This window comes from Nicotiana tabacum, chromosome 1 (assembly GCF_000715075.1).
Source record: "Nicotiana tabacum cultivar K326 chromosome 1, ASM71507v2, whole genome shotgun sequence".
Lineage (NCBI taxonomy): Eukaryota > Viridiplantae > Streptophyta > Magnoliopsida > Solanales > Solanaceae > Nicotiana > Nicotiana tabacum.
Window position 1 is genome coordinate 55,518,366 of NC_134080.1, and position 72,089 is coordinate 55,590,454.

Below are 72,089 nucleotides of genomic sequence, written 5' to 3' on the forward strand. Positions count from 1 at the left end.
TAATTAGGATAATTTGGCTTGCCTAGCTTTCACCAGTAGGCTCCATCACGGCTCTCGAGAGGGTGAAATCCAAGTCGTGACAAGTTGGTATAAGAGCTCTAGGTTACATATGTCTCACAGTTCACATACAAGCTTAGTACAGTCTGAGGGATCGGTACGGAGACGTCTGTATTTATCCCCAGAGGCTACGGAGTTAGGAAAAACTTCACATTTATTCTTTCTTATCGTGCGATTTGGTTTCTCAATGCTAATTGAATTTTTATTCTGTTCTTTCATAGATGGAAAGAACACGCGCTTCCTCATCCTCTGACCAGCAGCCCGAGCCCCCAGTAGCAGCTCCCACTAGGGGCAGAGGGCGAGGGCGAGGCCGTGCTAGAGGCCGAGGTAGGGGCAGAGCTCAGCCCAGAGCAACAGTACCAGCAGCGGAGCCTCAAGTTGACTTTGATGATGAGGTTCCAGCCCCAGCAGTTCCGGTGGGCCCAGCTCAGGTCCCAAAGGGGTTTATTGCTACCCCAGTACTCCAGGATGCTCTGGTCCGTCTAGTGGGCCTTATGGAGAGTATCGCCCGGGCAGGCTTGCTTCCTGTAGCCCCAGCCATCTCTCAGGCTGGAGAAGGAACCCAGACTCCTGCTACTCGCACTCCAGAGCCGGTAGCTCCCCAGTTTCAGACTCTAGCAGTTCAGCCGGGCATGGTAGCTCAGACCGGCAATGGAGCAGCTATGTCTACCGATGCTTTGTGGAGATTTGACAGGTTCACCAAGCTCTTCACTACTGCTTTCAGCGGTACATCTTCTGAGGATCCCCAAGATTATCTAGACAAGTGTCATGAGGTTCTCAAGAACATGGGGATAGTTGAGACCAATGGGGTCGATTTTGCTACTTTTCGCTTGTCTGGATCCGCCAAGACTTGGTGGAGAGACTATTGTTTGGCTAGACCAGCCGGATCTCCAGCTTTGACTTGGGAGCAATTTACTCAGCTATTTCTGGGGAAGTTTCTCCCTATTACTCAAAGAGAGATCTATCAGAGGCAGTTTGAGTGTCTCCAGCAGGGTTCTATGACTGTTACTCAGTATGAGACCAGATTTATTGACTTGGCCCGTCATGCACTTATCATACTTCCTACCGAGAGAGAGAGAGAGAGAGAGAGAGCGGGTGAGGAGGTTTATTGGGGGACTTATTCAGCCGATTCGACTTCAGATGGCCAAGGAGACTGGGGGTGAGATTTCTTTCCAGGAGGCGGCCAATGTGGCCAGGAGAGTTGAGATGGTTCTATCGCAGGGAGGTGGTCAGGTGTCTGACAAGAGGCCTCGTCATTCAGGCCGATTCAGTGGTACCTCATCTGGAGGTAGGGATTCGTCTGATAGAGGCCATCCTCCTAGACCTTTTCAGTTAGCACTTCAGGTTTCTCACGGTACTTCAGGTGGTCGTGGTTCCCATATGCAGTATTCTGATCAGCAACCCTATAGTGCACCACCAGCTCCTATCAGTGCACCGCCGCTTCAGAGTTTCCAGGGTCGTCAGCCCCAACGGTCAAGGGCTTGTTTTACTTGTGGCAACACAAGGCACATTTCTAGGTATTGCCCTCGAGCACCGAGTGGCTCTCAGAATCAGGGTTCTCGTGCTATAGTTCAGGCACCGAGTGTTCCATAGCCCGCCCAGCCAGCTAGAGGTGGGGGTAGAGGTATTAGAGGTGGAGCTCAAGCTGCTAGAGGTGGAGGCCAGCCAGCAGCAGACCGTCCCAAAGATATAGTTCAGGGTGGTGGGGCCCAACCCCGATGTTATGCTCTATCAGCCAGGCCCGAGGCTGAGGCTTCCGATGCAATTATCACAGGTACTATTCTAGTTTTTGGCAGAGGTGCTTCAGTTTTGTTTGATCCAGGGTCTACGTACTCCTATGTGTCATCTTATTTTGCACCGTATCTGGTCATGCCTATGAGACTTATTTGAAAATTCTTGTATGAATGTCTCTGTGCATAATTTGCCAAATTGTATTGTAATTATTGAGTTTTAGCCTACAAGGTGTGTGCCCAAGTAGCGTTAAATTGTGAATCGTTAATTTGGGTAAGTAATTATGAGGTTTTCATGCTATGTTGTTAGTAAAGTAAAAGCTTGAAATAAGAATTTTGTTAACATGAGGTTAATTGGTGATGTTGTAATCTATTATGAACAACTATTAAGACCAGAGATGTGATTGTGATGCTTTGTCGGGTTGTGGAAAATGTTGTTAGGAGTTGTTTTGATATTACTCTAACAGGTGGATAGTCCCAATTACAGGGGAGACTCTGCCGAAATTTCTGAAAAAATTGGGAGTTAGAAAGATTTGGGATATTGAGATGTGCAAAGAAAGAGATAAGTTACATTATGTGTTTGAAGACGGACTCTACTTCTCATTTAAGGATGAATGACCCTAAGTGGGGGAGAATGTAACACCCCGTATTTGATGGGTGCGTAGGCACGCGTTGCTATAGCCAGTCGAGAACTAATATCGTGTGTTGACGTGAAAATTGGACCTTTCTAGAAATGATTGGAGTGTAAGAAATTTGGTCTTAAAGTTTACAAATATGGATAAAGGAAATGATCTCAATTGAATGGTGTTGTCACACTTATATTGAATGCGATAATATGGGATCAACCGCGAGTATATGTGTAAAAGTAAAATCATCAATTTGGAAACCTCAGAATAATTCTTAATACGTTCGAGGACGAACGTTTGTTTTAGAGGTGGAGAATGTGATGACCCAAAATGTCATCTTTAAATTAAATAATCATCTCGGTATTTTAAGACCTTGAAAAGCACTATCAATAATTCCTCAACTTGCGTGCACAGTCCGTATAATTTTCCGGAAGGTTTTTGTATGAAAATGGATTAAATTATGAATTAGAGTTTTAAAACTCAACTAAGTTGACTTCAGTTAACATTTTAAGCAAACGAACCCGGATCTAAGTTTTGACCATTTTGGTAGTTCCGTATCGTGATTTGGGACTTGGTCATATGCCCGAAATCGAATTCAGAGGTCCATAGATCAAATTATCGCCATTTAACGGAATCTAGAAATCTAAGGCTGAAGACTTCTTAAGTTTGAACGGAGATTTGACTATTGAGCAAACAACCCCGGAATGGAATTTTGATGATTCCAATAGTTTTGTATGATGATTTTGGTCTTAGGAGCATGTTCGGATTTGGATTTGGAAGTCCACAGGACAATTCGGCGCATTTTGGCGAAAGTTGGAAAATAGAAGATTTTTGGAAAAGTTTGACCGAGAGTTGACTTTTTGATATCGGGGTCGGAATTCGATTTTGAAAATTGGAACAGCTCCATTATGTCATTTATGACTTGTGTGTAAAATTTGAAGTCATTCCGGATTGATTTGATATGTTTCGGCACAAAAATATAGAAATTGGAAGATTTGAAAACTCATAATTCAATTCGATGCACGATTCATAATTTCGGTGTTGTTTGACGTGGCTTGAAGCCTTGATTAAGTTCGTATTGTATTTTGAGACTTGTTGGTATAATTGGTTAAGGTCCCGAGGGCCTCGGGTGGATTTTGGAAGGTTAACGAAATGGAAATCGGACAAAAAGGGTTGCTGGAATTTCTGCTGCAGAAGCTGTCCTGGATAGCAGCTGTGCAATCATGGAGCCTATTTCGGAAGCTTATATCTCAAAATACATAAGGAATCTGTAAATTTACAAAACATGAAAGTTGTAGCCCTTGCATCCTAATTTCCGGAAAGCTAAATCATTAATTATTTGGATAGTTGTATAGAAAGTTATGATCAATTGAAAAATGGTTGGTAAAGCTGTTTTGAAATCTTCCAGAAATGTTTGATGCGAGGAGGCTACTTTGGAAGCTTATATCTCGAAATCTATAAAGAATCTGAAAATGTGCAAAACACGAAAGTTGTAGCCCTTGCATTCTAAGTTTTAGAACATTAAACAGTCCGGCATTTGGACATTTGTACAGAATGTTATGATCAATTGAATAAGGGCTGGTAAAGCTATTTCTAGTAGACTTTTAGTGACGAAAATGGCTTTTAGTGACGGATGGGCAGAAACATTTAACCACAAAAATCAGTAACATTGCCATTTCGTTTTGGAATTTTTGGAGCTCGGTTCTTGGGTGATTTTGGGCGTTATTCACGTAAAAACATTGGGGGTAAGTATTCCTTATCCTATATTGATTATATTTCATGATTACATATGCATTTACATCATGAGTCCATGAATTTATGGAAGAAAAATCAGATTTGTAGCCAAATTTTCCAAAAGTGAAAATTAAGATTTGAAAGCCAATCCGATATCAGAATTTAGTAATTTTGGTATGGTTGGACTCGTGGCTGAATGGGTTGTCAGATTTTGTGAGTTTCATCGGATTCCGAGATGTGGGCCCCACGGACGAATTTTAGTGCAATTTCGAATTTTTAATGGAAAATGTAGAATTTCATATGGAATTAATTCCTATAATTTTTATTGACTGAATCGAATTGTTTATGGCTAGATTTAGGAATTTTGGGCACGAATTCACGAGACAAAGGCTTGTTGGAATTTTGAATTGGTTGCAAAGCGAGGTAAGTGTTTGGTCTAACCTTAGCTTGAGGGATTAGGAGTTGTGTCTTATTTGCTACATGTTAATTGTGGAGTACGACGTATAGGCATGGTGACGAGTATCTATACGTTGGTGTCAAGCATGCCCGTGAGTCTTGTATTATAATTGTTATGACTCCGTTGTGGTTTATTACGCTTCATATGTTATTATCACCATTGTTCCCTTGCCGGGATGTTTGTTTGATATTATTGTTCCCTTGTTGGGATGTTTGTTTTGACAGTATTGTTCCCTTATCGGGATGTTGTTGAAATATCATTGTTCCCTTGTCGGGAAGTTGTTATATTGCTCTCGTTCCCTTGCCGGGATTCCTTATGATTATTGTTGGCTTGTAACTGGGAGCGGGTGGTATGCCTACCACAAGATATAATGAAATGGGAGCGGGTGGTACACCTACCACAAGATATAATGAAATGGGAGCGGGTGGTACGCCTACCACAAGATATAATGAAATGGGAGCGAGTGGTATGCTTACCACAAGATATAATGAAATGGGAGCGGGTGATACACCTACCACGAGATACATGAAATGGGAGCGGGTGGCACACCTGCCACGAGATACAAGAAATGGGATCGGGTTGCACGCCTGCAACATGATGTGAAAAGAAAGTGAAATCTGCCTTTGTTTTCCTTATTTTTGTTAGTGGTTGGATTTTGATTCCTTTATAATTCTCTTAATATTCTGTTTTTACTTTTTTTATATACGTTCAATACTCCAAATTTCAACAATTGTTACATTTTTAACTCAATTGATTTCTCATCTAATTTTTTCTTAAATCGTTTGAGGTTGTACTTTACTTAAAAAAGGAATTTCTACTATGTTTTGATTTATTGATTTCTCGTATTAAAGGTAATGATTCATTCGATATTGTACTTTAATTGAAAAGGGTATGTTCTTTATCAAATGATTTCTAAAAATAACTTCATCTTTTCTTGTTGATTTCCTAATTGGGTTGGAAGTTGTACTCTACTTTATGTTAAGTGAATGAGGCATCATAAGGTGACCTTTACTCGAAAGAATTATATTCGAAAGATGCTTATTTGAAAGATATTTATTTAAAGGAAATATATTCGAAATATATTCATTGAAAAGCATAATATATTAGAGATTATTACTTGAAGGATTTATAGGCAAATGATTTATATTTGAAGGACTTGATAAATTGATTGCACTTGTATCTATTATTTGTTGAGAAACATTTATGGTGTTTTTATTGACTGCTATTTATATCACTGGTTGATCATTGTTGCCATCATTATTATCTGCTTCCTATTATTTTTGTACGCTATATTGCACATGTTTATTTGGTAGTCTAGTCCTAGCCTCGTCACTACTTCACCGAGGTTAGGCTAGGCACTTACCAGCACATGTGGTCGGTTGTGCTGATACTACACTCTGCACTGTGTGCAGATACTAATACCGGAGTGCTTGGACCGCAGTGAGGGTGTTGTCTTCAGCCCACACAGGCGACACGAGGTAGTCCTGCAGACGTCTGTGGTCCTTGGCGTCACCTCCTATCTCTTCCTTTATCCTGTTTCCTTTACTCACTTCAGAAACAGTGTTTATTTTATCTTTCAGACTTTGTATGTAGTATTCGTAGACCATCTGTGAAGCTGTGACACCAAATTCTGGGTAGAGTTGTATTTAGACTTCCGCAGTTTTGTATTAAGATAAATTGTCAGATTTTGTCTTCCGCTTAATTATTTTCGCTATTTGCATGATATCTACTCATCACTGATAATGGTTTAAAATTGGAAAAGGTTAAGTAATTAGGATAATTTGGCTTGCCTAACTTTCACCAGTAGGCGCCATCACGGCTCTCGAGGGTGTGAAATCCGGGTCGTGACATGTTAGGGAAATGAAATCCCTTGCCTCATATTGATAATGTGTGTGTGATGTCATCAAGGATGAGTATGTGTGAGGTCATCAAGGATGATGCAATTAAGTATCCTTTAGTTTGGCTTTAGCAAGCTGCAGTTGTGTTGTTGTACTGCTACCAAATGGTATAGTGCAGCAGCCTGCCAGATAGTACAGTACAACAGCTTTTACAACTGTAGAGTTGACTGCACGACGACCAGGGGAATTGATACAGATCTGTTCCCTCTGCTATTGCCTTATCTAATTTCATTGAGAATTGAACCAGACATCTGACTAGTTACTCTAAATGCAAGGGAACTAATTATATCAGGTTCCTTATCTGGTTCTCTCATAAAGTTTATTCAAATCATTAAAACAAAGATGCATAACTTATCATATACGTTAACTCTTTTTCTTCCATTTTCATCAACACCCATTGATTTCTAACCTTAATCTATGCTCTTTCATGGTAGAAAATTAGGAATTTGGGAAGAATTATGGGGTTTTTGTAAAATAAGATTTAGACCTCAAATGAAGGTCGAATTTCGAAACTAATTGCATAATCGAGCTCGGGGGTGAATGGGTAATTGGGTTTTGGTCCCAATCTCGGGTTTTGACCAAGCGGGTCTAGGTTTGACTTTTGTTAACTCTTTGAGAAAAGTGTAAAGATCTTAACTTTATGTATTGTAATTGATTTCTCTAGCATTATTTGATGTTATTGAGTCTTGATTAGTTTTGATTGGGTTGGAGGTGGATTTTAGACGAAATACCTTGGTTGAGCTTTGATTTGCTTACGGAACTAGGTAAGTGTTGAGTCTAACCTTAATTTGAGGGAATTAAGAATCCTTGAGCTACGTGCTATGTGAATTACATGTGTAGTGACGCATATGCGAGGTGACGAGTGTATATACGCCGTCAAAATAGCTGCTTTCATGCTTTCCATGCCGTCAAAATCCCACTTGTGGGATTATACTGGGTTGTTGTTGTTGTTGTTGTTGTATGTCTTAACTATTACATGTCTTAGTTGCTTCCATGCCGTAACTTGTTACTTGTTACTTGTTATCTATTTACTCTTGTATTGAAATGCTCGTTTCTTCCATTGTCATGACCCAAAACTCAGACCTGGTCGTGATGGCACCTCTCGTGAAGACAAGGCCAGCCGACACCACCCATTTTAACCCTTTAATCATTAAGAGTCATTTTAAGCCTTTAATTTAACAAATGTTTCATAATATAAGATTGAATGAACAGTGCGAAAATAACATACAAGCCCGACATCGGGGTGTCACTAGTCATGAGCATCTACCAAGGTCTGAATGCAACAAAATAGTCTAAAATGTACTAAGTATGGTAATGAACATGAGAGGAAGGAAGCAGTGCTGTGAACGTCGTGCTGCCACCTTGCTAACTCTGATGACTCTGCGTCTGAGCAATCAACACCTACTACCGGATTCCGACATACCTAAATCTGTACACGAGGTGCAGAGAGTAATGTGAGTACTCCAACCTAGTAAGTAATAAGAGTAAATAAGGACTGAGCAATAGGAAATAATGAATCCACATTTATGATAAACTCAATAAGCACAAAATGCTTTCAAATTAGAGTACGAGATAATCGTCTCATTTAAAATCCAGCTTTTGGTAAAAATCATTTGAAAATGCTTTCCAACAGTTTCAGTAGGGGTTCAATACCATTTATAATAAAAGAGATGAAAATTATAATCAGTCCCTCAGGCAAAACATAATTCGTAAACAGCCCCTCAGGCAAAACAGGAATCATAAACACCTCCTAACATAAAAATCTTAGTGGAAATAACAAAGCCAAATCAGTGATTAAATACCGAATATCTCATAGAAACTCCAGCTTAAATAAAAGTTGTTTAAAAACATTTGTGCAACATTTTCAATAGAGGCTCAGTATAAAGAGGAGTGGAAACAATAATTTCATAAAAACAAGCCCCTCGGGCAAAGCATCACTCATATATGTATACAGCCCCTCGGGCGAGCCTCTCAGTCACTCGAGACTCAACTCTCATCAATTTGCGCTCACACTCAACACTTACACTCAATAAGTACCACATAGTAACCGCTGCAGCGTGAAGCCCGATCCATATATCACTGCGGTGTGTAGCCCAATCCATATATATAGTTGAGTGCGCTCACTAGGGGTGTGCAGAATCCGAAGGGGCTCCTACAGCCCAAGCGCTATATCATTGCGGCGTGCAGCCCGATCTAACATATCGCTGCGGCGTACAACCCGATCCATATACATATATATTGCTGCGGGGTGCAGCTCAATCCACAAATATATAATCCTCACAACCAGGCCCTCGGCCTCTCTCAGTCATTAACCTTACAATCAGACCCTAGGTCTATCTCACTCATCAACCTCACAATCAGACCCTCGGTCTATCTCAATCATCAACCTCACAATCACTCGGACCATCAGTAAAATAGGGAACTCAGCCCAAACAGTTTTCACATTTTTAAGAAGTAAAGTGATAAAACCAGATTTAAACAATAAACAGGTAAAACATGACCTAGGATACGCTTTCAAAACAAATAGAGTGAGGAAAAATAGTAAAAATGCTCCTAAGAGTCTCAACAGGTTAGCAGAAGGCTCCAAACATGGCATACAACCCAAAATATAATATCAATCTCTAAAATATGAAATATCATAAGATTTCAAATCAAATACGTGATTTAACAGTCGTACGGGACTGATCAAGTCACAATCCCCAACGGTGCATGACTCCACTCTCATCATCTAGCGTGTGCGTCACCTTAAAGTAGCACAACGATGTGAAATCTGGGGTTTCCAACCCTCAGGTCAACATTTACAATTATTACTTACCTCGATCCGGTTCAAACTCTAGCCCGCGATGCCTTTGCCCTCACGAATCGACCTCCGGATGCTCCAAATCTAGCTACAATCAGTACATAACTATTAAAATATGCTAAGGGAACAAAGCCCACTGAAAATATCCAATTTACATAAAAAATCCCGAAATTGCTCAAACCCGGCCCCCGGGCCCACGTCTCGGAATCCGATAAAAATCACATCAATAAAATCCTCGTTCACTCACGAGTCTACCCATATCAAATTCGTCAAAATCCGATCTCAATTGCTCATTCAAATTCCCAAAAGAAATCTCAAACTTTTCTTCCATTTTCCCCCAATTTTCACTCTAATTTCTCAAATTAAATGATGAAATTCAAGACCAAATCATGGAATTAAACCAAATATGAGTGAAGAATACTTAACCCAATAGCTCCACTGAAAATCTCCTCAAATTCCACCTTCTCCCGAGTTCTCCAATGGTTTTTATGAAATTGGACTTAAACCCTCGGTTTAAAAATATAAACTGTCTGCCTAGACATTTCTTCATCGCGAACGCGACATATCCCTCGCGTTCGTGAAACACACTTCTTCACTGACCGGGATCTTTTCTACGCGAACGCGAAAAAGCTCTCGCGAACGTGATGCACAACACACTCAACACCTCGCGATCGCGACCCAAACTACACGAACGCGTAGAACAAATGCACTGAGGACCCATCTATCCTTCTTCCTCTATGCGAACGCAACATGGACCTTGCGAACGCTTTGACCAAAGACATCACACCTTCACGAACGTGGAGCGTCCATCGCGAATACGAAGACTAATTCCTCAGCCTTACCAGATAACCTTTCGCGAACGCGAGGACCCACTCGTGAACGCGAAGGTCAATTTTCCTGAAATCCTTCAGCAGTTTTCTGCAACTTTTCAAAACATGAAATGGCCCGATTGACCACCCGAAACTCACCCGAGGCCCTCGGGACCTCAACCAAACATTCCAACATATCCCATAACATCATTCAAACTTGTTCCAACCTTCGGAACGCTCAAAACAACATTAAAACACCAAATTTGCATCGAATTCAAGCCTAAGAATTCCAAAATCTTCCAAATTAAGCTTTTGATCAAAAACCCAGCTAAACCACGTACGAATGACCTAAAATTTTTCATACACATCACAAATGACACAATGAAGCTACTACTACTTTTGGAATTCCATTCCGACCCCTATATCAAAATCTCACCTGTCAACCGGAAAACGCCAAAATCTCAATTTCGCCAATTCAAGCCTAAACCTTCCACGAACTTCTAAAATGCATTCCGATCACGCTCCTAAGTCTCAAATCACCTAACGAGGCTAACCAAATCATAAAATTTCGATCCGAGATCATATACAAACAAGTCAAATCTTGGTCGACCTTTCAAATTTCAAGCTCAAACTAAGAACTGTTCTTTCAAATTCATTCCGATTACCCTGAAAACCAAAACCAACGATTTACATAAGTCATAATACATCACACGGAGCAAGTCATGCCCGAGAACTGGCTATCAAAGTGAAAAGGCTGAAAACGACCGGTCGGGTCGTTACATCCATGATTCCATGATTAATTGCTACTTTCCTTACTTGTCTTACTTGTATACTTTAATTGTCATATATTTTGATTGGCTTGTTGCTTTGTATTAATTGTAGCATTCCTTATTTTAGTACGGGGTTCCTTTATGGCTTTACTTTCATATTCTTTAATCGTAAAGATTCTTATGAATCGAGTTGTTGAATTGATTACATTTATTGATTTTGTTTGTGGATCAAGTTGCACGCCGCAACCCGTGAAAAGGGAGGATTGATATTGATTTGGTGGGATCGGGTTGCATACCGCAACAGATTTTATATATGATTTTTATATGGTGAAATAAAGGTGGATTATAATATTGTTTCTGATTATATGGTGGGATCGGGTTGCGCGCTGCAACGGATTGTGTGTTTGTATTCGTTATTGCATTGTGTTAGCTTTCAGTATTTTCATACGAGATTCTGAGGACGGATGTTTCTGGTTTTACTGATTTCGAGGATCATGTATATTTTCATTAGTTAACTGCCTTACTTTTTCTTTGTTCCTTTCCTGTTATTATTATTATACTGCGTACAGATTATTGTAAGTGACCCATTTTAGCCTCCTCACTACTTCATCGAGGTTAGGCTCAACACTTACAAAGTACATGAGATCGATTGTACTCATACTGCACTCTGTATTTCTTCTGCAGATTTTGGAGTCGGTCCTAGCGGCAGTCGGTAGATTGCTCAGATTGATTTTCTGACGGAGAGTTGAGGTACAGCTGCACTGCATTCGCAGCCTTGAAGTCCCCTTCTACCTTCTTCTACATGTTTACTGTATTTCAGAGAGTTATACTTTCATTCACACCATTATTTGTATTTCTAGTCGCTCGTGTACTTGTGACACCAGTTCTGGGATTGTATCTTGATATCGCTGTTGTTATAGTTTGTATCACTCTATTTAATTTTATTTGGTTTCTTGGCTATTATTTAATCTGAATTGTTAAAAATGGCTAAAACTATTCTAACGTTGGCTTGCCTAGCAAGTGAAATATTAGGTGCTATCACGGTCTCGAAGGTGGGAATTCCGGGTCGTGACAACTTCCTCAGACTTTACACCTCCACCAATGGTAAAAACGTATTCACTTGTGAATTTAGTTTCAATTGATTCGCTGATTTAATTTGCATCATTATACCCCCTCAATAACTGGGGATACTTATTATAGTGCAAAGTAAAATTTTCAGTGCATTTCAAATAATCAGAACTCATTTTATTGTCATCCAATTAATTTGATCGGGATTACTTGTATATCAATATATTTTATTTTTGCACAAGCTATATCTGATAGTATACAATTTATGATATACATCAAACTTCTAAGTACTCAAGCATAATCTTACTTGTTTTGACCTTTATTCTTTGCAAGAGTAAAATTTAAGTCAATTGACTTCTTACAACTTTAAAGCCCAGATATTTAAACTTTTCAATTACCATTTTAATGTAAAGAGATTGAGAAAATACTAGATCTTTGGGAGTCTTATGGATCTTGATTCCCAACATTAAGTCAGCAACTTTTGTGTCTTTCATATCAAACTTACTAGTAAGTATAAACTTAGTAATATTTATCTTAGCAATATCATTACTCATTATCAATATATTGTCCACATATAAGCAAACAATAACCACTTAATTTAGACTGCTTTTAATATGCAAAGATTGTCACATATTCATTAATCTTAAAATTATTTGACAATATTATTGGTTAAATTTTACATGTCATTATTTGGGTGCTTGCTTGTTTTAGTCCGTAAAATAACTTAACAAGTCGGCACATATTATTTTTATTCAGGAACCTCCAAATCTTTTGGGTTGGTCCAAAAAAATTGTTTCCTCTAGTTTTTCATTTAGGAAGGTTGTTTCATACCCATTTGATGGATCAAGATTGTACACAACGGCCAATGCTATAAACAGTCGAATTGATGTAATCTTTGTTATCAGCGAGTAATTATCAAAATAATTAAGGTGTTCTTGTTGTCTAAACCTTTTTATAACAATTCTTGCCTTATATTTATCAATAACACCATTATTTTTATTTTTGTTTTAAAAATCAATTTGAAGCCAAAGGTTTGTTCACTGGATGAAGATCAATTAATTTCCCAGTATGATTATTTAATATGGATTCTTTCTCACTATTGAGTGTCTCTTTTTAAAATTATACTTCCGAGGAAGACATAATTTCTTTAAAAGTTCGAGGTTTATTTTTCAACAAGAATGTAAAAAAATCTGGTCTAAAGAAAGTAGATGTCCTATTGGCTTTTACTGCACCTTGGATTCTCCTCACTAGGTGTACTTTTCCTTGCTTCTTCCTAGGGCCCCTTAGATTTTTCACTAGGCAATTTTTTTATACAGATTTATATTTTTAAAAAATTCAGTATTATCTAATTCTATCACCGTATTAATATGAATCTCAAAATTTTCTGATTTGTGAAACAGAAATCAATATACTTTACTATTGGTTGCATATCCTATAGAAATACAATCAATTATTTTTTGTCCAATTATTATCCTTTTGGGTTTAAAAACTTGCACCTTAACCAAGTACTCCACACTTTAAAATATTTCAAGTTCGACTTTCTTTCTTTTCATTTCTCATATAAATAAATTGTGTTTTGCTATGAGGGATTCGATTAAATATTCGGTTAGCTGTAAGGATAGTTTCCTCCATAAGTTCTAGGGTAAACCAAAACTTAACAACATGACATTCATCATCCTTTAATGTTTTATTCTTTCTTTCCATAATTTTATTGGATTGTGGCGAGTAAGGAACAATTGTTTGATTAATAATGTTATTTTAAATATGTTTCTTCAAAAGGAGATTCATATCCGACATCCCTGTGATTTTTGTATTTCTTGAATACATCAATTGCTTTATTTTACTATTAAATAAGTAAACATAGTAATATCAAGTGCTATCATCAATTAAATTCATGAAATACTTCTTTTTACCGTGAGATGGTATTGACTTTATATCATAAATATCAGTTGGTACAAGTCGTCTTCCAATCCATTAAGAATGTCGTTCTTGCACCGAAAGTCAAAATACTTTCAAGCCTCTGTCACAATAAAACTTCCATTGCCGGGAATTCCTTCTGGTAATATTACAATGTCTTTCTTAATGAACTTTTGTAGACTTAGAGCGGTCATATAGAAGAACATTTCTCTTAAAATTAACACCTATTTTTTTCTGGCTTTTCTATTGGAACCGATATCGGCGCTGGTATAGAGTAACTTGAAGACGCAACCTGGCTTGTAGATCTAACCACATGAATTATTATTTGTGTCATATTTATTAAGCACAACACAACCGATTTTAATAAATGATAAAAAAATTAATTTTCAAATCATGTAATATCTGACATAACTAGAATTAATAAAATGATAAAGTTTCAATCTTCAAATTGAGTAATATCTGATATAATCCGAATTAATAAATTGGTAAAGTTTATCTTTAAACCCTATAAAAATCACGTAAATTTAATCTCCGAAACGAGTAAAAAGTTACTTAAACTTTTCTTCCAAAGATAAGTGGAAAGTCATGAATGCAATCAGGAAAACATTTTCTTGACATAAATTATTGGAAATTTTGAAGGTTGATGCGAGTCCCAAGATGAAAGAAGTACGAGGGGACAATTGGAGGTGACTCGGCCTCCTAGTTGTTGATATAAACCATATGGGGCGACGGATGAAAAATTGGAAAGATTCGTGAATTCTATTCATGATTTCATTCAATGTCCGGATTTCATCGGGTCAATTAATACGAAATCGGAGAATAAATGTGACGACCCGAAAGGGTCATCACATGTTTTCTTACCCATTTCGTGCTTTCGAGGTTTTGAAAACCTTATTTTTAGTCACCTCGATTTGCGTGCGCAGTCCGGGCGTGTAGCCGGAAAGCTTAAATATGAAATTCTGTGAAAAATGCTAAAATTTGATATTAAAATGAGTAAATTTGACTCCGGTAAACATTTTAGGTAAACGGACCCGGACCCGTGATTTGACGGTCCCAGAGGGTCCGTAGGAAAATATGGGACTTGGGCGTATGCCCGGAATCGAATTCCGAGGTCCCAAGCCCGAGAAATGAATTTTTGAGTAAAATTGTTTTTCTGAAATTTATAAAGAAAATTGAAATGAAAATTGGTTAGAACGTTTTGGTATCGGGCCCGTATTTTGGTTCCGGCGCCCGGTACAGGTCTTATGTGTGGTTTAAGATATTTCTGTGAAGTTTGGTTGAAATTGGACGTCGTTTGACGTGTTTCGGACTTAAAACTCTAAATTTGAAAGTTTATGAACTTTGAAAAAAAACTAGTGATTTTGAGGTTTGATTCGTTGTTTTTGATGTTATTTTGGTGATTTGATCGCACGGTTAAGTTCGTAGAATGTTGTTGAGTTAGTGCATGTGTTTGGCTAGGAGCCCCGAGGGCTCGGGAGTGTTTCGGAGTGGTTTCAAACTTAGAAATATTGCAGATTTGCTTCAACTGTTGCAGACCCAGTTTCTTCTACGCGTTTGCATTGTTCCTCTTGCGTTCGCGATGCTCTAATTTTTCCTCCTTCGCGTTCGCGTCCCTGCCCTCGCGTTCGCGTAGGGTTATTTGACTCTGAGGGCTGAGTCTCCTTTTCTTCATCGCGTTCGCGTAGCTTTGCAGGATTTCCTCTTCGCGTTCGCATAGACCAATTTCAGGGCCCACCATTTTACTCTCCGCGTTCGCGTGCCTCTTTCCGCGTTCGCATAGACCAATTTCAGGGCCTCACCATTTTACTCTCCGTGTTCGCGTGCCTCCTTCCGCGAACGCGATGGTCTGTTAAGGCCTACCTTTCGCGAACGCGACCAGCCTGTCGCGAACGCGAAGGGCAATTTTGCCCAGTTATATTTTTAATTTTCAGAAACACTAGCTACGGGATTTCATTAAGTTTTCACGAACTCCTTCTTCTCCAAGGTCCTTAGGCGTCCATTGAAGCTATCCTTCACCAAAGACTTCGTGGGTTAGTGATCCTTGCTTGTTTCCTTCCATTTTCTTCAACATCTCATGAATTCCTAAGCCTAAAACATGTAATTTAGGGTAGAAAATTGGGGATTTGGGTAGAGTTAGGGCTTTTTGATTTTTCTTGATTTAGACCTCGTTTTGGGGTCGAATTTGAAAACGAATTATATATTCGGGCTCGTGGGTGAATGGGAGATATGAATTTTGTCCGAACCTCGCGTTTTGACCAAGCGGGCCCAGGGTCGATTTTGGGATTTTGGGAAGAAAGCTTGGAAATATATAATTAGGCATTGAGTTTGATTTGTTTAGCATATATGGATATTATGAAGTCATTATTGTATAGACTTGATTGAGTTGGAGCTGAATTCGAGAGGGAAAGCGGTTGTTGTGGATTGATTTGGCCGTGGAAGTTGAGGTAAGTGTTTGGTCTAACCTTAGCTTGAGGGAATAGAAGTTGAGTCTTATTTGCTACTTGCTAATTGTCGAGTACGATGTATAGGCATGGTGACGAGTATCTATACATTGGTGTCTAGCATGACCGTGAGTCCTTATATTGCGAATATCCTGGTTTTATTATAACTTCCATGCTTGATTGATGATTTCTATATGTTGTAGAGAGTATGTGAAAGGAAATTGTGATCTTTAAATTTCGTGGAGCGTTGGCTCGAGTTGAAATACAAATTGTGAAAGTATATGAGATATTTAAATCTTTGGAGCATTGGCTCAAGTGATAATGTGAACTATGAGATGAAAGTGAAAGAAAGAGAAAGAGTTATTGATTTATTCCCTTGCCGGGATATTGAATTTATTGATATTGTTCCCTTGCCGGGATTTAACTACTTAATTGTATTCCCTTGCCGGGATCACTATCATTATTTGTTTACTTCCTTGTCCCTTATTTGTGATTGTTGTTTGGGCGAGGAAGAGTGATAAAGCACGAAGGGTAATGCCGTGCATTGTTTGATATTGTGAGGAAAGAGTGTAAAACACGAAGGGTGATGTCGTGCCGTACGATGTACCATTCCGTACTGATATTCATTGACTATATTGTGAGGAAAGAGAGTAAAAGCACGAAGGGTGATGTCGTGCATATGATTATTGACACAATTGATTTGGTGAGGACGAGAGTAAAAGCATGATGAGTGATGCCGTGCAAGTTTGTGATTCTTTTTTATTCTTGTTGGTATTCTGGTTTCGTTGCTTCTTTCTTTATTTGAGGTTCCCTATTTGAAACTGTTATCTCCCCACAACATGTTTCCCCTTCCTTTATTGACTGGTTACTTCCTGTATTTCTTTCCTGTTATATATATATATATATATATATATATATATATATATATATATATATATATATATATATATATATATATATATATATACATATATATATATATAACTGCACAGGTTTATTTGGTAGTCTGGTCCTAGGCTCGTCACTACTTCGCCGAGGTTAGGTTGGGCACTTACCAGCACATGGGGTCGGTTGTGCTGATGCTACACTCTATGCTCTTTTGCACAGATCCAGGTCTTGGACAGCAGCAGCAGTAGCGCGGGAGCCAGCTTTTAGTCCAGTGAGACACCGAGGTAGCCTTGCAAGCGTCCGCAGGCCCGACATCTCCTCTATCTTTATTTCAGTCTGTTATCTCATTTGTACTCGAGACAAACAGTTTATGTTTTCTTTCAAATGGTTGTATTTAGCACTCTTAGTAGTTCGTGAGTATGTGACACCAGTTCTTGGGTAGAGATATATGTTGTTTCCGCGTTTTGTTCAGTTTCTCTTAAATTTAAGTCTTTCGCTTAATTATTAAATTTCATTGTTTTCATGCTGTTGTTAATATTTGTTAAAAGAAGTAAACTGTTAAATGAAAAGGTAATTAGGGGTTGGCTTGCCTAGCTCTCAATAGTAGGCGCTATCACGATTCCTGAGGGTGGGAAATCCAGGTCGTGACAATGTTGAGGTGACGCACAAAGTAGGTGACAGGCGTGTGTGCGTGCACCCTGTGAATTGTGACTCTGTTGTTTCTAGGGCACTAAATAGTGGCCCTATTTTATTAATATGTGTTAGTGCTGAAATGATTCCTAACTATTAATGATGGATCTTGGAGTTATCAGGAATGGATTTGTTTTTTTTCTAGAGCTCAGAATCCGTGTGGTAAAAAACTATTCATTCAATTGCAATTGTGTGATGTCGCGACTACTTATTGATCGATCATTATTTCATTTGCATCATTAAGCATTAATTTTGTATGGGTCAAAATCTGATCACACGTGAATTAGCGCTAAAAGCAATGGTAAGGGGTCGACTAAGTCGTGATCGTACCCACAAGGCATAATAACGACGAGTATTTTGGCCACTGCTGAGATCGAGCCATCAGAAAGCTTATCTAGCAATATATATGTCATAATACTTAAGGGAAGCGATGTAAAGTATAATCAAGAGAGAGCGTACTCTAGCTAAAGATCGTTGGACAAAGGAGAATATTCATAATATATATAGGAGGTAAGAAGGTAAGAAAAAGGGCTCTCTCCTGGAAGAGGAAGGGACAGAGGAACAAGAGAAGATCTCTAACAACAATAAAGCGAAATTCTAGATCTTGGTTGCAAATCTTTGTAATCGTCATTGCTGAATCAATAAAGATAGCTCTCATGGTTGTCAATGACATTCTTTCCTTGTTCTTACATTACGAAACAATACGTCAAAGATGTAAGCTTATCGTTTATGTTTGATGTCTTTTAATAATCTTAAAAAGAGTTATAAGCTCGATTATATTCGATTCTCGTGTTTAACATGCTTTGATCTAGAGTTAATTATCCTTGGTTAAGATTTACCCTCTATCTCATTACTAATTAGTTTAGCAAAAAACTTGACACTTTTTGGTCAAACAATTTGGCACCGTCCGTGGGGATTTCTTAGCAAAAATTTTAGTTTCCTTTAGATCTAAAACCAACCAAAGTATTACTTCCCGGCTGTCATAGCCTCACTATCTCGGAATGAACACCAACTCGAAAAAAGTGATAGATAAGCTTTTGAGATAACCAAACCAATATGGGTCAGATCTCTACATGAAATCGAAATTATGTTTGACGTTTATGCAAAACCCACGCCTCATCTATAGCGATGGGTTTGACACGTCATATGCATGTTCAAAGTAGGATCACGATCACTATGCACTTAGCATGACTGCAATCCTATTTAACGTATTTACTCTATATATCGGCCTGTACTCCCACCTCTTCGGAAATGACAATAGCCTACTGTGTGATTCTTTGAAATAACGGGCGTATCCTGCCTTATTTTCGCACCCACACGCACTATGTGATTTATGAACAAGTCTGGCATGTTTCCCTTATTGTTTGCGCATATCAGACGGGATCAGATTGGGACTCAGTCTCGAGATCCCAACGGGCGAAGTAAGTTTAGCCCACGAGAAGCCTAGACGCAACTAACGATGAAGCCAAACACAACTGCCAAATCTGAAACCGCCATGAGCACGGGGCAAAGCAAGTAACCCTACAACGCCCATCCCCCTTTCACCGACTTACCAGGCTAAGGTAACAAGCAATTTCGTTTGGGTTTAACTTATCATCCTCTCTTTTTGGTTCAGAACAGGAACACAAGCATTCTCATAGGTACGCGAACAAGGAACAATGCCACCAAATAAACCGGGAAAATGTTTCGTACCGCACCATCTCGCAAGCAATGACCGAGCAAAGCCCTCTATGATGTACCGTACTACATATAACAGAAACAGCTCAGGACAGGCTGACATTATTAAAAAACAATCTCCGGACACGGGGACGGAGCAATGGGTCCATGAAATGCACAGTACTCTCCAATAAAAGCGAAATTAAACAAACTGGGACTCTCTAATAAATGCTCCCTACCTCCCACAAACCCTTGTATATATCAAGTTGGGCCTCAGCATGGACCCATAGCTCATACAGGCAGCGGGGAACAATAGCTGATGCATGGGAGCTTGAGAAATAACTGCGCCTTCTCGGCCTCAAGAGCCACAACTCGGTCTCCCAAGCTCGAAGCATCCCGATCAAGCTCACCAATCCACTCCTCGAACCATGCCTCCTTCATCGTGGCCGTCACCCTCTCAGATTCCTGCTCAGACTTGAGGACGCGGATAGTGTCTTCTAGTGCCGCCGCCCTTTCCAAAGCCGACACTCGAGCACCCTCGACTGTCTCCAACTCAACCACTTTCTTTTCTAGCTCGGCCACCTTCTCTGTCCATTCTGCACTAAGAGCGTTGACTCTAGTAGCATTTTGCTCAAGCTCAGCTGTAAAGACAACACCTTCGCCTGAAGGTCCTCGCACTTTGCGGCAACCTCTTTGCCCCACCTCGAGCTCCTCGTCTTTGGCGTGAAGTAGCTCCTCAAGCTCACTGCATCTGTGGGTAGATCGCATCAGTTCCTCATCTCTTTTCTCCAACTCCTCCCTGGCGGACTGGGTACTAGCGCCTGCTCTAAGATGCTCGCGCATCTCACGACACCTGTTGCAATACCGCCGATACTTCTTGGCCATTTCAGAAAAATCTCGGCCCGCGTCTCCGCCTTACGAGCGCTCTCTATCTCCAGCATGTAAGTCTAAAAAAAAGAGAAAGGAGAAAGAGTCATTAAAGACAAAGGTTACAAAATAAAGAAAACAAAAGGGGACTCACCCTTAGGACCATCGCGGCCACACCGTATGACAACCCAGAATCGCTTACCTCCTGAAGAGATCCGCTTTCACCGGCGGAGCATAGACGATCAAAATGTGGCACCAAATTATGGCTTTCCAACGGGACGGGACGGGCCGGTCCGTCCTGTCTCGCATCCCATCCCGTTCCCGTCCCGTCCCGTCCCACTTCAAGTTAAAAGAGATGGGCCAATGTTAAATGGGACACGGGATGGTACGGGACGACCATTTGTCCCATCCCGTTTTGTCCCATTTCATCCGGTCCCATCCCGTCCCCGTCCCGCGTCCTGCTAGAATTTTTTTATTTTAAAACTAGTTGTTGGGCAATGACTTAAATTGCAAAAATTGCCGTTGCCAACGGCCATAAACGGTCAAAACATCCCCTACCCCCCTCTAAACTTTTAATATAACCCCTAAGTTTATTAAATTACACTTTCGCCCTATTTTCTACTATACATACTTGTCACGACCCTAAATCCGGACTCGGTCGTGATGGCGCCTCTTATGAAGACAAGTTCAGCTGACACATTTCCCATTTCAATTTTTAAGCAATTTAGTTAATAAATGATAAGAATTAAACTTGATAAGATAAATAATAAGCAGTGAACATCGCAGTTTGCGGAAATAAATCCCAACACAGCCCGGTACCGGGGTGTCACTAGTCATGAGCATCTATCAATATATTATGACTCTAAAGTGTCTACAAACTATTACAGAATCACTGAAAGAGAAAGAAATGAGATAAAAGGGGAGAAACACGGGACTGTGGACGTCAAGCAGCTACCTCCTAAATTCCGAAGTCAGCCGGGAGCTCTCAACTCTCGCTAGCAGGATTAGTAACGCCTGAATCTGCACACGGGGTGCAGGGAGTAAAGTCAGTATTCCAACTCAGTGAGTAATAATTATAAATAAAGACTAAGAAATATGAAATCACGTAAGGCACATTGTATGCTATTATGAAGCAGTAAAAGCCAATAAAACAGTAAATCAGTACGAATATGTAGAAATCATTTTTGTTCAACTTAAGCTTCATGAAATACCCTTTCAACAATTAATCAATTAAATGACATGCAATTAAGAAAGATAAACACATAATGGTTCGCCGCTCGGGCACAATGTGAACAAATCCGTCCCTCGGGCAATATCTCAGAACAATACTAGCCCCTCAGTCTATATCTCAAATCACAATGGGTACCCGTGCTCACTGGGGGTGTGCAGACTCTTGGAGGGGCCCCTTACGGCCCAAGCGCAATATCAAGCCATCTCATGGCATCATTACTAGGCTCTCGGCCTCATATCAACAAGCCACCTCGTGGCGTACATATCTTAGTCCCTCGGCCTCATAATCATAATCAGTGTATCACCGCTGCGGCGTGCAACCCGACCCAAAAGTATCCTCACAATACAGGTCTTCGGTCTTACTTAGTCAAAATTACATAAGCCACCCGGGCAATAGTAAAATATGATGCTCAACCCAAAATATTATTTGAAACATCATTTAGTATCTTAAAACAGAGTAAACATGACTGAGTTATGAAAATAGTAGATTATAGCATGACTAAGTACAAGTATAAAGTCAAAAACAGTGAGGAAATATCAATAACAATCCCCTAAGGGTTCAAATAGTTGGCACGAGGCCTAAATATGGCATTCAACCCAAAACATGATGATAGCAAATAGTTTTCAGTCAAATACGCGATAAAATAGTCATTCGGGACGGACTGAATCACAATCCCTAATAGTTGATGACCCCACGCTCGTCATCAAGCGTGTACGTCATCTTAATATAGCACAACGATGTGCAAATCCGGGGTTTCATACCCTTAGGACATCATTTACAATCATTACTCACCTCGTTCCGGTCCAAATTCTAGCCCGCGATGCCTTTGCCCTCACGAATCGACCTCCGGATGCTCCAAATCTAGCCACAATCAGTACATAACCATTAAAATATGCTAAGAGAATAAAGCCCACTCGAAAATATCCAATTTACATCAATAATTTCGAAATTGCTCAAACCCGGCCCCCGGGCCCACATCTCGAAATCCGATAAAAGTCACATCAATAGAATCCTCATCCTCTCACGAGTCTATACATACCAAGAACATTAAAATCGGACCTCATTTTCCCCTTTAAATTCCCAATTTATACTCTCCAAGTTCAAGCCCTAATTCCCCAATTTTAGGCTTTAATTTCCACATATTTCATGATTAAACAAGTAAGAATCAACATAGGATCGAGTATTGAGTTCAAAAATCTTACTTCAAAGTGTTATCTCTTGAATCCCTCTTCAAATCCTCTGAAAAAGCTCCAAAATTGCCCAAAACTGGTAAAAATTAACCCCAAAATAGCGGACAATGACTATTTAAACATTCTGCCCAAGCATCAAAAACCTTCTTCGTGAACGCGGTCAAAGCCTCGCGTTTTGGGAAGCACAAAAATCCGCTTCCCATAAATTCCTCTTACGCGAACACAGTCTCTAGCTCGCAAACGCGAAGCGTCCACTTTCCAGACCATCACGAACACGACCTCCTTGCGCGAACGCGAAGCACAAAAGGTTGGGACCCCATTTGCTCCCACTTACTCTATGCGAATGCGACACAGGCCTCGCGAACGCGGAGAATCAAAACATCACAACATTGCGAACGCGACACACAAAACGCGAAGGCAAAATTCGCCGCCTCAGAAAGATACCCTTCGCGAACGCGAGTCCCTAACCGCGAACGCGAAGAACAAATCGTCTGCAACCAAAACCAGCAAAAACTGCCAAGTCCAAAGTCCAAAATTGATTCGTTTACCCATCCGAAACTCACCCGATGCCCTCGGGACCTCAACCAAACATGCAAACATCTCCCATAACCTCACTCAAACTTGTTCCAACCTTCGAAACGCTTAAAACAACATCAAAACGCCAAAATCATATCGGATTCAAGCCTAAGAATTTTAGGAACTTCCAAATTACTCTTTTGATCAAAAACCCAACCAAACCACGTCCGAATGACCTGATATTTTGCAAACATGTCACAAATGACACAACGGAGCTACTGCAACTTCCGGAATTCCATTCCGACCCCTATATCAAAATCTTACCTATCAACCGGAAAACGCCAAAATCTCAATTTCACCAATTCAAACCTAAACCTTCCACAGACTTCCAAATTGTATTCAGATCACGCTCCTAAGTCCCAAATCACCTAACGGAGGTAACCAAATCATAAAAATTCCAATCTGAGGTCATCTACTAACAAGTCAAAACTTGGTCAAACCTTTTAAATTTTAATCTTTAAATTTAGAATTGTTCTTCCAATTTCATTTTGATTACCCTAAAAACCAAAACCGACGATTTGTATAAGTCATAATACATCACATGGGGCAAGTCATGCCCAAGAACTGGCAAGCAAAGTGCAAAAGCTCAAAACGACCGATCGGGACGTTACATCCTCCCCCACTTAAACATACGTTCATCCTCGAACATGCCCGGAGTTGTTGAAAAAGCCAACCAATCGCTGAATAACCTTACATGCACATACCCGGGGATGATCCCACGTCACCCTATCTCATATAGGCCCGATAACACAATGCAACTGAAATTTCACAATCCAACCTAGCCTATAAACCTTAGAATGACATTTCCAATTCCGAAATCATCCACAAGATCAGAATCTCATATCTATACTCTGAATAAGCCCGAACAAGCTGTAATAACCCATACCTGCACCCTCAGGTGCAATTACATGATATACCACATAACTCAAACACTTGTAGAGATAACTTCTAATCACAGCAGCTGCACACAACAACCGAATACCGATAGAAAACCTCTTATCAACTAGAGTCTTATTCCAACACTTTCATATACTGCCAATGATAAACGAAACACGTAGGAAGCCATAACCACTTCTCAGATCAGCTATTCATGAAGCCACTTCTCCTTTGGCAAAGACCATAGCAAATTTCTGAGCCAAACATCAATATTATCCTTCCAACATGCTGAAACCAAATCCTTTTGTATTCATTAAAGATCCCAACAACCTCATCTAATCCAACACACTACTCTGGTGACATGACCCATCAACACAGGCTAAAGCCACAACTTGTGCAATCCGCGCACCTATAAGCAACAATCCGAACATACCTAGATCATGAAAATGACTCAAATGAAAGAGATGTACCGCAAGCTCACCAGTACCACCACAACACAAGGCTGAGAACCTATCTCACATCATAGAAACAGAACGCACGAATCCAAACCGAAGGGTCAGACCTCCACATAGCTTCGCTGCAATGCGCGACCCTGCCAAAACACTGCTCCATATGGAACACCTCAAGTCACTATGCTCAAAATCGTCAACGACACACAATTTGATGTCTAGAACCAAAGCAAATCATCATAACCACGGTGAAAAAATTAACATAACATTACACAACCCTAAAGGATACAACTGATGCGCCATCCGCCTAGCAATATCCAATACTCCTCCCACTCGAATTCCACTGAGAGACCCCAATAACACCGTACCAAATGTGCCTATAACCAACAAATCCCAATTCCTCGCAACACAGAAAGGTAACTCATAGATCTCCCCAGATTACTAATAAGTTCAATAACAATCGAATCAACACATCCCTCAATAATACAACTCGGAGACAACCAAGTCGACTCAAGTTAGAACACACATCCACATTGGCCTGCCAATGGACCGCTTATCAAGGAAACCCTGGAGTTTCTTCCTTCAACTCCTTTAACTCTGCCGATACCATACGATAAGGTGCCCGACATCAAATCAATACTAAAATCAACAACCTTTCCTGGCAACATGCCCGACCACAAGAAACACATCTGAAAAGACCCTCACCAATGGACTGAATTATTGGTAGGAGTCTCTGCACTGACATCCATCACGAAAACCAAAATAATAAAGACAATCCTTTCTTAGCCATCCGCTGGATCTTAGAATATCATACCACCCTACTAGGATATAAAATCCGTCGAACCTCACCACTCAATCCGTGACATTCCCGGCATAGCCAACATCGCCGCCTTAGCGCAATAGCCTAGAATGACACAACACTGAGACAACCAGTCTATACCCAATATCACATCCAAAATCAAACATTTCAAGCAACAAAAGATCCACTCGGGTCTCCAAACCCCGATAGTCACTAAACAGTGCCGATACACACGACCCGCAACCACAACGTAGCCTGGATATGAGAACTCCCAGTCTCCAACTCCATATAGCATACGAATCACCATACATGATCCCAATTCCGCCGTCCGAATACATACCACACCTCTAATACCTAATCATTCCACAAGAGATACTCTAAAATTCTTCTGTGCCACCAAACATACTCAAATATCAGCAGTCGATCTAAAAAAAGAGTGCCGCAATACTACCGAAATACCATCAACTTAATCACATTACCTTTTTCTAAAACATATACCCTCATCAAATCACCCCAATTAGCAATATCATTTCCTTAATCATCTGAAGATCATTTTCCTAATCATCTGAAGCTCATTTACCTAATTATCTAAAGTTGCCCGCTGCCTAAGGATTTTATGATCTTCCTTTCAGAACTAAACCAAGACCTTACACATGCAAATCTCAAGCCTACACTATATACCGCATAAACCATACCGTCCTATGATAGCCATGAGAACTTCGTATCCCTTCCGAGCCACAAGAAACTGTGTACTCAACCAACCAAGAACTTTCCATTGAGCCCATTTGGAAGAAAATCATGATACCTCCCACACTCCTCATGCTCGTAGAATATACACCTCCAAACCGTGGTAAAAATCATTGAGAACTCTCCGACTCCCCTTTGCACCGAACCAAACCTGTCAGGATTGAATCCTTCTAACTCAACCAATCTACGCATGCCACTAAAACCTAAGAGCATTTCCACGAAAGACCTGTAGGAGATCATTACCCCGTTCACACCCAAGGAACTAATCATATCATTACCGTACCGATCCGGTCTACTACCAAGCTATCCTATCTATCCAGGTTTCCTTCTGATTTACCTTCAACTTGATACTTTTTCCTACTATAACACCACAATTCATCAACCCAGACTTACCACATGAGACCCAAGCATAAAACTACACCGTCTAAGGCTCATAAGTCGCTGAGTACTCTCGTAAATGTTTCCAAAAGAACCACGTTCAAAATATCTACCCCGAAGAGACTTCTTGCGAATCTTGAACCATTACCTTCCTAATACTGATATATAGAATCCCATAATTGATATAGAAATGACATAAGTCTTGGCACCCTCCAATGCAAACCTCAGTTTCTAGCCAACTTATACAACTTGAAAATCTCCAATTATTACATGTGGAATCTTAAATGCATTAGAACCATTCTCTAGAGTCATCCACTCTACTCAAAATACAATTAGCCTGATCAAATGAACCAAACAACTCGTGCCTCATTAGCACTCCGACACCGCAGAATGTAACCTCATCCCAATACAACCAAGCAACTTCATGCTCTATGCACCGAGCATTCTTTACCAATAATAACTCAAGACATTCCGTGATTCTCACACACCTATGAAGCATAGTATAACCTTTGTCAAGAATTTTCCTTTACTCGAGCCATCCTCAGTCTCAATCTCCGTAGGTCATAACTGATTCACTCGTATGCCTCAAACTGGAACCAACATAGCACATAACCGTGCAATCAACTAATCAATAACAGACTCCCCCACTTGGCCCGAAGCCATAAATTAAAACACACTCAATAACTCATAACGCATATACTGTATTGCTGCCATAATACCATAGTGAGAGTAAGCTCAATCCTTCATGAGCTTGTGAAACACAGACCATCTGGTACTTTAAACCTTCTGCACATCTTGCATTCACTCTCGTAACAATTAAACCCACCCTCTTAAGCGACCCCAAATTTAAATTTCAAGACATATATTTCACTTGTAAATGAGATCTTCTAACAGACAACATAAAGATCACATAGCTTCAGAACACTCCGCAAGAGATAACCCACCTATTTTGCCTCAAACTAACATTTATGTATACCTTCCAACGTCATAGACATTATTTACAATCATTACTCACCTCGATCCGGTCCAAACTCTAGCCCGCGATGCCTTTGCCCTGACAAATCGACCTCCGGATGCTCCAAATCTAGCCACAATCAGTACATAACCATTAAAGTATGTTAAGGGAACAAAGCACACTCGAAAATATCCAATTTACATCAAAAATCCCGAAATTGCTAAAACCTGGTCCCCGGACTCTCGTCTCGGAATCCGTAAAACTCATATCAATAGAATCTTCATCTTCTCACGAGTCTATACATACCAAGAATATCAAAATTGGACATCTTTTGCCCCTTCAAATTCCCAATTTACACTATCTAAATTCAAGCCCTAATTCCCCAATTTTAGGCCTTAATTTCCACATATTTCATGATTAAACAAGTAAGAATCAACATAGGATCGAGTATTGTGTTCAAAAATCTTACCTCCAGGTGTTATCTCTTGAATCCCTCTTCAAATCCTCTCAAAAAGCTCCAATATCACCCAAAAATGGTAAACATTAGCCCCAAAATCGCGGACAATGCCCAAGCATCAAAAACCTTCTTTGCGAACACGGTCAAAGCCTCGCGTTTTGCGAAGCACAAAAAATCCGCTGCCCATAAATTCCTCTTACGTGAACACAACCTCTATCTCGCGAATGCGAAGCGTCCGCTTTCCAGACCATCACTAACGCGACCTCATTGCGCGAACGCGAAGCACAAAAGGCTGGGACCCCATTTGCTCCCACTTACTCTATGCGAACGCGACACAGGCCTCACGAACGCGGAGAATCAAAACATCACAACATCGCGAACGTGACACACAAAACGCGAACGCGAAATAAAAATTTGCAGCCTCAGAAAGACACCCTTCGCAAACGCGAGTCCCTGATCGCAAACGCGAAGAACAAATCGTCTACAACATAAAACCAGCAAAACTGCCAAGTTCAAAGTCCAAAATTGATCTGTTTACCCATCCGAAACTCACCCGAGGCCCTCGGGACCTCAACCAAATATGCCAACATCTCCCAAACTTGTTCCAACCTTCGGAACGCTCAAAACAACATCAAAACACCAAAATCACATCGGATTCAAGCCTAATAATTTCAAGAACTTCCAAATTACGCTTTTGATCAAAAACCCAACCAAACCACGTCCGAATGACCTGCAATTTTGCACACACGTCACAAATGACACAGCGGAGCTATTGCAACTTCTGGAATTCCATTCTGACCCCTATATCAAAATCTCACCTATCAACCGGAAAACGCCAAAATCTCAATTTCGCCAAGTCAAGCCTAAACCTTCCACGGACTTCCAAAATGCATTCCGTTCACGTTCCTAAGTCCCAAATCACTAACGGAGCTAAACAAATCATAAAAATTCCAATCCGATGTCTTCTACTTACAAGTCAAAATTTGGTCAAACCTTTTAAATTTTAAGCTTCAAATTGAGAATTGTTCTTCCAATTTCATTTTGATTACCCTAAAAACCAAAACCGACGATTTGTATAAGTCATAATACATTACATAGGGCAAGTCATGCCCGAGAACTGACGAGGAAAGTGCAAAAGTTCAAAACGACCGATCGGGTCGTTACAATACCCCCCATTCTTCTTCATTTTTCCCACAAAAAATTAATCTTCTCTCTCAAATCTCTTACATTCTAATATTCTATCTATATTGTTCTCTCAATTTTGTTACTATCAACTATCAAGTATCAACTATCAAGTATCAAGTGATAACTTTCAAGTTTCAAGTATTTGGGCAAATTTTTTGGAGCAACTTTCAAGCTTCAAATTAATTCGTCAAGTATTTAGAGCAATATTTTGGGCAATTTCTTCAAGTTTCAATATTTAATCACAGTGCACTCGTTCAATCTCTTAATTTTAATATATAAGTTTTGCGTATCATTTTAGTGCTTAATTTTTGTGTTTACTTTAAGTGTTCTATTTTCGTATTTCATTTGTGTGTTTAATTTTTGTGTAAGCTTTTTTAATTTAATTTCGTATTTAAATTATGGCACCTAAAAATGTATTTGGCATTTTTAAAAACAGTAGTAAAGGTGAAAGTAGTAGTAATCATAATCCTAGTCATAATCCTAGTCATAATCCTAACCCTTCTCCTAGACCGAGAATTAGAAAACATATAGATGAAATGACTCATGTTGATGAAACTTCATTTTCCCAACCCCCCATATTTTATGATGTTCATGTCGTAGAACAATTAGATCATGAAACTTTACAAAGACAATTTGGCAATGATATTTTTTTTAAGGATGAAGAAAATGAGGAAGAATAATTAGATGAAACACCCACTAGTCCTGCAACACAAGCTCCAACTCAAAGTCAATCTCAGTCTGGAGCTTTACCCCCTGTACCCCCTGTAAGGGGTAAGCCTAAGGCTGAACGTCCCAAAACATCACTTGTATGGAAATTTTTTAAACATGATAAAGTCAATCATCGTGCTATATGTGAAAAATGTAAGCAAGTATTTGCACACTCAACAAGTGGTGGGACGGGGGTTTAACTAGACACTTAAGAAAGGATCACAAATCTTTATGGATACAAGCTAACATAGAAGCCGAAAAAATTATAGATCCTACCATCATTACTGGCACTTCTAGTGGATCTGGTTCTAATCAAATTCAACAACAACTTGACCCTTCTTCTGGTCATGTTTTACTCCCCTATAACAAAGATAAAGATCGTGAGAACTTAGAAAAAATGGTGGTTGTCTGTGGCTTACCTTTTACTTTTTCTTCTCACCCTGCTTTTGTGCATTATATACAAGAAACTTATAACCCTGACTTTCAAGGTTTTCCTAAGACCACAGTTAGAAATTATGTTTTTTAATTTCAAACCGATATCTTCAGTATATTCGTTGTATATTTTTTCACTTAGATTGTAAAGTGTCTATCACATCTGATAAAGGTCGTAGTCCTAATGGTTGTGATTATTTAACTGTTACATGTCATTGGATTGATCATCATTGGAACATGCAGAACCGTATTATTGGTTTAAATTTGTTGATTCAAAATACACTAGAGCATATATTGCAACTACTGTTCTACAAATACTTGATTTTTATGGACTCATTGATAACGTTTTAACTACCACCTTAGATAATGCTTCTGCTAACACAACCGCAACAAATAACTTAAAATCTAGACTTTGTCCAATTAATCTAGCAATTTTTCATGTTAGATGTCCATGCCATATTTTTAACTTGGTTGTAAAAGATGGTCTTAATTTATTTTCTGATGCTTGTAGTAAAATACAACATGCTTGTGGCTATATTTTTCATGCTTATAAACAAAGTAGAATTCGTGAATTTGCTCAACAATGTGCTAGTGCTAACCTTCCATTTAGAAAAGTTCCAAAAAATGTTTGTACTAGGTGGAGTTCTACTTATGAAATGCTTAAAGTTACTTATGATTATCGGGTGCCTACCCAAAAGGTATTTAATATGCATAATGGTATCCCCGCTGATCAAATTGTTAATTCTGATTGGGATGAGATCAAAGAGCTTACTAAATTTTTAGAAATTTTTTATTATGCTACAAAATAATTTTCTGGTATATATTATCCTACTGTTACACAAATATTATGGTATATTTGTGGAATTTCTATTGTATTTGGTAAGTATAAAATAAATTCAACTTATGCACCGACCATTAATGAAATGATTTCAAAATTTAGAAAGTATTTTTCCCTATTCCCAAAGTTTATTTAATTTCTACTCTACTTAACCCATCTTTAAAACTAGGAGGTGCAAAGGGACTTGTTCGTAAAATTTATGAGAATTTAGAAATTCAAGAAAATGAACAACCATCTCTCGAAGACTGCCAAGATAGCATATATTCTTATGCTAGATCAATGTTTGATAAATATAAATCTATGGATACAACTAGTTGTGAAACTGCTCCTTCTACTTCTAAGTCTAGATCAGAAGTTTTATGGGAAGATATGAGTGATATAACATGTTTTGATTCCTCTATTGATGATGAACCTGATTCTTATCTTAATCAAGGATTGGAAAGTATTAAAGACGAAGAAGGCAAGGAACAACTTTTGTCATGGTGGAGGGAGCGTGGCAAGGCTTTTCCAACACTTTCAATAATGGCCCGAGATATCCTGGCTATTCAAGCATCATCAGTAGCATCGGAGAGTGCTTTTAGCGCGGCAAGATTTCAAATTGGAGATCATAGACATGCATTAGCGGAGGACAGTCTAGAGATTTCCATATTATTCAGAGATTGAATTAATTTAGAAAGAAGAAATCTTGGTTTTAAAAAATTAACCACTAGGGAAGAAGAAGAATACAATGAGATACTTACCACTGAGAGCGATGACGACATGGAGCTCATGGAACATCAATCAACATTGCCAATTCCAGCAGAATGTCCGAGAGATATTATTGATAAGTTACAAAGAAGCTATATATGAGCTTACAAATATTAGTATGATAATTTGTAATCGGCTACTAAGAGGCCTAGTTCAAACAGAACCCTTCCTAGAAGGTGGCTGCGTAGATTAGGTGCTCTTCAAAAGAATTATATTTGTATTTGAGATTTGAAAGTTCTATTAATAAAATAAAAGGCTCTAATTGTTGAATTTTTTCATGAATTGTCTTAGTTACTTAATAGTTAATACTTTGAAATTATATTAAATAAATTATAACTCTATTATAAATTTATAATTACTAGAATATTTCATTACACGTCTTTTGTTTTAATATTTTATAATTCTTTACTTAGTTTTCTAATTTTCGTTTTAACATAGTAGCATTTAAGTTTATTAAATAAGTCAAAAATCTAGCTGTTGCAAACTTTAAAAACATAGTAATTTTCAAAAAACTAGACGTTTTAAAAAAAAAATACACTTAAGGACCACGAACCCGTACCATCCCATTGGACAACCATACACCAAATCAACCGTGTCCTGCAACAAGTGGAAATCCGACAAAATTTCGAGTATGCGGGAGGGGCCATCCGCTCTTACCTCAGTCCTGGTAAAGCTCTCCTCGAACATCCTCATGTCCTCAGGGTCGATGACAAAGTCGGATTCATAATCCTCAACCATGATTCCCTTCCCCCTCTCATTGGCCGAAGAAGGGGTACGGTTCTTCCGAGATGTCGATGGGCCGCCCGAAACAGTGACGGTAGCCTCGAAACTACGTCCCTCCGCCACAATAACCGCTTGAATGCTCGCAACGGGTGTCGCCTCTACGTCCAGGCTAGCACCACTGCCGATTTCGGGTATCGTCAAAATAAGGCCACCCCTCGAGGGCGTTTCGGCTAAAGAAGCACCTTCCAACACTACATTTCGCCTCTTCGATGGGGCCTCTCCACTACCGACGCGAGAAGATTTGCCCCTTGAATAGACTGCGGGGACCGGAGTCTCTGGTTGACGAGTAGCCTCCAAGCATACAACTTCGGTCACGGGCGCGGTCCAATGAGTGGCCAGACTCTCTACACCCTCGCCTGCAGTTGCTCTTGGTATGGGCCGGGCGAAGGACACCGGGTTACGGAATGTGAGCGCATGAGCCCTTATCCTTCTCACTCCTCTCTGACCTGTCAATAAGGAGGGATTTGATCATATAACGACAAGGTTAAAGAAACTGTGAAGCAGAGAACAAAGCAAAACCACAACGAGCCAATTCACCAGTAAGAGGCTTGCGCCCAAACTTCTCATGGAAAGGCGCCCACTCACGAATCCTCATCATGTGGGGGATAATTGCACTCATCCACTCACGGATATCGTCAACTAGCGGGGAGGTAATCTCTCAGCTACAAAAACAAAAGCAAATCCTCAGTAAAGTCATTAAATGGAGACGACCGATGACCGTCTTAAGAAAAATTGCACAAAATAAACAGAAAGGAAAACTCACGAGCGAAATTCCACGTCTAAGGAAACCCTGCTGGGTTCAACACGACGTACTTTATTCGTACATAGAAGAAGATCTCCCAAAAATGGCGATTGGCCTTATCGTCCATCTTTACCACCAAACTCTTGGTTCCTCGATGACGCATATGAATCATCGTACCCCGAAGAAAATAGGGGGTGAAGAGGTGGAGCATGTGACCTAGAGAAATTCCTCGGCCGGCCAGCTTCGCATACTTGATGAGCATGAGGAAGAGCTTGTAAGCATACAGAGAGAGTTGAACCGTGCATACCTCATAGAAGCGGCAAAAATCCACCACCAAGGAAGGAAGGGGAAGCGTGTACCCGATGATAAAGGGATACACGTAAAACGCGCAGTAGCCCGGGCGGTGTAAATGCCCTATATCCTTATTCGCCGGCATCATTTTAATGTGATCGAGGATCCCCCATTTAGCTTTGAACGTCGTGAGCGCCGCAGTATCCATTGTGGAAGGAACAGGCTTCGGTTCATCTCTGGTAGGGCTGTTAAAATCTGTCCTCGCCTTCCCCGGGCGGGGAACCACCTCATCCACTCCGGAAACCCCTCATCTTCCACCACTTCCACTCTCTTTTTGAGTAGGGATGTGTCATTTTCCGGCACTGGGGCACCTATAGATTTATCAGAGTGGGAAGAAGCACTGGCAATTTGTTTTCTTTGATCGAAAGAAACGAAAATGATGAAGGAAAAAGACAATGGTCAAAGCGAATCCTAGCAGAAGCAGAAATATGAGAGACTAAAGGAGGAGGAGAAGATTAGTGAAGTTCTTTCTTAAGCAATAGAAAAGTGTAACATTCAAATGAGAGACTCCCCCTATTTATAGGGATGTAAATGCCCTGAGCGGGAAAACCAAGAGCCACTAGTTCAAAAACGGAAAGGGCATGGGAAACGACGCAATGCATAGAAAACATGCGCCATAATGATACATGAGAAGTATTTATGACATCCTGAATTGACATGACAATCCAATTCCGAACTGACGTAATAGTCCAACACAATTCTTGAAGCATCACGTCGCTACCTCGCCAAGAGGATCTCACTCTCTGCATAAAGCGCTTAGATTTCTCCCAATTTTTGAATCAACAGAGTCTATCGAGCTAGCAAAAAGGCGGCTCCAACGGGCGGACGGACTAACTGTATGGGTCAAAATCTGACCACATGTGGATTAGCACTAAAAAGAATGCTAAAGGGTCGACTAAGCCATGGTCGTGCCCACAAGGCGTATTAACGATGAGTATCCGGCCACTACCGAGACCGAGCCATCAGAAAGCTTGTACGGCAAAATATATATTGTAATACTTAAGGGGAGCGATGTAACGTATAATCAAGGGAGAGGATACTCTAGCTAAAGACCGTTGGACAAAGGGGAATATTCATAACGTATATAGGAGGTAAGAATGGGCACTCTCCCGGAAGAGGGAGGGACAGAGGAACATGAGAAGATCTCTAACAACAATAAAGCGAAAGTCTAGATCTTGGTTACAAATCTTTGTAATCGTCATTGCTGAATCAATACAGATAGATCTCATGGTTATCAATGACATTCTTTTCTTTCCTTCTTTGTTCTTACATTACGAAACAATACGTCAAAGATGTAAGCTTATCGTTTATGTTTGATGTCTTTTAATAATCTTAAAAAGAGTTATAAGCTCGATTACATTCGATTCTCGTGCTTAACATGCTTTGATATAGAGTTAATTATCCTTGGTTAAGATTTATCCTCTATCTCATCATTAATTAGCTTAGCAAAAAGCTTGACACTTTTTGGTCAAACAGATTTCCTGCTCCTCCCGATCGCCTCTCGTAAGTGTTCCACTAAGTCCATTTTCCTCTATATGGATAAAATACGCAGCAAAATACTATAGGATTTAATGCTAACAATGTAATTTTTTTTTTTTGCATCATCTGTTTAATTTAAACTTTGAAGATAAGTTACTTACTATTTTTCTTATGTTACTAATTAGTAATATTTATAACTGAAAAAAATTATATATTTATATGCGACCTAATTGTGTAAACATTTTTTTTATGCTATCACCGAAACTTAAACTCAAAATAATAATAATGTGTTAGGCTAATTAGAAGTCCACACAACACTTAGGTATTGCAAGTAACAACATTTTTTTATTTTGCGAAATTTAGTGGTCCGTGGACCAATTCCGTGTTAGAGACAAGAAACAATGTCATGTCAGATTGTGTATTACATCTTTTCTAACTTCTTAGTAGAAAAATTCAAGATATTCACGGCAGGATTTTATCGACCTACTAGAGATTCATTAATATTCTGTGAGGTTGGTTAACTAAACTTTTTTATTAAATATTATTATAAAAATTAGAACTTTCTTACTTAACACGGATGAAATACATGTATTTTATATCTTCAAAATCACTAAAAGTTTTACTAAACTAAAATGAGCTGTTTCATCATTTTAACTTGTGCAGAATTAAAAAGAAAATAATTTGAAAATAGGCTCGTCTGGATACATATTAGTGTAAAAATAGTGTGGGCTGGCCAGGTTTTAGGTTGATAATTCAGTATTTGAAAAGTAATTAAAAAATAGTCACTATTTAATAGGGAGATAAAAATTTGGACAAAAATATCTTTAACTGAAACACATAAAAAATTCAGTATAATATAATGGAGTGCGAAACTGTTACATATAAAATTTAGCACAATATACTTGGTTACCCTTAAAATTGGATAACAATTAAACTTATAAGTGGTTTTAAGGATATGTGATTTCACTTGGCACAAACTGAGAAATATGAGAACTAATGTTAGAAATTAACTATAAAATAAAGCAAACCAATATAGTGAGTGGTTAGGTCCCTCGAACTAGATCGCCCTTGAATCGACTGAGTATGATAATGGAAAGTATAAACTGAACAATAGGGATTAAGAGAGAAAATGTAATGTATCCCTTTGTTATGCGTGAATATATGTTTACAAAATGATTAGAACTCCCTTTATATAGTAGAGGAATCCTACTTATAGTACAATTCTAAATACAGAAGGAAATCCCATGATTGGCTAAATAATCGGTCTTGACTTGATAAGTGCCGAGATTTTCGCCACGATCATTGCCCGATCACAAATATCTCGGCTTTCTGTTATTCGACTTAGCAGGCTTTCTTCGATCTCGCTCGATCTCTATCCCGCTTCGGTCTCGATCATGACTGGTCTCGATCTTGATCGATCATTGATTTATGAGCTTAGCAATCCATTTCCGTGCCATGGTTCAATACAACGCGAGGCCGAGCCTTGGTCCGCCATCCCGGTTCCTAATAGCCAAAATTAGGCAAGTTCGATTTTGACTGTATACAGATAGTCCCCTCGTATTTTGGAGTGTAATGACAAGAAACGAATTGAGTCTTCAAACTTCCCCTTGGTTTATCATGACACAAGCATTATGGCGCAAGCGGCAGAGGTAACCAAAACGTCTTGTCGGTACAATTTTCTAGGCATTTAATGCGCATCAGTCGACGATCGGCCACTAATAGCTTTGAACCGTCGTTGTGAAACTGATAGATAGCCACCTTCTTTATTCTTTCAAACTTTAATTTCAATCTCCTTCATTCTAATCTTCATAGTTCTTTACCTTCTTCAAAGCTCCCTATCTTCAGGTTTTTGAGTTTCTTTGCTTGTTCTTCTTAAAGCACCAAATATTCCAATCTCTACTCTTCTTTGCCGACAAAAAACTAAATGGATAAAACATCTAAAACTGTTTCGCAGAAAAAAATCGCTCCCGCGTCTCAGCCAGCTGGAGAGAAACCAGCGGTGGAGTCACGCCCTGAAGAGCTTATTCCCGGGAGGTGTGTCATTGATTCTGACTTTAAGGTCGAGAAAACCTCATCGGTTCTTAGTCGATGTGAGCCGGTATCGAGATATATATGCTCGATACTGTTGCACCACACTTTTTCCTCGCGAAATCAGGTTCATGACATTTTGGGTATGGGACAACTCATTCCTTTTGGGAACGGGGTTTGCATTTTTTGAAGAGTCGCCACCTAACGATTTTAAGGTGTGTTAGGGCACCCATAAGGTTCATCTACAACTATGTTTGATAACCAGAGATAGGGTAAAGGCTCGGTGGTAAAAGAACCCACTCGAAACATGGTAATCAACGAGTCAAATAGTCATGGCTAACACATAGGACCAGAATGGAAAACCAAACTAACAGGTAAAGAAGGTCAGAAACAGGTAAAGAAAGTCTTTAAACTCACAGTAATAAGTGAAGAAAAACTTTAAGAAACTAGGATTTTAACAAAGTTGAGTTAAAAAACGATAAGAACTCAGGATCATTCAAGACAAACAAAGAAAAGGGATCTAACCATAAAGAACCCAAATCGAAACAGACATACATACAAATTAAACAAAGACAGTTCCAAAACCCCGGACAAACCAAGAATACTTAGGGTTTTCAACACGATGAACCAGGTAGAAGAAAACATAAACAAACCGTTTAAACATAGTAAAGTCATATGACAACACTGAAAATCAGAGGAGAAGTCTTTTAAAAGAGATTAAGAAAACCCTAATCTTTGAAGACGAAGAGTTATTTTGAAAAAAAAATCGAAGAGACCTTTGAGAACAACACCAAGAGGTTCATAATATATGCATATCTAAGGTAGATCTGAAAGAATTGGGAAAATCTTTAAAGCTAGGGTTTCGGAGAACCCAAAAAAAGTGAGAGAACTTCAAAAAGTTACCGATCTATCTGGAAAAGTTGCAGATCTTACTCGAACGGCTATAAATGGCCAGAAAATACCACAGATAGAAGTTGAGAAAGGACCGGACTAGATCTCTTCAAGATCTTTCCACGAAATCACAAAAGCGGGCCACCAGGAGACGTAGGAGACAAGTACACGTCTCAAATAGCCATGGAAGTCCATGGATTGAGTGAGGATCGAAGGGGATTTAGGGTTGGTTTGGGTGGCGGTGGCTAGGGTTTGAGTGAGGTTACAGAGAGAATTGGAGAGGAAAGGGGATTCAAGGGCGGCGGGTTGGTAGGAAATGAATTAGGTTAGGGGGTCATTTGGGTTTATTTTAGGAAGGGGAAATGGGGACAGTTGATCTGAATGATCAACGGTCTAGATTGAATGGGGTAGGTGGGTCGGGTTATAAAATTGGGTTTGGGCTTGGTCTGATGGGTTCAATTGGGTTAGGAATTGGGGTTTGATTTAGGCTATAATTGAAATATAATTTTGGCTACAAGTTAAATAGCCACTTTTCCCTTTTAATTTATAAAAATAGTAAATATTTTCTGAAAATTTAATTTTAAAGGATAAAATGATTTATGTCACGCCCCAAACTAGGGGAGGCACGACTGGCACTCGATACTGTATTCGATCAAGTTAGCCACTAAACATACTAGCTAACTAAACTTGGGGCCCAACAGATCGGGTAGCACAACATCTGAAATACTAAGCCTGGACCATTAAGGTCATGACCTGAATAACAATAAGTCATATAAATAAAGGTAGATCAGCCAAAATAATAAAGTACTAGCTGGCCGATGAGGCCGCAATTGGAGACATACATGCCTACACACATATATATACATGCCAAGCCTATGGGTTGGAGACTGAAAGCTGCAAAAAGAAACCCAAAATACTGTGTCCACAATAGCCTCTAAGAATATCATAAGCATTGTTGGGACAAAGCCCCGACTATACCCAAACTGTACAAAAAAAGTAACCATCTTATGAAAGCTCCAGGAAGAGGTGGAGCTTACCAACTCACAGCTGAACCCCGAAATCCTAGCAGAGGGGTCGATCAGAGTCCCTACCTAGACCTACACGCATAAAACAAAAATGTAGTGTCCCAGGCAACGGGACATCCATACGAATAAAAATGTACTGGTATGTAAGGCAAAAAGTAGAATCATACATAGCTGATATAAAAAAAAGTAATAGGGATACCACCTAACACTGAAACTCTGATAGCCTCCATGGCCGACATCCGACCTCATAGTAATCAAATATGCATGGTATGCTCGTGTAATCGTATGTCGTGAATACATATATATTGATGCAAATGCATGGCATACCCAACCAAATGCTAGCAATGGAGGTCTCTCCCGGTAGCTAACCGGTATCATATTGCCAACCTGTGGCCATCTGTACAATATATATAGTTTTTTGAGCAAATAGGCCTCTTACCTCCGATTATAGCTCGAAGTCCATGCATAATATGCCAAGTATGATATGAACTTTGAATGAACATAATAAGCCATAACAAGAACTTAGCCAATCTTGGCTTATTGGTACTCTTATTCTCATAATCTCATAATCACCTTCGTATCGCATACAATTGTCTCGTGGAACCTTATATGTTTTTTTTGAATAAGCTTGAAAACTTAACTCGACTTTTAGAAAGATAACTTAACTCCGAAGATGTTCATAAAAAACTTAAGGTGCTTCACTTAGTCCTTATACCTGATTTCTTGATATTTAGTAAAAGAAAGTATTTCAAAAATCAAGTGTTTTAGTAGTTTAAACATAAAATTATATTTGAGATTTTTGGAAATTGACGTGTCACTTTAGAGATTTTAAAATACACTTTAACAAGGAAGAAGAACTGATCTCAATTACTAAATGCCTTTATTTTATTTAGTCACACAACCCAAAGACGAATAAGAATTCATATATATAGACATATAGTTAAGAAAGCCGACAAAATGACATATATAGATGTCGAATACCCTATTTAACCAAATGAGTGGAATATCAACCTAATAGCATCATGAAAATACTTCAGGTACGATCCCAATTCTCTTCACAGAAGGTCTTTCTAGCAATAGAATAGTAAAATATCACATTTTATGTCTTAGGAATTTCCCGGAATTCGTGCTAAAAGGAAGAACGAAGCTTAGCCTTAACATACCTTCCCAACGAACGTCCGAATGCTTGTAGTTCCTTCACGAAAGTTGTTCCTTATGTCCTAAGCTTCACAAACACTATATATATACAGCTTATACGCACCTATAAACAGTTCATAATTGAGTTTAAATCGGCATATTTGCCATATGGCCCTAACTTGACGAAACCGGCAGATTTGCCATATGACCCTAACTTGACGAAACGTCCGTAGAACTTCGTAAAAACGATCATAAAAGAGTCCCAAGTTGATTACCTTGGCAAACAAAGTATAAATCTTGAAGAACCAACAAGAACAACAAATTCCTATCTTCCAAAAATAACTCCAAACACAGCTAATAGAAGGGGGAAACGATTGTAAAGCGTAGAGATTGGCGTTTCTAGGCACAGGGGCAAACTTTAACGATAGAAATCGTTAAAAACTCACCTTAATCACTTAAGAACACCATGGAACCTTCTCTTCAGCTTGCTCATGTTTTGTGACTAAAATGAAATGTTTTGAGGTCTTAAAAGTCGAATTTGCCGACTTATATCACTTGTTTGACCCGACCCGGTTCGCGACCAGCCCGGATAGTTCGCGGTAAAACAGTCATAACCTTTTACTATGATGTCGATTTGATGTGAGGTGTTTTTGGTTGCAAACTAGACTCATAGTCCTTCAATTCTGTAGATTGTGGGTCCTATAAATCTTTATATATTGGGAGAAATGGTCTGATACATTTGACCCAAAGTTTAGAAAATTTATTAGAGAATATTATGATAACTTTTGCCGACCTTTATTTCGCAACTTACCTGACTCCCAAACTTAACATGTGACAAGTGTGATATTATAATACATCATAACATATTATTCTTAGCATATTAGACACTCTCAGTCTTATCCCACAGGTGCCAGTTAACTTAAACCTTCCGAACGCGCGGGTGCTACCCGAGCCATTTCTTTAACCACGAACCTTTGTTTAAGGGATTCCTTTGACCTAAAGATTTAGTTTAGTTCCTTGATATTGCCACATATTTTCAGTCTTATTCTTCCAATGTGATATACCCAATCATATATACCTAATATAACCACGCCACGTTACGTATATTACGTAAGAGAAGAGAGAAAAAAACACATGGGGTCTCATAGTCTCCCCCCTTAAGAACATTCGTCTGTGAATGGGTCAAGTCAATTCCTTGGTTTCATTTGTTTTTCGCTAATACATTATTTGCGAGGCTATATTTATTACATTTGCAAAGCATAAATCAAATTCTGAAGATTGCAACTACTAGGCTTGGTATAGCTATCTCGCAATTAGAGATTTAAATTGCATTTTCAAATCATTTAAAATCCAATTAAGTTGCTGTAAAGAATTAATTGTCAATTATTTAAATGCGACTCACCTTAAGTCGTAAATAGGTGGGGGTACTTCTTCCTCATTTCCTCCTCAGCTTCGCAGGTCATTTCCTCGATGTTGTTATTTCGCCATAACGCTTTCACGGAAGCCGCTTCTTTAGTTCGAAGCTTTCTTACCTGCCGATCTAAAATAGCTACTGGTACCTCTGCATAAGATAAGTCTTCAGCAATGTGAATATCCTTAATGGGCGTAATATGTGAAGGATCTCCAATGCACTTCCGTAACATAGATACATGAAACACAGATGGACTGCTTCCAATTCTGAAGGCAAATCAAGCTCGTACACCACCCTACCAATCCTTCGAATAATCTTATACAGTCCAACATACCTGGGGCTGAGCTTCCCCTTCTTTCCAAATCACATGACGTCCTTCATAGGCGATACTTTCAGGAAAACCCAATCTTCTACATCAAACTCTAAGTCTCGTCATCGAACATCTGCATAAGACTTTTGCCGACTTTGTGTTGTACGCAGCCGGTCTCTAATAAGTTTTACCTTTTCCATTGCTTGCTGGACTAAATTAGGACCTAGTAACTCTACTTCCCCGACCTCGAACCAACTGATCGGCGACCTACACTTCCGCCCGTATAGTGCTTCATAAGGAACCATCTGAATATTATCTTGGAAACTGTTATTATAAGCAAACTCAATAAGAGGTAGATGATCATCCCAACTTCCTTTAAAATCTAGCACGCAAGCACGTAACATATCCTCAACTGTCTGAATAGTATGCTCTGCCTGTCCATCAGTTTGTGGATGAAAAATGGTGCTAAGATTTACCTACGTGTCTAGACCCTTTTGAAAAGATTTCCAAAAATGTGCTTTAAATTGAGCCCCTCGATCAAAGATAATAGATAATGGCACTCGGTGAAGGCGAACAATCTCTTGAATGTAAAGCTTGGCATAATCCTCGGCTGAATATGTCGTCCTGACTGGCAGGAAATGAGCATATTTTGTAAGCCTATCAATAATTACCCAAATAGCATCATACCTCCGTGGAGTGCAAGGCAAACCAGTGATGAAGTCCATATTTATCATGTCCTATTTCCATAATGGAAGTTCAATATACTGAGTTAGTCCTCTAGGCCTATAATGTTTGGCTTTAACTTGTAGGTAGTTGGGACATTGGGCTACCATCTCCGTAATATCTTTTTTCATTCCATTCCACCAATAGATCTGTCGAAGTTCCCGATACATCTTTGTCGCTCCGGGGTGAACTGCATATCTAGAATAATGGGCCTCCGAAAGAATCTCGGCACGGAGCTCTCCGACTGTCAGTATATATAAGCGGCCCTGGTATCTAAAGACTCCAACTCTAGTTGGCTCAAATAAAGGTTGTCGCTGCTATGGAATACTTTCCCTCAGTTTTATAAGCTCAGGATCTTCGTGTTGTCGCTCTTTCACTTCAGTAACAAAAGAAGATTTTGCCGTATTCTGAACGAGAATGCATCCACCCTCTGTGTCTACCAAACGCACCTACAAACTAGCTAGCTGGCATAGATATTTGGTCATCTTGACCTTATCAACTTTAACATGGCTTAGATTGCCCATGGACTTCCGGCTAAGGGCATCAACAACAATATTAGCTTTACCGGGATGATATAAAATATCAACATCATAGTCTTTTAGTAATTCTAGCCATCTTCTTTGTCGTAGGTTCAGCTCCCTCTGTTTAAATAAATACTGAAGGCTCTGGTGGTCGGTGAAAACATCAATATGAACCCCATATAGATAATGCCGCCAAATCTTTAGGGCGAAGACAACTGCTGCTAACTCAAGATCGTGCGTAGGATAGTTCTGTTCATGTTTCCGAAACTGTCTGGAGGCGTATGCGATAACCTTACCATGCTGCATAAGAACACAACCTAGGCTAATTCTTGAGGCATCACAATATACAACATAACCCTCGGTGCCATCCGGAAGAGTCAAGACAGGTGTCGTCGTAAGCCTATTCTTTAGCTCCTGAAAACTTTGTTCACATGACTCAGTCCACTGGAACTTAGCTCCCTTATGTGTTAGTTTTGTCAATGGTGCAGAGATATAGGAAAATCCCTCCACAAACCTTTGATAATACCCTGCCAAGCCTAAAAAGCTACGAACCTCTATCGGATTTAAGGGCCTCCGCCAAGTCATCACAGCTACAATCTTTTGGCCATCAACCTTGATACCATCGCCGGTAATAACATGACCAAGAAAAGCTACATAAGTTAGCCAAAATTCACATTTAGAGAATTTATATATAACATGTAGTCCTGGAGAGTCTGCAATACAGCTCGCAAGTGGTCCGCATGCTCGGCTTCCGTTCGTGAATATATCAGAATATCATCAATAAACACAATCACAAATTCATCCAAGAATGGTTTGAATACCAGATTCATAAGATCCATAAAGGCTACTGGGCCATTTATAAGCCCGAAAGACATGACAAGGAATTCAAAATGGCCATACCTCGTCCTAAATGCCGTTTTTGGGATATCAATTTCCCTGACTCGTAGCTGATGATAATCGGATCGCAAGTCGATCTTCAAAAAGCATTTGGCACCTTTTAACTAGTTGAACAGGTGATCAATCCGTGGAAGAGGATACTTATTCTTGATATTAACTTTATTTAGTTTCCTGTAGTCAATACACATCCGCAATGAGGCATCTTTCTTTCGAACAAAGAGCACCGGAGCACCCCATGGGGATGTACTTGGCCTAATAAAGCCTTGAGAAAGTCCTTCAGTTGTTCCTTCAATTCCCTTAGCTCTGCAGAAGCCATTCTGTAGGGAGGAATGGATATAGGCTGCGTATCAGGAAGCAAATCTATAGCGTAATCGATCTACCTCTCGGGGGAATTCCTGGAAGCTCGTCAGGGAATACTGTGATGACCCAGCCAGTCGTCTCATTAGTTACCGCTCCATTTTCCCCTATTTTATATTTTTACGCTTCGTTATCCGTGTTTTATGTGATCGGGTTAATTAGTTCGAGTTCGGAGACGATTTGGTAAGAAATGAGACACTTAGTCTCTTTTAAGAAGTCTTAAGTTGGAAAAGTCAACAGAATGTTGACTTATGTGTTAGAAGGCTAGGAAGTGAGTTTCGATGGTTCGTTTAGCTTGGGAAGGTGATTTGTGACTTAGGAGTGCGATCGGAATGGGTTTTGGAGTTGTAGAGAAGATTTAGGCTTAAATTGGCGAAGTTGATATTTTGGCGGTTCCGGTTGATAGGCGAGATTTTGATATAGGGGTCGGAATGGAATTTCGAGAGTGATAATAGCTTCGTTGTGTCATTTGGGATGTGTGTGCAAAATTTTAGGTCATTCGGACGCGATTTGATAGACTTTTTGATCGAAAGCATAATTTAAGAGTTCTTGGAGTTCTTATGCTTGAATCCTATGTTAAATTGGTGATTGATGTTGTTGTGAGCGTTCCGAAGTTTTGAAAAAGTTTGAACGATGTCATGGGATGTGTTGGTACAATTGGTTTGAAGTTTCGGGAGTTCCAGGTAGGCTCCGGGTAGGTTCCGGGATGTTTTAGGCCAAAAATCATAGTTGTAGCAGGTCCAGAAGGGTTGCAGGCCTCAGAACTCACCCGCGCGGTCCGCACAAAAAGAAGTGCGGCCGCGGTATGTGCTATGCAGACCGCACAAAATGGTGTGCGGCCACGGTAGGTGCTGTGCGGACCGCACAAAATGGTGTGCAGCCGCGGTGAAGAACATTCTGCTGGTCCTACTTCGGAAGCTCATATCTTTTGATCTACAAGGAATTTTGAGATGATTCAAAAACAAAAGTTGTAGCCCTTCGTGTCTAGTTTCCAGAAAGGTAAAGATATCCAATTTGGACATATGTAGCAAAAGTTATGGCGAAAATACTAAAGCCTGTCATTACAGAGAAAAGCCTGTGCGGCCGCGGTCGATTTTGTGTGGCCCGCGGAGGTGGAAATCTTTGGGGTACTCTATAAATACGAGGTTTTGGATTTTATTTGATATTTTGACCTTGAGAGCTTGGATTTTGGCGATTGTTTGAAGGTTTTTCAAGAAATTCATCGGGGTAAGTGATTCTAACTCAGATTTGGCTAGAGTACATGAATCTATCATTGAATTCATCATTTAATTCGTGATTTGAGAAGAAAATTGTGAAATCTTTCAAAAATATAAAATGATGATTTGAAGGACCAAATGGTATCGGAATTGGATAATCTTCGTATGGATAGACTCGTGAGAGTATAAGGATTCTAGTTTTGCAAATTTTGTCAAATTCTAAGATGTGGGCTCGGGGGTCGGGTTTGACCAATTTCTGGAATTTTGTGATAATTCGATTGTTTTTGCTTGGGCTTTGTTCCCTTAGCATATAGTGACGTATTCGTTCTGATTTTGGATAGATTCGACGCGCGTGGAGGCCAATACGAGGGGCAAAGGCATCGCGAGCTAGACAATTAGCCGGTTCGAGGTGAGTAATGGTTGTAAATGATGCCTTGAGGGTTTGAAACCATGGATTACATATCGTAGTGCTATATTGAGGTGAGACACGCGTTGGGTGATGAGCGTGGGGTCTTTTACTACTGGGGATTGTGACTTGGTCCGTCCCGATTGATGATTTTACCGCGTATTTGGCTGAAACTTATTTGTTATCGTCATGATTTGGGCTGATTGCCATATTTGGGCTGCGCGCCAACTATTTGAACCCTCCGGGGATTTTTATCACTAATTCCTCACTATTTGACTTATCACTTGAACTCAGTCCTGTTGATATTTACTGTTTTACAAACTCAGCAACTTTTATTCGTATTTGAACTTAAATGATGTTTTGGGCTGAGAACTACTGATTTACTAATGCTCGAGGGGCTTGTGATGATTTTTGAACTGAGTGAGGCCGAGGGCTATATGTGAGGATATGCTGAGTGATATAAGGTTGAGGGCCTAATATACTTTTTATTGCCATGAGATGGCTTGATATTACGTTTGGGCCGTAAGGGGCCCCTCTGGAGTCTACACCCCCACAGTGAGTACGGGTGCCCATCATGATTTGAGAGTGAGCCTGAGGGGCTGATACTGTACTGAGAGTGAGCCCGAGGGGCTGATATTGTACCGAGAGTGAGCCCGAGGGGCTGTTACTGCTTTGAGTGATTGTTACTTTGCCCAAGGGGCGGATTTCTACTTGTTATTCACCTGCTAAATTACCTGTTTTACTTGGTTTAAAGGAACTTCATTTGATTTCTTCATGGATTTACTGCCTTAAGTGATTTTACTGCTTGATATAGAATTGCTTTGTGCCTTTACGTGTTTTCTTGCTTTTAGCCATTATTTATGATTATTACTCACTGAGTCGGAGTACTCACATTACTCCATGCACCGCGTGTGCAGATTCAGGCATCGCAGAGTCCGCTTCTAAGTGCTGATCCTCCCAGTCCAGGCAGTATTTTCAGAGACTACAAGGTAGTTATTGACGTTCGCAGCCCCCGTGCCTTCCTTATCTTAATATTTTCATGTTCTTGAACTTCTGTAACGGATTTCGTATCTAGTAGACTGGTATCTGGAACTATTAGTTGCTAATGACTTGTGACACCCCGGTTTGGGTTGTGTCAGGATGGTTTCTACTGTTGTTATCGTTAATTTTGCAAATTATGGTTATTATATCATGTTTTAGAACTACTTATGGTATTTAACTATTTAAAAGAGGTGGTCTATTTTAGTCTGGCTGGCCTTGTCTTCATGAGAGGCTCTATCACAATTGGGTTCGGGGAATTGGGTCATGAGAAGTTGGTATCAAAGCCTAGGTTACATAGGTCTCACGAGTCATGAGCAGGTTTAGTAGGTTCTCGCGGATCGGTATGGAGACGTCTGTATTTATCCTTGAGAGGCTGCAAAACCTTTAGGAATAACTTCATATTCTTGAAGTTCTTGTCATGCGAACTTGTTGGTCCAAGTACTAAACTTCTGTTATTCCATTCTCTCACAAATGGTGAGGACGCGAGCTACCAGACGAGGCGGACAACCACCAGTGCCACCAGCTAAGACCACTAGAGATGATAGATGCGGTCGTGGTAGCGGCAGAGGCAAAGCAGCGAGGGCAGCACCTGTAGATCCACCAACTGCCCTAGCTTCGGATCAGGCTCCAGCTATGGACGCTCCAGCAGCACCAATTCAGGCACCAGCTGTGCCCGTCGTGATTCCGGGTCTTCAGGAGGCCTTGGCACAAATCTTATCAGTTTGCACTGGCCTGGCTCAAGCAGTTTCAGCTACTATAGCAGCAGCTACTTCACAGGCCGGGGGAGGTAATCAGACCCCCGCTGCTTGCACACCTGAGCAGCTAGTGTAGGGACTTCAGACGCTGGGGGCACCTCCAGCCCAGTTGGTTGCACCAGCTCAGGAGTTTGTTATGCCAGTTATGTCGGATGATGAGCAGTATCGTCTTGAGAAGTTTTGTAGACTCCAGCCTCCGACATTTAGCGGAGCAGAGGGCGAGGATGCCAGGATTTCTTAGATAAGTGCCAACGGATGCTCCGTACAGTAGGGATTCTTGAGTCTAGTAGTGCAGCATTTACTACCTTTTAGTTTTCTGGGGATGCCTTCACTTGGTGGGAGGCGTATGAGAGGCGTAGGCCGGTTGGAGCAGCGCCCCTTACTTGGCATGAGTTCTCCGTTCTCTTCCTGGAGAAGTATGTGCCGCAGTCTCGCAGAGAGGAACTGCGTAGACAGTTTGAGTGGTTGAGACAGGGGGATATGACTGTGTCACAGTATAAGTCAAGGTTTTCTGAGTTGGCTCATCATGCCGTCTGGATGGTTCCGACAGATTGTGAGAGGATCAGGAGATTTGTTGATGACCTTAACTACCAGCTCTGTATTCTGATGACTAGAGAGAGAGTGTTGGGTGCTACATTCGAGGAGGTGGTTGATATCGCTTGCAAGATTGAGACGGTTCGCCGTCAGGATCGAGAGGAGAGGGAGGCCAAGAGGCCTCGAGCATCTTGCAGTTACAGTGGTGCTCCTTCGAGGGGCCAGTTCTAGCATGGTAGAGGTCGTTCTTTCAGGCCTTCTCAGTCAGCCCGCCCAAGTTATCGTGGGGCATCTTCGGGTCATGGTTATCACGGTACTCAGTAGGGCCAGTCATCACTTAGTGCCCTCATAGCTCAGAGTTCATCTCATGCCCTGTCAGCTTATGGTTCTTCTATGTCGAGTGCGTCAGCTAGTCACTCCGGTGCGAGGGGTTCCCTTCAGTCCCCTTCTCCAGCACCTGGGAGTTGTTTTGAGTGTGGAGAGTTTGGGCATGTGTGGAGGCAGTGTCTTCGTCGTATTGCTAGTTCGTCCTAGTAGAGGGGTCAGCCCTCGACTTCTGCTCCAGTTACTTCACCACCCGCCCAGCCAGGTAGGGGTGAAGGTCAGGCAGCCAGGGGTTGCCCCAGAGGGGGAGGTAGATTAGGGGGCGGTCAAGCCCGTTTCTATGCACTTCTAGGCAGGCCAAACGCCATTTCTTCAGACGCTGTCATTACAGGTATTGTTTTAGTCTACCACAGAGATGCCTCTATATTATTTGATCCTGGTTCCACCTTTTTTTATGTGTCATAATATTTTTCTCGTTATTTGGGTATGCCCCATGAGTTTCTTGCTTTACCTGTTCATGTATCTACCCCGGTGGGCGATACTGTTGTTGTAGACCATGTGTACTGGTCATGTGTGGTGACTATTGGGGGTTTGGAGACCCGTGTGGATCTATTACTATTAAGCATGGTGGATTTCGATGTCATTTTGGGCATGGATTGGTTATTTCTGTGTCGTGCTATTCTAGACCGTCATGCTAAGACCGTCAATTTGGCTATGCCGGGTGTACCGCAGATCGAGTGGCATGGTGTGACTGATTATGTTCCTAGTAGAGTGATCTCTTTCTTGAAGGCCCAGCGTATGGTTGGGAAAGGTTTCCTATCATATCTAGCATTTGTGAGGGATGTTGGAGCTGAGACTCCTAGTATTGATTCTGTCCCAGTTGTGAGGGATTTTCCCGATATTTTTCCTGTAGACTTTCCGGGCATGCCACCGGATAGGGATATTGATTTTGGTATTGAACTGGTGCTGGGAACCCAGCCCATTTCTATTCCGTCATATCGTATGACACCAATGGAGTTTAAAGAATTGAAGGAACAGCTTCAGGAACTCCTAGATAAGGGGTTCATCCGGCCTAGTGTGTTACCTTGGGGTGCGCCGATTTTGTTTGTGAAGAAGAAGGATGGCACAATGAGAATGTGCATCGATTATAGGCAATTGAACAAGGTAACAATTAAGAACAAGTATCCCTTGCCTCGCATTGATGATTTATTTGACCAGCTTCAGGGAGCGAGAGTGTTCTCCAAGATTGATCTTTGTTGGGCTATCACTAGTTGAAGATCAGGGAGTCAGATATTCTTAAGACTGCTTTCAGGACCAGATATAGTCATTATGAGTTCCTTGTGATGTCTTTCAGGCTAACCAATGCCCCAGCAGCGTTTATGCATTTGATGAACAACGTGTTCTAGCCTTATCTTGATTCATTCGTTATAGTATTCATTGATGATATCCTGGTGTATTCGCGTAGTCAGGAGGAGCACGCGAAGCATTTGTGAGTTGTATTATAGAGATTGAGGGAAGAGAAGCTTTATGTAAAATTCTCTAAGTGTGAGTTTTGGCTCAGTTTAGTGACTTTCTTGGGGCATGTGGTGTCCAGCGAGGGTATTTAGGTTGATCCAAAGAATATTGAGGCGATTCAGAGTTGGCCTAGACCGTCCTCAACCATATAGATTCGTAGCTTTCTTGGGTTGACAGCCTATTATCGCCGGTTTGTTCAGGGATTCTCATCTATCGCATCGCCTATGGCCAAATTGATTTAGAAGGGTGTTTTATTCGTGTGGTCGGACGAGTGTGAGGAGAGCTTTCAGAAGCTCAAGACGGCTTTAACCACAGCTCCAGTATTGGTCTTGCCATCAGCTTTAGGTTCATATACCGTGTATTGTGATGCTTCGAGAGTTAGTATTGGTTGTGTATTGATGCAGGAGGGTAGAGTTATTGCGTATGCTTCTCGTTAGTTGAAGCCCCATGAGAAGGACTACCCCGTTCATGATTTGGAGTTGGCTGCCATAGTTCATGCATTGAAAATTTGGAGGCATTACTTGTATGGCGTATCTTGTGAGGTGTTCACTGATCATCGCAGTCTTCAGCATTTGTTCAAACAAAAGGATCTTAATTTGAGGCAGCGGAGATGGTTGGAGTTGCTTAAGGATTATGATATCACTATATTGTACCATCCGGGAAAGGCCAATATGGTGGCCGATGCTTTGAGCCGAAAGGCAGTGAGTATGGGAAGTTTGGCATATATTCCAGTTGGAGAGAGACCCCTTGCAATTGATGTTCAGTCCTTGGCCAATCGGTTCGTAAGGTTGGATATTTCGGAGCCCAGTCGGGTGTTGGCTTGCGTGGTTTCTCGGTCTTCCTTATTTGATCGCATCAAAGAGCGCCAGTATGATGACCCACATTTGCTTATCCTTAAGGACAGAGTTCATCATGATAATGCCAGAGATGTGACCATCAGTGATGATGGGGTGTTGAGGATGCAGGGCCGGATTTGTGTGCCCAATATAGATGGGTTGAGAGAGTTGATTCTGGAGGAGGCCCATAGCTCGCGGTATTCTATTCATCCGGGTGCCGCGAAGATGTATCAGGATTTTAGCCAGCACTATTGGTGGAGAAGAATGAAGAAAAATATTGTGGGATTTGTAGCTCGGTGTCTCAATTGTCAGCAGGTGAAATATGAGCATTAGAGACCGAGTGGCTTACTTCAGCAGATGGTTATTCCTGAGTGGAAGTGGGAGAGAATCACTATGGACTTTATTGTTGGACTTCCATAGACTTTGAAAAAGTTCGATGCTATTTGGGTGATTGTGGATTGACTGACCAAGTCCGCGCACTTCATTCCTATCTGTACTACCTATTCTTTAGAGCGATTAGCAGAGTTATATATTCGAGAGATTGTTCGGCTGCATGGTGTTCTAGTTTCTATCATTTCAGATCGGGGTACTCAGTTTACTTCCCAGTTTTCGAAGTCTGTTCAGTGAGAGTTGTGTACTCAGGTGGAGTTGATCACAGCTTTTCACCCTCAGACGGATGGGCAGTTCGAGCGTACTATTCAGATATTGGAGGACATGTTGCGTGCTTGTGTTATTGATTTCGGAGGTTCATAGGATAAGTTTCTACCGCTTGCAGAGTTTGCTTACAACAACAGCTACCAGTCGAGTATTCAGATGGCTCCATATGAGGCTTTGTATGGGAGGCGGTGTATATCTCCAGTTGGATGGTTCGAGCCCGGCGAGGCTAGGCTATTGGGGACAGATTTGGTTCAGGATGCCTTAGAGAAGGTGAAGCTGATTAAGGAGAGTCTTCATACAGCGCAGTCGCGACAAAAGAGTTATGCGGACTAGAAGGTTCGAAATGTGTCCTACATGGTTGGTGAGAAGGTTTTGCTGAAGGTTTCGCCCATGAAGGGTGTTATGAGATTTGGGAAGAATGGAAAGTTGAGTCCGCGGTTCATTGGGCATTTTGAGGTACTTCGGAGGATTGGGGAGGTGGCTTATGAGCTTGCTTTGCCACCCAACCTGTCGAGTGTGCATCCGGTATTTCATGTTTCTATGCTTCGGAAGTATATTGAGGACCCGTCTCATGTTTTGGACTTCAGCACGGTTCAGTTGCATGATGATTTGACCTATGATGCGGAGCCAGTAGCAATTTTGGGTCGTCAGGTTCAAAAGTTGAGGTCAAAGGATATAGCTTCAGTGAAAGTGCAGTGGAGAGGTCCGCCTTGGAGGAGGCTACCTGGGAGACCGAGCGGGAGATGTGGAGCAGATATCCTCACCTATTTGAGGCTTCAGGTATGTTTCTTGACTCGTTCGAGGATGAACGTTTGTTTAAGTTGGGGAGGATGTGACGACCCGACCAGTCGTCTCATGAGTTACCGCTCCGTTTTTCCCTATTTTATCTTCTTTACGCTTTGTTATTTGTGTTTTATGTGATCGGGATGATTAGATCGAGTTCGGAGAGGATTTGGTATGAAATGAGACACTTAGTCTCTTTTAAGAAGGCTTAAGTTGGAAAAGTCAACAGGATGTTGACTTATGTGTTAGAAGGCTAGGAAGTGAGTTTCGATGGTTCGTTTAGCTTGGGGAGGTGATTTGTGACTTAGGAGCACGATCGGAATGGGTTTTGGAGTTGTAGAGAAGATTTAGGCTTAAATTGGCGAAGTTGATATTTTGGCGGTTCCGGTTGATAGGCAAGATTTTGATATAGGGGTCGGAATAGAATTTCGAGAGTGATAATAGCTTCGTTGTGTCATTTGGGATGTGTGTGCAAAATTTTAGGTCATTCGGACGCGATTTGATAGACTTTTTGATCGAAAGCATAATTTAAGAGTTCTTGGAGTTCTTAGGCTTGAATCCTATGTTAAATTGATGATTGATGTTGTTGTGAGCGTTCCGAAGTTTTGAACAAGTTTGAACGATGTCATGGGATGTGTTGGTACAATTGGTTTGAAGTTCCGGGAGTTCCGGGTAGGCTCCGGGTAGGTTCCGGGATGTTTTAGGCCAAAAATCATAGTTGTAGCAGGTCCAGAAGGGTTGCAGGCCTCAGAACTCACCCGCGCGGTCCGCACAAAAAGAAGTGCGGCCGCGGTATGTGCTATGCAGACCGCACAAAATGGTGTGCGGCCACGGTAGGTGCTGTGCGGACCGCACAAAATGGTGTGCAGCCGCGGTGAAGAACATTCTGCTGGTCCTACTTCGGAAGCTCATATCTTTTGATCTACAAGGAATTTTGAGATGATTCAAAAACGAAAGTTGTAGCCCTTCGTGTCTAGTTTCCAGAAAGGTAAATATATCCAATTTGGACATCTGTAGCGAAAGTTATGGCCAAAATACTAAAGCCTATCATTGCAGAGAAAAGCCTGTGCGCCCGCGGTCGTTTTTGTGCGGACCGCACTGGTTTTGTGCAGACCGCGGCCGATTTTGTGCGGCATGCGAAGGTGGAAATCTATGGGGTACTCTATAAATACGAGGTTTAGGGTTTATTTGATATTTTGACCTAGAGAGCTCGGATTTTGGCAATATTTTGAAGGTTTTTCAAGAAATTCATCGGGCTAAGTGATTCTAACTCAGATTTGGTTAGAGTACATGAATCTATTATTGAATTCATCATCTAATTCGTGATTTGGATGGAATTTGGGAAGAAAATTGTGAAATCTTTCAAAAATATAAAATGATGATTTGAAGGACCAAATGGTATCGGAATTGGATAATTTTCGTATGAATAGACTCGTGAGATTATAAGGATTCTAGTTTTGTAAATTTTGTCAAATTCTAAGATGTGGGCTCGGGGGTCGGGTTTGACCAATTTCTGGAATTTTGTGATAATTCGATTGTTTTCGCTTGGGCTTTGTTCCCTTAGCATATAGTGACGTATTCGTTCTGATTTTGGATAGATTCGACGCGCGTGGAGGCCAATACGAGGGGCAAAGGCATCGCGAGCTAGACAATTAGCCGGTTCGAGGTGAGTAATGGTTGTAAATGATGTCTTGAGGGTTTGAAACCCCGGATTGCACATCGTAGTGCTGTATTGAGGTGAGACACGCACTGGGTGATGAGCGTGGGGTCTTTTACTACTGGGGATTGTGACTTGGTTCGTCTCGATTGATGATTTTACCGCGTATTTGACTGAAACTTATTGGTTATCGTCATGATTTGGGCTAATTGCCATATTTGGGCTTCGTGCCAATTATTTGAACCCTCCGGGGATTTTTATCACTAATTCCTCACTGTTTGACTTATTACTTGAACTCAGTCATGTTGATATTTACTGTTTTACAAACTCAGCCACTTTTATTCGTATTTGAACTTAAATGATATTTCTAAATGATGTTTTGGGCTGAGAACTACTGTTTACTAATGGCCGAGGGGCTTGTGATGATTTTCGGACTGAGTGAGGCCGAGGGCCATATGTGAGGATATGCTGAGTGATATGAGGTCGAGGGCCTGAGATACTTTTTATTGCCACGAGATGGCTTGATATTGCGCTTGGGCCGTAAGGGGCCCCTCCGGAGTCTGCACCCCCACAGTGAGCGCGAGTTCCCACCATGATTTGAGAGTGAGCCCGAGGGGCTTATACTCTACTGAGAGTGGGACCGAGGGGCTGATATTCTACCGAGAGTAAGCCCGAGGGGCTGATACTATTCTGAGTGATTGTTACTGTGCCCAAGAGGCAGATTTCTACTTGTTATTCACCAACTAAATTACCTGTTTTACTTGGTTTAAAGGAACTTCATTTGATTTCTTCATGGATTTACTATCTTAAGTGATTTTACTGCTTGATATAGAATTGACTTGTGCCTTTACGTGTTTTCTTGCTTTCAGCCATTATTTATGATTATTACTCACTGAGTTGGAGTACTCACATTACTCCTTGCACCGTGTGTGCAGATTCAGGCATCGCAGAGTCCGATCCTGAGTGCTGATCCTCCCAGTTCAAGTAGTGTTTTCGGAGACTGCAAGGTAGTTGTTGATGTCCGCAGCCCCCGTGCCTCCCTTATCTTAATATTTTCATGTTCTTGAACTTCTGTAATGGATTTCGTATCTAGTAGACTGGTATCCGGAACTATTAGTTTCTCATGACTTGTGACACCCCAGTTTGGGCTGTGTCGGGATGGTTTCTACTGTTGTTATCATTAATTTCGCAAATTATGGTTATTATATCACGTTTTAGAACTACATATGGTACTTAACTGTTTAAAAGAGGTGGTCTTTTTTGGTCTAGCTGGCCTTGTCTTCACGAGATGCGCCATCATGACCGGGTTCGGGGAATTGGGTCGTGACAAATACCATCGGGAATTCGTTCACAATAGGAACCGGCTGAAGAGTCACTGGCTCCTTATCTATATCACTGACATGAACCAGATGATATATACAACCTTTAGCAATAAAATTCCGAGCCCTAAGGTATGAAATAAACTTACCCTTGGGCGTGGCTGCATTACCTTTCCATTCAAGGATAGGCTCATCAAGAAAATGAAATCGGACCAACTTTGCACGACAATCAATATTAGCATAACAAGCTGCCAACCAATCCATATCCATAATGACATCGAAGTTTAGCATAACCAATTCAACTAAATCAATAGAGGTTGGACGATCATTAATTAACACTGTACAACCTCGATAGACATGATTAGCTACAATAGAGTCGCCAACTGGTGTAGACACCTTCAACTGACTGTGGCAACAGCTCGGATCTCATGTCAAGCTTACCAGCAATAAATGGAGTAATATATGAAAATGTAGAGCCGCGATCTATCAATGCATAAATGGCATGAGAATGTATTGTCAATATACTTGTGACAATATATGGGGATGCCTCTGAATCCTGTCGGCTTATGAGTGCATAAAAGCGGTTCTGGCACCACTAAAACCTGAGGTGTCTCCTCCACCTCTCCCCCTACCACGGCCCTGAGTAGACTGTGGACCTGGTTGGGAGCACGGACTGAGGGCGAAGAGGCTGTTGTGGATCCTGAAGGCTGAGCTGGTGCACCTCTGCCTAACCCCGGGCACCGGCTAATAAAATGTCCTGTCTGCCCACAATGATAACATGCACTCGAACCCTGTCTACACTTCCCGGTGTGCAACTTACCACACTAAGTACATGGAGGAGTAGGTTGTCTCATTTGTGTGGAACGCTCCGATCGACGGCCCTCAGGCTGGCCTGAGCTCTACCCCGGTCCTAACTGAATATAATGATCAAACCGCTGGCCCTGCATCTGTGGAGGGAAACTACCTGCTGACCGAGGTGGATACCGATGGAGTGGGGGCCTAAAATCACCTCGTGGCTCCCTATAAGACCCCATAGTACGAGCCCTCTTACTCTGCTCCCTATCCCTGCAAGTATCACGAATCCGACGGGAAAGGTCCTCTGTAGTCTGAGCGAAAGCCTGTATGCGAGAAATATCTACATCATCCGATAGGGATGCTACCTTACAGTCTCTAATAAGATGATCCCCCCATACAATCCACATAATGATGAACTCTAGCACTCATGGTACGTACGATATCTAGTGCATACCTCGCCAAAGAATTAAACTTATGGCTATAATCCCTCACACTCATATCCCCCTGCTTCAAGCTAAGAAACTGGTCAAGATGGGCCTCCCAAACCTCCCGTGGCAAATAATGGGCAAAAAAACCCTCAGAGAAGTCCTCCCCCTCTGCTGGCAGAGCATCAAGTCCTCTAGATCTCTCTCATTCCTCATACCATAGGACGGCTACATCACGTAGTCAAAAAGAAGCCAAATCCACAGCCTCGGTGATGGAGGCATGCATCACCCTCAATACTCTATACATATGGTCTATAAAGTCCTGGGGATCCTCAGTGGAACTGGATCCTATAAATAATGGAGGGGACAAGTGAAGAAACTCTCGTACCGTCGAGCTTCCTGTCTGATCTCTCCGGGCATCTATTCCTGACTCTAGTTGTCGCTCATGAATAGAAACCATCCTAGTCAGCAACTGAATTGCCTCCATCATCCCCTGCTTCCCAGTCTCAAATGGGGGAACAATAGGTGCTAGTGGTCCTGTGTCTCTAGCTGCCTCAGTTACTAATGGAGCTAGTGAGGCTGGGGGTACTGCATCTCCCTAGGCTCCAACAAGTGCTGGGAAAGCTGAAACTAGGGGTACTGGAGACTCACTATGTGCCTCTAAGGGAAATCTATCCCTCTGACCCGGTGGGGAACGACTGGTACCTTCCCCCGGATCCATACCTATCTCTTGTTGTGCCATCTCCTAAGTGTAGGTAGCCTGTTAGATAAGAAACACAAAGCACGATTTAGATTTCATATGTTCTTATAACTTCGCTCTATAGCACGATCTATTAATTGAAAGAAATGTAACTATTCCTAAATGCCTCATAGCCTCCTAATTATAAGTGTGGTGTATAACACACTCATAAGCAAGACTCTACTAGACACGGCTTGTGGACTCGTTGGGATACGACCTGCTCTAATACCAAGTTTGTCACGCCCCAAACTAGGGGGGGCATGACTGGCACTCGATACTGTATTCGATCGAGTTAGCCACTAAACATACTAGCTAACTAAACTGGGGGCCCAATAGATCGGGTAGCACAACATCTGAAATACTAAGCCTGGACCATTAAGGTCATAACCTGAATAACAATAAGCCATATAAACAAAGGTAGACGAGCCAAAATAATAAAGTACTAGCTGGACGACGAGGCCACGATTGGAGACATACATGCCTACACACATATATATACATGCCAAGCCTATGGGATAGAGACTGAAAGCTGCAAAAAGAATCCCAAAATACTGTGTCTATAATAGCCTCTAAGAGTGTCATAAGCACTGTCAGGACAAGGCCCTGACTATACCCAAACTGTACAACAAAAGTAACCATCCTATGAAAGCTCCAGGAAGAGGTGGAGCTTACCAACTCACAGCTGAACCCTGAAATCCTAGCGGAGGGGTCGATCAGAGTCCCTACCTGGACCTACATGCACGAAACAAAAATGCAGTGTCCCCAGGCAATGGGACATCAGTATGAATAAAAATATACTAGTATGTAAGGCATAAAGTAGAATCATATATAGCTAATGTAAAAAAAAAGTCATAGAGATACCACCTGACACTGAAACTCTGATAGCCTCCATGGCCGACATCCGACCTCATAGTAATCAAATATGCATGGTATGCTCGTGTAATCGTATGTCGTGAATACATATATATTGATGCAAATGCACGGCATACCCAACCAAATGCTAGCAATGGCAGTCTTTCTCGGTAGCTAACCGGTATCATATTGCCAACATGTGGTCATTTGTACAATATATATAGTTTTTCGGGCAAATAGGCCCCTTACCTCCGATTATAACTCGAAGTCCATGCATAATATGTCATGTATGATATGAACTTTGAATTCACATAATATGCCATAACAAGAACTTAGCCAATCTTGGCTCATTGGTACTCTTATTCTTATAATCTCATAATCACCTTCGTATCGCATACAATTGTCTCGTGGAACCTTATATGTTTTTTTAATAAGCTTGAAAACTTAACTCGACTTTTAGAAAGATAAATTAACTCTGAAGATGTTTATAAAAAGCTTAAGATGCTTCACTTAGTCCTTATACCCAATTTCTTGATATTTAATAAAAGAAAGTATTTCAAAAATCAAGTGTTTTAGTAGTTTAAACATAAAAATTAAATTTGAGATTTTTGAAAATCGAAGTGTCACTTTAGAGATTTTAAAATACACTTTAACAAGGAAGAAGGACTGATCACAAATACTAAATGCCTTTATTTTTTTTAGTCACACAACCCAAAGACAAATAAGAATTCATACATATAGACATATATTTAAGAAAGTCGACAAAATGACATATATAGATGTCGAATACCCTATTTAACCGAATGAGTGGAATATCAACCTAATAGCATCATGAAAATACTTCAGCTACGATCCCAATGCCTTTCACAGAAGCTCTTTCTAGCAATAGAATAGTAAAATATCACATTTGACGTCTTAGGAATTTCCCAGAATTCGTGCTAAAAGAAAGGATGGAGCTTAGCCATAACATACCTTTCCAACGAACATCTGAATGCCTGTAGTTCCTTCACGAAAGTTGTTTCTTACGTCCTAAGCTTCGCAAAAACTATATATATTCAGCTTATACGCACCTATAAACAGTTCATAATTTAGTTTAAATCAACAGATTTGCCATATGACCCTAACTTGACGAAATGCCCGTAGAACTTTGTAAAAACGATCATATAAGAGTCCCAAAATGATTACCTTGGCAAACAAAGTATAATTCTGAAGAACCAGCAAGAACAACAAATTCCTATCTTCTAAAAATTGTTCCAAACACAGCTAACAGAAGGGGGAAACGTTGCAAAGCATAGAGATTGCGTTTCTAGGCCCCGGGGCAAACTTTAACGATAGAAATAGTTAAAAACACACCTTAATCACTCAAGAACACCATGGAACCTTCTCTTCAGCTTGGTCACTGTTTTGGGACTAAAATTAAATGTTTTGAGGTCTTAAAAGTCGAATTTTCCGACTTATACCACTTGTTTGACCCGACTCGGTTTGCGACCCGGTTTCAGCTCGGACAGTCCGCGGTAAAATAGTCATAACCTTTTACTATGATGTCGGTTTGATATGAGGTTTTTTTGGTTGCGAACTAGACTCTTAGACCTTCAATTTGGTAGGTTGTGGGTCCCATAAATCTTTATATATTTGGAGAAATGGTCTGATACATTTGACCCAAAGTATAAAAAATTTATTAGAGAAATTTACGATAACTTTTGCCGACCTTTATTTTGCAACTTCCTTGACTCCAAAACTTAACATGTTACCAGTGTGATATTATAATACCTCATAACACATTATTCTTAGCATATTAGATACTCTTAGTCTTATCCCATAGGTGCAAGTTAACTTAAACCTTCCGAAAGCGCGGGGGTGCTACCCAAGCCATTTCTTTAACCACGCACCTTTGTTTAAGGGATTCCTTTGACCTAAAGCTTTAGTTTAGTTCCTTGATATTACCAAACATTTTCAATCTTATTCTCCCAATGTGCTATACGCAATCATATATATCTAATACAACCACGCCACGTTACGTATATTACGTAAGAGAAGAGAGAAAAAAACACATGGGGTCTCACAATTTATAATACATTATTAACAATTTAAAAATACAGGACGCAATTTTATGAATATAAAACCTAATTAAACCTTAAAAGGGCTAATATTGCAATTATGTGCAATTTAGCTTTAAAAATATTAAATGAAATTGTAAAAATATGGGAAAATCACTTTAGCCATATTTTGGCATAAATATAAAAATCCAATAGATGAATTATCAAAATAATAATTTTTTGGAAATAATTATTGGGATTTTATGGATAAAAAACCTTTAAAATTATGGAAAAATAATAAAACCCTTGGACATGCTTATATATGTATACATATGCTATTATGAAGGTATTTTGCATATTGAAAATATATAGGAAAAAATTAGGTATCAACAGCTGCCCCTCTTTACCCGGAAAGAATGAAAGAGTTTCCGGGTAAAGAAATGATGGCCAATTTTAACCGAACGAAACGGTTTGAAGAAGTTAGGCCGCACCCTGGCTTCTGAGTTGCCTACATATCCTTAGTTTTACAGGAATCAGGATGTATGTAGTTTAGGATCTATCGGCGGAGTATACCGATGATGACCTTTCAAAAACGGACGTAGTATCTAGGGCCGGGTGAGTGAGAGGTTTACGGGGGTGGTTAGGTTTGATATGGCTTGCGGGTACTGAAGCGGAATTGCTCTTGCTGGGGGTAGTCGTTGCTCGCCGGTTTACCTGCAATTAGAAACAATACAAGCGCATATTGTGCATAAATTTAAACATGATGCAAATTTCTGTTGGACCATGAATGTTGTCTTTGGATGGTTAGGATGACGTCCTTAGACCATGATATCTTGGACCATGAAGCGTATGATAAGGGATTCGCAGGCCATGAAATGATGATCTCGGGCTATGAGGATGGTGCCTCCGAACCATGACGCCTTTGAATAATGATATGCAAAAAATTGAAAGAGATCCTCAGGCCATGACATGGTGTTCTCGGGCTATGAAGATAGTGCCTCCGAACGATGACGCCTTTAGATGAGTTGGCGATATTTTAGCCCATGAAAGATGCAGTAGTATGATACGGACAAGATAGAACTTAGTCTTGCGAATTGAAAGGCAGAGCTTAGCCCGTAAGAAAAGCGAAATAAATAGTGCTTGAGATGGCGCTTTGTTTCGAAGAAAATTGGAGGCAGAGCTTAGCCTCGGAAGGTAGAATGATAGCCTTATGCAAAGATGCGAATGCAGATGGAGGTAGAGCTTAACCTCAAAAGGAATAATGGTAGCCTTATGCAAGTTGGAAGGCAAAATAGTAGCCTTATGCAATGCAGATGTGGGTGGAGGTAGAGCTTAACCTCGGAAGGCAGAATGGTAGCCTTATGCAAGTTGGAAGGCAGACTAGTAGCCTTATGCAAGAATGTAGATGGAGGTAGAGCTTAACCTCGTAAGGCAGAATGGTAGCCTTATGCAATGCAAATGCAGATGGAGATAACATTTAGTCTCGGAAGGCAGAATGGTAGCCTTATGCAAGTTGGAAGGTAGACTAGTAGCCTTATGCAAGAATGCAGATGGAGGTAGAGCTTAACCTCAGAAGGCAGAATAGTAGCCTTATGCAAGAAATAAAATAACCAATGGTAGTAGAGTTTTCTTAGCTGATAGCAGATTGTAGTGTTGTGATTACTAGGAGCATTGTAACATAAGAGACATCACTGGTGTATGTTGATAGCAAATGTTTGCAAGTGCAACGGTTCAAAGAGTCGTAATATGAATAATGTTTGTCCCATGGGCGTATAGTATGTTTAATGATTTCGCAATCCTAGTGCCTGCATCCAAAGAAAAATCGTGAGTTTTGTAAGGGGAAGGTTAGTTCGTATCCTGTTGGCTTTGCTTGACTCGTTCGGCTTTGATCTGGTGATACCGTTTGTATCATTGGGGTAGCATTGCTAAACAAAGCTTCAACAAAAATCATGCATGATTTTGTCAAAATACCTTGTAAAAACATGACATAAATTAAAAATAGCTTTTACATGAACCGACGACTGCGACGTGGTTTAGGACATTGCAACCTCTTTTGCTACTGAATTTTGAGGGTCCTCCTTAAAATTCTTCCCCAGTTTAATGGGTTGATGTTTCTGACTGTTGCTCGTGCGACGATCGGCTGAAATTACTTCAGAATTTTGAGGGTCCTCCTCAAAATTCTGCCTCAGTTTGCAATTGCGGGGGGAAATGAAATTTTTATTGAATTGTGGCAGAACCCATATGGATGTTTACGTATACCCTCTTAAACGGAAATCAGGTCAGGCGTAGTTCTATTTACATTATATAAGGAAAGCATAAAGATTACACATAGTAATGCTTGACTGCATCTAAATTGATCGACTTTGGCCAGACTTCTCTGTCCATTTCTGCAAGTATGAGGGCTCCTCCTGTCAAAACTCGGTGAAACATGTATGGACCCTGCCAGTTGGGAGAGAACTTCCCTTTGGCTTCATCTTGATGTGGAAAAATTTTCTTCAATACCAGCTACCCCGGTGTAAACTGTCTTGGCTTGACTCTTTTGTTGAAGGCTCTATACATTCTATTGTGATAAAGTTGACCATGGCAGACTGCATTCATTCTCTTTCCGTCTATAAGGGTTAGTTGCTCATAACGACTTTTACCCACTCTGCGTCATCGAGCTCAGCTTCTTGTATGATCCTTAGGGAAGGGATTTCTACCTCAGCGGGAATGACAGCCTTTGTACCGTAAACCAGCATATAGGGGGTTGCCCTGGTTTATGTGCGAACTATAGTACGATACCCCAGAAGAGTAAATGATAACTTCTCGTGCCACTATCTGTGATTCTTTATCATTTTTCTCATCCATCCAGATATGGTGATAACCAGCGAAGCAATCTACGAATGACTATAGCTTATGCTTGGCGCAATTGTCAATCGGGATATGTATATTTGGAAAAGGGAAGTAGTCTTCGGACTGGCCCGATTGAGATCCCGGTAGTCGACACAGACTCTGACCTTCCCATCCTTCTTTGGCACTAGCACAATGTTGGCTAACCATGTTGGGTATTCTACTACCCTGAGAACCTTAGCGTTGATCTTCTTGGTGACTTCTTCCTTGATTTTCAAACTTATATCAGGCTTGAACTTTCTGAGCTTTTGCTTTACTGGTGGACACATTGGATTGGTTGGCAGTTTGTGAGCCACATAGACGTACTCAGACCAGTCATGTCGTCATACGACCAGGCGAATATGTCCTCATACTTCTTTAGAAATTTTGTGTATTCTTTCTTCTCCAATGGTGATAGGTGAATGTTAATTCGTATTTCCTTGAAGTTTTCTGCATCTCCTAGGTTGACAATCACGGCCTCGTTTAGGTCTGTTCTCAAAGTTCTCAACTTCTTTGAAAATCTCGTCAGGTATGTCATCTCCCTCTGAATCCATGTCCGTTTGTTGCATTATCTTATTGCATGTCACAGTCATTGGTTCATCAAGACAAGTAATAGTAATGTTGTATTGGTAAAGTAAGGAGAGAAAACGATAGCAATAAATATTAATTCGTAAGAAAAATCAAAAATGCTTTTAATAATCTGTTTTGAACATTGAAGGTCTTATTGCGGGAATTGAAAATGCAAAAAGAAAATCATTTAGTAAAAATAGTGAATAATGCTTGTTTTAGCCTTTGTACCCCGAGGCACGTCGGGCTTCCGTTGTCCTGATAGTCCAATTCTTGAGATGGGCCCCTCTGCTCACAGCCTGTATGGAAGGGCCTTCCTGATGTTGTTCAAATTTTCCATCTTGCCTTTGTTCTTGCTTTTAACAGGACTAAGAGGAGGAGTGGGTGGAAGGCCCCTGGATCTTGTGAAATAAGATGACGATGCCAGAGTACACGAACTAACCTTTGGGGAGGGGAATAATAAAACAAAAATAAAAACAAAAGGTAATCAAGTCAGTGAGGATTATAAAAAGTATTGAAATATTTAAACACATAGTGCGGGAATGTAAAACATGTCCTAAGTTGGGAACCTCTTTGTGCCCGAGGTAGGCCTAGCGACTAATTGATTTGGAGAACTTAGAATGCTAAATGCCTCATTTTATTGATACAGATAGGCGAACCCCAAAAGGACATTAAATAAACAAAAAATAAGAAGTCACTAATGGTCATTGGCCTTATTACATTCATAAAGCGAAAAAGTAAATTCCTATCTATTTGGTCCCAGAAGGACCTTCCTCAGGTTGAATGCTCTCGTTGATCAAATCCTCCAGTTCACGTAGGTTCACCAATAAAAATGCCTTTGCCAGGTGTTCTCCTTCGTTTCCTTCAGCGTTCTAGTAGTCGGTGACTTTTTTCTCACTTTTCCTTCCAATTCCAGCAGACTGTATTCTAGATATTCCAAATTTTTGCTAGCTTTGGCGTCTCTCTCTTTCTACTCATTGATTCGGTCATTTGATGGAAAACTCCTCCACCAGTCTAGCAAGAGTGGGGGCATGCTAATCATACCGAAACTGGGGACCTCATTTTCTGCAAGACAAACAAGGTTAGGCCCTTACCCCCACCAGACTCGACTATTTAATATCAACATAGCATGAAGCATTTAGTTCTCCAAATAAATGCACAGAATGTGATGATGTCCGTTTGGGTTTAGGGAAACCCAGTGGACTTTTGGACAAGGCTATCTTAAAGGATCATTATGTGGACAACATAACTGGCCCGACTAGGTTTGACCATGATGCATGCACAATTTAAATAGAGTGAGGTTTCTATGGGGTTTTAGACTGGTACCCTTTAGCGGATAACTTAAGGGGGAAGGCACGAAACCGTCGACTGCATCGCTAATCGACTAGTTTTACCGCAAATTTGCCTTTCTGAATTTAGGGGGTAATGATATAAGAATAGCACAACCACTCATCAAGCGTTGCTATAGTATTTGTTTGGCACGAGTGGAGTATGATGTTGAGCATGACTATGCAATAATTAAAAGCATGTTGACATGTATTTGCACGTTAAGAAAGCGATAAATACAGTAGTTTTATATTTTAAAGCAACAGTAAAGGAGGGAAACAAGAAAGATATGTCAGTTTTGCTTTTGAAGAAGAAATCAAACGCTTAAAGAAAATAAACAAGTAATTGCACATAGGGAGGGGTAAAAATTCACAAAAAACAATCTATAATGGTAAAAGCCTAAAAATCCCCAGTAGAGTCGCCATGTTGTCACGCCCCCCTTTTTCCTCATGGAATCGGGTTCATGACATTTTGGGTATGGGACAACTCATTCATTTCGGGAACGGGGTTTGCATTTTTTGAAGAGTCGTCACGTAACGATTTTAAGGTGCGTTAGGGAACCCATAAGGTTCATCTACAACTATGTTTGATAACCAGAGATAGGGTAAGGGCTCAGTGATAAAAGAACCCACTCGAAACATGGTAATCAACGAGTCAAGTAGTCATGGCTAACATATAGAACCAGAGTGGAAAACCAAACTAACAGGTAAAGAAGGTCAGAAACAGGTAAATAAAGCCTTTAAACTCACAGTAATAAGTGAAGAAAAACTTTAAAAAATTAGGGTTTTAATAAAGTTGAGTTGAAAAGTGGTAAGAACTCATGATCATTCTAGACAAACAAATAAAAGGGATCTAATCATAAAGAACCCAAATCGAAATAGGCATACATACAAATTAAACAAAGACAGTTCCAGAACCCCGGACAAACCAAGAATACTTAGGGTTTTCAACACGATGAACCAGGTAGAATAAAACATAAACAAACCATTTAAACCTAGTAAAGTCATATGACAACACTGAAAATCAGAGGAGAAGTCTTTCAAAAGAGATTAAGAAAACCCTAATCTTTGAAGACGAAGAGTCATTTTGAAGAAAAAAATCGGAGAGACCTTTGAGAACGACACCAAGAGGTTCATAATATATGCAGATCTAAGGTAGATCTGAAAGAAGATGGGAAAATCTCTAAATCTAGGGTTTTGGAGAACCCAAAAAAAGTGAGAAAACTTTGAAAAGTTACCGATCTAGCCGGAAAAGTTGCAGATCTTACTCGAACGGCCATGAATGGCCGGAAAAGACCATGGATAGAAGTTGAGTAAGGACTAGACTAGATCTCTTCGAGATCTTTCCACAAAATCACAAAAGCGGGCCACCAGGAGACGTAGGAGCAAGTGCACGTCTCAAACAGCCATGGAAGTCCATGGATTGAGTGAGGATCAAAGGGGATTTAGGGTTAGTTTGGGTGGCGGCGGCTAGGGTTTGAGTGAGATTGCAGATAGAATTGGAGAGGAAAGGGGATTCAAGGGCGGCGGGTTGGTAGGAAATGAATTAGGTTAGGGGGTCGTTTGGGTTTATTTTAGGAAGGGGAAATGGGGACTGCTGATCTGAATGATCAACGGTCCAGATTAAATGGGGTAGGTGGGTCGGGTTATAAAATTGGGTTTGGGCTTGGTCCGATGGATTCAATTGGGTTGGGAATTGGGGTTTGATTTAGGCTATAATTGAAATACAATTTTGGCTACAAATTAAATAGCCACTTTTACCCTTTTAATTTATAAAAATAGTAAATAGTTTCTAAAAAATTAATTTTAAAGGCTAAAATGAGTTAAAATACATAATTAACAATTTAAAAATACAGGACCCAATATTTTGAATATAAAACCTAATCAAACCTTAAAAGGACTAATATTGCAATTATGTAAAATTTAGCTTTAAAAATACTAAATGAAATTGTAAAAATATGTGAAAATCACTTTTACCATATTTTGGCATAAATATAAAAATCCAATAGATGAAGTATCAAAATAATAATTTTGGAAATAATTATTGGGATTTTATGGATAAGAAAAAGGGAAATAAATCAATTAAATAACCTTTAAAATTATGGAAAAATAATAAAACCCTTGGACATGATTATATATGCATACATATACTATTTTGAAGGTATTTTGCATATTGAAAATATATAAAAAAAATTGGGTATCAACAAATACCCAAAAGCCTCCTCGACCCGGTGAAGAAAGATTGCAATTGGGGAAACAAAGAGGTTGTGATACTGGCACTAGAAAAAGTGATCACTACACACGTGAAAGGTTTATTGACTATTTACACTTACCCTTTCACATTGGATCCCCTCCATCCAGTCATTGTAGACTTCTGCAAGAAATACCAGGTGACTCTCGGCCAAATTCATCCCTCTTTCTAGAGGATCGTGATACTGTTCCATTTCTTCATGAGTAAAATCGACGGGCCCCCCTTCACCCTTGACCACCTCATAAGGTTGTATAGTGTCGACTTTATCGAGGTGGGCTAATAAAGATCCAATGTCGGGACACCGAGGTGCCTATCTCGAGTATAGATGAAAGATAAAGACCGGGGCTGGATGGGTTGGTTCGTTCGAGTGAAGACCATAGACCTAATCCCGATTGAAAGCATGTCATTTCCTGAGAAATGGAACATAAACGTAACTATGATTTCATCTTCAATTTCTGTTTGTCGTTTTTACTTCTTCATCCTTTCTTATCAATATTTTTCTCGATGCAGACGTTGCTTGGATGTCGGGTGCAGTTCCCTGCCTCAAAACTGGGTTAGGAGCCTGGTTTTGACGTCAACACATGTCGAGCGCACATGGCTCGATTAATCAAAGGGTCACTAGGAGGCTCGTAATCATGGTAAGCCTTCTTCCTGATTTACCCTTTTGCCTATCGTTCAAACATCTTTTCAAACATAAGTTTACTTACTTTCTCCTTTTGTAGGTCTCGAAAAGGACCCGACTATGAGCCCCCCGTTCGGTGATGAAGAAGTTTCACAATCTATCTCGAAATCGGTGAAGGAGAATAAGAGGAAAATGGGCTCAAACTCCGATGGTCAAAAACCTAAGACAAGGACGGCTCGTAAGCTGAGGAAGAATACCATCCTTTTGACAGAAGAATCAGTTCAGCATCTAAGGAAAGAAGAAGAAGAAGAAGAAGAAGAAGAAGAAGAAGAAGAAGAAGAAGAAGAAGAAGAAGAAGAAGAAGAAGAAGAAGAAGAAGAAGAAGAAGAAGAAGAAGAAGAAGAAGAAGAAGAAGAAGAAGAAGAAGAAGAGAAAGAAGAAGAAGAGAAAGAAGATGATCTAGGCTGGTGGCCCGTGCAAGAGCTAGCACCGAGATTTGAAAAACTTCAAAACTAGTGGGAGTTGATACTGCTCCATCTAGGCTCGATGAGGTCGAGGAGGATACTTTGGCCCAAGTCCCCGAGCCAAGAAGAACAAAGATTCTTTATATCGGGGCAAAGAGGTCGTTGAAGAGGCGATAGATGCTGGGGTAGAAACCGGGCTCGAGGCTCCCCAATACGGAGGCAGTGCCTCAAAAGACCCACTTGGGGCAATAGAGATAGGGGATTCCCCCTCATTTCTGTCATTTTCCAATTCGATGATACGCGAAGCTCAGGCCGTGGAAACTTATCATGGGGAAGGATCCCACAGAGAGGAAGATCCTTTCCATGGTTATTTTGTTGGGGTAGAGGATGTCACCGGTCTGAGTGACTTGGAGGTTCTGAAGAAGAGCTCGGGCGAGACTTCATCGAGTTTTAAACTGACCAATTAGTTTTTGGCCCCTAGTGTCGATCCCGGGTGCAAGCGAACAATTGTTATCGAGGTCCCGGAGGATGCCTGGGTTCTTGCTATCCCCGTAGGGGTGGCTAGTTATATCCGATGTTTGGCCACGAAAAAAGACCAAGCCTAGATGGACGAGGTGGGAGCGCCTTGTCTTTTCAATGAAGCACAACTTGCTCTAAACCGGGTAATCCCTGATTTCCCTATCAATTTTCATACTTGTATTTTTCTCCCTTTGCATAACTTTCCTTTCTATGTTTGTAGGCGCAGGTGCTTCATCACGAAGCTTTCCTCCGATTCCGAGGGGAACTGAGCTGTTATGAGGCCGAGACCTGAGGGTTGACCGAGGAAAAGGATACCTTCAAACTTCTCAGTGAGCAAAGAGAAGGGGAAGTTAAAGTCCTCCGTATTGAGCTAGAAACGGCTTAGAGAGAACACACCAAACTGATCGAGTAGGTAAGAAGAATATTTGAAGTTAGTGATTGCGATTTGGGTGTGGTAGCTAATGGTTCGAACCTACAGGTCTAACAAAAACTTGATGGGATCAGGCAACTTCGTGAAGAAGCAGATACACTAAAAACTGAGGTCGATGGATGGAAAGAGAAAATGGACCGCTTGGCCTCAGAAAAGGAAGCTGTCCGAGCTCAACTGGCCTTAGTTGAAACCCAACTTCGAATCTTGAAAGAAAATGCCTTGGTGCAAGCCAATAAAATTGAAGAGTTCTATTCTTGGTTAGGTTTAGCAACTTCCAATCGAGAGAAGTTGGCCTCAGAACTTGCAGCGGCCAAATTGGAGATCGAAACGGCCAAGGCTAATGCTGATGCAATGATGGCGGTCTACCGGACCGACGCTGAAGCTGTTCAGGTTCGAGCAAAAAAGGTTGCTAAAGCTACTCAAGTTCGAGCAAACCGAGTTTCCGAGCATGCTAAATGCCAGTCTCGAAGGGAGACTCTCAAGGAGATCCACGCTCATGGTTTCGATCTTACAGCGAGATCGTGAGTGCCAAAGAGCTTGAAGTTGAAGCCAAAGAGTTTGCCTTTCCTGACGACGATTCTGGGTGCATGAGCGGGTCTAAAAGTGGAGAGGGCCCCGAGAGTGAAGATGTGGCTCCCAGAGAAGGATAGGCCCTTAGAATTTGTATTTTCTTCGTGTTTATTTTAAATCCATTTTGTCTTTTTATAGAGAATTCAGATTGGGTCATGCTGCCCTTGGAAATGATTTTTTACATATATATAAAAAAATTCTTCCTTTTTGCCTTATAAAATTATGAAATTGTATTCTAATGTCCAAGGTTTAGCCAATCTAATTGAAACCGAACTAGTATAGCCTTTATGATCGAGTGAGTGCTTGCTCGAACTCGAAGTAAGGTAACCCTTAGGTTTTTTTTGAGCGATGATGGTTGAAATCAAAGTAAGACAGCCCTTAGGCTTTCTAGTCGAGTGAGAACCTGTTCGAATTCGAAGTGAAGGTATCCCTTATGCTTTATGATCGGGTGAGGACATGCTCGAACTCGAGATAAGATAGCCCTTGGGCTTTATAGTCGAGTGAAGACTTGTTCGAACATGAAGCGAAGGTAGCCCTTAGGCTTTACGATCAAGTGAGGACTTTCTTGAACTCAAGATAAGGTAGACTTTGGGCTTGATAGATAGTCCCCGAGTGAGAATTTGCTCGAATTCGGGTTAAGGTAGCCCTTGGGCTTTGTAGTCTAGTGAAAACTTGTTCGAACCCGAAGCGAAGGTAGACCTTAGGCTTTACGATTGAGTGAGGACTTGCTCGATCTCGAGATAAGATAGCCCTTGGTCTTGATAGATAGTCCCCGAGTGATAATTTGCTCGAACTCGGGTTAAGGTATCCCTTGGGCTTCGTAGTCGAGTGAAGACTTGTTCGAACTCGAAGCGAAGGTAGCCCTTAAACTTTACGATCGAGTGAGGACTTGCTCTAACTCGAGATAAGGTAGCCCTTTAGCTTGATAGATAGTCCCCGAGTGAGAATTTTCTCGAACTCAGGTTAAGGTAGCCCTTAGGCCTTTGTATTTTTGCTTTCTTTTGTGTCTTTTTTCGAGGCTATTTTCTTACGAGTTTCGGACATCTCCGAGCGGTGTTAAATTGTCCATAGCCTTTTGGTTCGGGTGTAACCCAGTGAGCTCGCTTTCCCGCGTTATCCAGGCTTGCCTAAGATAACATTCCCCGAGTGGGTATGGTCATGGCCTTTAAATTTCTAGGGTTGCCTAAGATGTCTTATGCCCTCGACGTTCAATGTTTTGATCTTTTCGAGTTTAATTTACAGACGACAATCCCCGAGTGTGGGAGCGATTATCCGAACTCTGGTTATAACCGACCCTTAAATTCGTTCCCATAATATATTGAAAGTATGGAATTGTAGAGTAGAAAAACTTTTTCTAAGACATGAGATAATTGTAAGGAAAAATACTTATCTTTATTCTTGTGAAAAATGATTACACAAGCGTACATGTTTTCAGTCAGGGCTCGAACAATCTATCTGAGCATGGTTCCTCGCAACAAAGTTGATATCCACAGGCAAAGCCCCCCAGTATTTGAGGTTTACTATGGGGAACCTAGGATACTGTTAAATGTTGTCTTTGACATTGATTTGCGGTCGGCCTTAGATTCTAAGTTAGCATGATCCACTGTTTCCTCGGTAAAAACCTTGCCGAAAAACCTAATTGGGACAAAAACAATTCAAGAAAAAAAAAGTGCAACGCGTGCTTTAAGACCTATAGCTTTGTGTCGCTCCATGTCGATAACCCGCAAGTGTTAGTTGAAAAACAAAAAGAATTGAAAGGGGGTCGTACCTTCATTTGGATTTTGGATGTTTAATCTGACCTTCCTCAGCACCAAGTCCCCGCGAACTTTGACCTAGATCATTTCTCCTCTCATTCCATGTAGAATTTTTCCCAGATCCATTGTCTCTACGGTCCCTACGGTTTATATCAATCTCATTTTTACCTCGGTTCTCAGTTGATATCTCTTGTGAT